The sequence below is a fragment of the Anabas testudineus genome, chromosome 6, assembly GCF_900324465.2.
Source record: "Anabas testudineus chromosome 6, fAnaTes1.2, whole genome shotgun sequence".
NCBI classification, from domain to species: Eukaryota; Metazoa; Chordata; class Actinopteri; order Anabantiformes; family Anabantidae; genus Anabas; species Anabas testudineus.
Genome location: NC_046615.1, coordinates 24,967,738 through 25,039,065, shown reverse-complemented (window position 1 = coordinate 25,039,065; position 71,328 = coordinate 24,967,738). Strand labels below are relative to the sequence as shown.

General features: G+C 41.6%; 3 protein-coding genes across 9 annotated transcripts in view; 1 reads left to right on the top strand and 2 right to left on the bottom strand.

The window, feature by feature from the left end:
- Positions 1–18,761, bottom strand: part of lamb1a (laminin, beta 1a) — a 26,330-nt gene extending 7,569 nt beyond the window's left edge. Inside the window, exons 1-23 of one of the 2 annotated variants that reach the window (XM_026365579.1) lie at positions 18,539–18,761; positions 17,487–17,686; positions 13,670–13,808; positions 13,113–13,186; positions 12,829–13,017; positions 12,528–12,591; positions 12,233–12,435; positions 11,773–11,893; positions 11,337–11,525; positions 10,495–10,671; positions 10,094–10,206; positions 9,026–9,105; positions 7,611–7,746; positions 6,854–7,012; positions 5,784–5,911; positions 5,188–5,308; positions 4,790–4,991; positions 3,231–3,374; positions 2,914–3,145; positions 2,680–2,843; positions 1,613–1,837; positions 1,266–1,483; positions 954–1,050 (exon numbers count right to left, since the gene is read on the bottom strand). In XM_026365579.1, coding sequence (XP_026221364.1) covers positions 954–1,050; positions 1,266–1,483; positions 1,613–1,837; positions 2,680–2,843; positions 2,914–3,145; positions 3,231–3,374; positions 4,790–4,991; positions 5,188–5,308; positions 5,784–5,911; positions 6,854–7,012; positions 7,611–7,746; positions 9,026–9,105; positions 10,094–10,206; positions 10,495–10,671; positions 11,337–11,525; positions 11,773–11,893; positions 12,233–12,435; positions 12,528–12,591; positions 12,829–13,017; positions 13,113–13,186; positions 13,670–13,808; positions 17,487–17,686; positions 18,539–18,563 — 3,400 coding nt within the window. In that variant the 5' untranslated portion in view covers positions 18,564–18,761. Of the gene's footprint in view, positions 1–953; positions 1,051–1,265; positions 1,484–1,612; positions 1,838–2,679; positions 2,844–2,913; positions 3,146–3,230; positions 3,375–4,789; positions 4,992–5,187; positions 5,309–5,783; positions 5,912–6,853; positions 7,013–7,610; positions 7,747–9,025; positions 9,106–10,093; positions 10,207–10,494; positions 10,672–11,336; positions 11,526–11,772; positions 11,894–12,232; positions 12,436–12,527; positions 12,592–12,828; positions 13,018–13,112; positions 13,187–13,287; positions 13,637–13,669; positions 13,809–17,486; positions 17,687–18,538 lie in introns of those variants that run through there. The other variant, XM_026365581.1, reaches the window with a different exon arrangement.
- A 1,506-nt stretch (positions 18,762–20,267) lies between these two features.
- On the bottom strand, positions 20,268–62,004 carry lamb4 (laminin, beta 4). 6 transcript variants are annotated; one of them, XM_026365586.1, is made up of 37 exons: positions 61,941–61,981; positions 61,627–61,657; positions 61,058–61,175; positions 59,387–59,436; positions 57,474–57,676; positions 53,903–54,038; positions 53,659–53,732; positions 53,331–53,519; positions 53,140–53,203; positions 51,411–51,625; positions 49,119–49,239; positions 48,660–48,848; positions 47,597–47,752; positions 47,371–47,474; positions 46,670–46,749; positions 46,009–46,183; positions 45,797–45,928; positions 45,536–45,724; positions 44,093–44,205; positions 43,259–43,370; positions 42,795–42,966; positions 42,553–42,696; positions 42,192–42,423; positions 38,479–38,636; positions 34,650–34,874; positions 31,197–31,414; positions 30,802–30,898; positions 30,350–30,713; positions 30,079–30,236; positions 29,034–29,236; positions 28,645–28,839; positions 28,194–28,338; positions 24,587–24,794; positions 21,719–21,854; positions 21,477–21,647; positions 21,175–21,328; positions 20,268–21,073 (listed from the first exon to the last, which is right to left on the bottom strand). In XM_026365586.1, coding segments are annotated over exons 3-37 (5,424 nt in total). In that variant the 5' UTR covers positions 61,060–61,175; positions 61,627–61,657; positions 61,941–61,981; the 3' UTR covers positions 20,268–20,933. The 6 variants fall into 6 exon arrangements, with proteins under 6 accessions (XP_026221371.1, XP_026221369.1, XP_026221370.1 ...); XM_026365584.1 differs by having other exon boundaries at positions 61,627–61,981; XM_026365585.1 differs by lacking the exon at positions 61,627–61,657.
- A 4,420-nt stretch (positions 62,005–66,424) lies between these two features.
- Positions 66,425–68,159, top strand: LOC113165824 (gamma-crystallin M2-like). Its single transcript, XM_026365588.1, has 3 exons — positions 66,425–66,460; positions 67,062–67,304; positions 67,887–68,159. Exons 1-3 carry the CDS (start codon positions 66,428–66,430, stop codon positions 68,157–68,159), a joined length of 549 nt encoding a protein of 182 aa, XP_026221373.1. The 5' UTR covers positions 66,425–66,427.
- Positions 68,160–71,328: the final 3,169 nt, after the last annotated feature.

Sequence of the window (71,328 nt, the reverse complement as noted above, 5' to 3'; positions counted from 1 at the left end):
GGAGAGAACACAGGCTTCATCACTTTCTGGTCAATATCCAACTTTTTTAAATATGCCAAAGCTTCAAACTCTGCATTTGCTCTGAATAAGAAAATATTGAGTTTTTCAGTCAAAAATTTAATTTCACACCTGTTGGACCTTTACTCATTGACCATCAGCTCTCGATTGTGCAGTACTCAAACACTTTAGGTCTCTAGTCTGGCAATAAGTAACACTAAGTTCTGTATGGCTTAAATAACCTCTCGCATACAGCTGAGCTGTAAAACCCCATCAGACCTCAAACTCTTCTCAGTCTGCCGCACTCAGAAGATCACTTCAGATTCATAACAAAACATGGACCTCTTTAAGTGAACACACACGTAGTTTCAGGCATACACACTAACAGGAAAAACAACAAAGACAAACATTCAGTAAAAATCTGTGGGGGTGGATGTGATTGCGTCTGATGACCCAGATGTTGTGAGCAGCTTAATAATTTCTTTTTCCAGCTTCCTGACTTGTATCAAAGCAGCTTTTTTGGAACATTGTCGGAACATTGTTTGGAACATATCATGTTGGATAACACAGATGTTCAGAAATTAATTTAGACTCATTTACCATGACGCATTTGGGATTACATTTGAACTAATGAGAAAAAGAAGCTTCCTCACTGGTGGTCTCAGACATTTGGACCTTGCTGTGTAAATCCAAACAGAACCTTCAACATGATAAATGCTCACTGTTTGGAGAGTGAAGAGCCTGTGAATAAGATTGAATTGACTGAAATGAATTGATTTCAACAGTTTTTTTTGCACACATCCACAATTTGAAGCACCCCGCTTTGAACACAGTTCTTCCAGTTTTGCTTTGGTCTCCTCTGTCCTTCAGTCAGGCTCGCTCTTTTTTTTCCACCAAGAATCCAGTTTGGAAAAGTGAACATGAAGATGTACAAGAACATGATGACGCACACCTACCGTGGCATTCGACCTCTGGGTCTCCCCAGAACAGCTCTCTACATTCGCTACATGTTCTTCCACCAAAGCCAGGTTGACAGGAGCACTGACCACTGATCTGTGGACAACACAAATTTATATTCAAACGTGCAAAAAAAAATATATATATATTTTTTTTATCATGGCCCTGAAGCTTGATCTTGCGGCTCCAGTTAAAATTCTCAGCAGCATCGGAGAGTTTCTTGAGCAACAAAATATCACTTTAATAGATTTAGTCAAACTTTTCATGATGTTCTTCTGGTTTCAGTACAAAACATTATTTTTCCTCATCACCTCATTGCAGGACGTCCCATAGGAATGCTTGGGGTTGCAGTCACAAGTCTGACAGCCGCCACCACTTGCCATGTTCCATGTGTCGGGTGCGCAACGGTCACAGTGTTGACCAATCACGTTCGGGAGACAGTGACACTGCCCACTGCTGCGGTCACAGTGACAGTCACTGGATGACAAACAGCTGGACGGATCGCTGCCAAGCTGGTTACAAATACACTCTGTGGACAGTCACCAGACCTCATTAGGATTTATCAAGATTTAGATCTTGATAAATCAAGAACCTATTACAGCGAATTGATACTCAGGCTAAATATATATACTAAACCCATTGAACCCAGTGCACTTACTCCTGCAGTCCTGTAGCAGGGCGTTGCCATAGTAACCCAGTTTGCAGTTTTGGCAGGCAGGGCCGTCGCTGTGGTACAGGCAGCGCAGGCACTCGCCGCTTCGGGTGTCACACGACTCTGGGTCCAGCACATCAATGTTGTTGTTGCACTGACAGGGCTGACACTGCCCCCCCACCTCCCCAGGGTTTCCATAGTAACCGGGTGAGCAGTCATCACAGCGAGCACCTGGGCAGGTGAGAACAAGACAGAGTTACAGGTGTTGTATAAATGAGAAATCTGTTTTACTCTCTGCTTTCTTCTGCTAACAAAGTTGTATTACTTTCCTTCCAGCAGCATGTTTACTGAAATGCTTTGTTTCAGTTTTACTCTTAATACAGTGACATACATTGAACAGTGTTTAACTGTTTCGTAGCTTAGCAAACTATTCTTCATCACCCCAAGAACACCTCCATATAGTTTAAACATGTTTCCAGTGTTTACAGCTGCAGCTTGCACACTTAAGTTCTCTTTCTGTTAATGGTGTATAACTGGCGCTTTTTTCAAGGTGTGTCTTTAAATATTTAAAGTAAACAGCCAATCAGTAGTTTTCATGTTAGACTAATTTAGAATAAACTTTGCGTCCACAGGATGTTTACGTCAGACTTATTTAAAGTGGAAAAAGGATGAGAAAGTTGTTGATTGATGTGTCTGTTAACAGCTGGTTTCCTGCTCTAATAACAGGCCTCCAGTCCATCACATTCCTGCTTTGTTTACATCACACTAAATCACAGAGCTGCTCGTCTTTTAATTAAAACCCTTTTTGTCATGGCAGCTGTCTGACTCACAACAGCTGAAAAATACCAGAGATCTGTTCACCAGGCTACACTGCTGACTTTCCTGAATAAATCTTGTTTTAATTCACATTAAACTTTACTCCACTTCACTTTCTACTAACTTCACATCTGCTTAGTTTTAATGTTTCTAGTATTGAAACTAATTCTGAGGGTTTTAATCTTAGTGTGAAAAAGATTTGACTTTGGATTTAAATTAATTTAATTCAATTTACCTCAGTTACATAGAGTTTTTACCTCTGTATCCTGTGTTGCAGACGCATGTGACCTGCTGAGACTCGTCACCACGGTAACAAGTTTCTGCAAACTGGCGGAGACTGCCAGGTCCATCGGGGCACCTGCATGGTCGACAGTGGTCACCTGACCCCAGCACCGGGTTGCCATAGTAACCATCCAGACACCTGAACACAGGTGAGTTAGTGATGAGGACAAAACAATCTGATCAACACCTAAGTCACCTGACTGCTGTACCTATCACAGGTATGGCCGGTGCTGTGATCCCTGCAGTCGATGCAGCGCCCAGTGTCAGGGTCGCACTCGTCGGCGTGTCCGTTGCAAGAGCAGGGGCGGCAGGTGGGGAAGCCCCAGTGACCCGGCAGACACCGCTCACACTGACGACCAAACGCTCCAGGCACACACACACACTGGCCGGTCAGCTGATCACAGAAGGGGTTTTGGGATCCCTGAGGGTCGCACACACACGCTGCAAAAACGCAAACAAAACACACTTTAAAAACCTACTTTGCACAATATACACATTAGACTCATTATGCTGCACAGGTCCTGACCTTTGCAGCCGGTGGGTCCAAAGTGAAATGTAGCTGGAACACATCTGTCACAGTTCCTGCCAACCACGTTGGGGCGACACTGACACTGACCCCCGTTTGGGTCACACACTGTGCTGAGGGAGCCCTGAGGGTCACACTGGCATTCTGGGAAATGAAGTCAGTAAAACACCAGCCTTTAATAAAGACCTGTCCACGGATACTGCCTGAGAGCTCAATAATTGACAAAGTGGGTCTGAAGATGTTTGAACAATGTGAGGAAGAAGAAACCAGTCGAGTCTTGTTGAGGAGGTTGAAGACACATGGAAAGAATGACAAGTGACCTTATTTAGAGATTAACTAAAATAACAGGAAAGAGGAAGTGTAAAAGCAGATGATGTGGATGTTCAACATTGGAATAAAAAGAAGTGTTGAGAGAAGACAGATGTTACTGGGGTGATGATGTATTCTTCTATGTCAATGCTGTTCTCCTGTGAATCAGCTTACCTGTAACCCCTCTTTAAACCATTCACAGTGGAGCTCTGACCTGAACAGTGTTCTTTGATTATCACAGTTGACTAGACAAGGTACAGGACAGAGTCTGGGAACCCGAGTCAGAATCTTCAGGTCAGAAACAGGTTTCCTTTTTTTGTTTTATATAGTAAACACCCTGTTCCATATAATTGATAATTTCGTGAGGTCCACCAAGGCTCAATAGTCTGTCTATGAAAACCAAGACCCAGGTCAAAAATCTTGTAATGCTGGACACAGTTGGACCTACCTATTCTCTGTGTGCAAATCACCACCAGATGTTTTTTAATCCCTGAGAGGGCTCTTACTGTTCTCATTCCAGAGGTCAAAGGTAGAACACAGTTGAGATGCATCAGACATCCCACAGCAACATTTCTTTTTCTTCTAAAACTCAGTTTCATGGTTTGTTGCTAAAAGTGTTCAAAGTGCAGTTTATGAATCTCTCCTGAATAATGACAGAAAACCATTGAATGCGACAAATTCTCTTAAATCACCCGAGAGTCACTAAAAACTAAATCTGAATAATTACAGTGGGTTTTAAATAAAACTAAATTTAATTGACTTTAATAAAACTGTTTATTATTAGTTATGAATTTAAGAGATCAGAGAATGAGATCGGCGGACCTGAAATTGTGGATGTGGCGTTAATGATGCAGTATCTCTCTTTTTGATAGAGAGCAGGGCGTAGCTCCCTTACACAGAGTAGATTGTAGAAGAAAGGCTGCAGAAGGAATGCAAGCCATTGCTCCATTTGTTATCGTCTGCGCTCGTTTCTACATAAGGCTCCATTAGTAAAAGCGGAAGTAAGAGTAATTTATTAAAACCTCTGCCTTATTGTGCACAAGCAAAAAGAAAAGCTCAGGGGCTAATTTCTAATTGCTATGAACATTTTAAACCAAAAGCTGACTTCTGCTACGTGTTAAAATTGAGTAAGTCCTGGTGGACAGGAACCCCGACACTTAAAATAATGCTCTGCTGCTATGAATAAACTTTCTACAGGCAATGTGAGTTTATCTAGATAGAATCATCAGATTTCAGGTGTATTGGACTACCTTTAGCTCCCTGGTGCAACATGGCAGAGATGCTGAAGATAAAGTTTCTGCAGATTTCTGTCATTGGTGTCTTGACAACACTCTGACTGTTCTCCAGACAACGATAACGCTGGAAAGTTTCCCAGCCGCTGTTCCTGCTAGAGTCACCTCCCTCTGAGGCCGTGAAGATCTCGAGGTTCTTACAGTGAGGCATCAACACAATCTGAGAGGAGGAAAATCAAGAAACTAAGAGAAAACAAACAGTCTCAGGTTCAATATATCTACAGGTACTGAGTTCCTGTCATAGAGCTACTTTGTAAAAAAGTATATTGAAATAAATGTCACTTCACAATCTATGCACAGTGCAAAAGTATGTTCCAATTCCAATTGAACACATTTAAAAAATTGAGTTTCCTTACCGAGTCGATAAGCGTGTATGGAGACTGGACGTCACTGACAGCTGAGTACAGAGGCAGACTCAGACGCACAGTATAGTTCAGACCAGATTCAAAACAAACCGGTCTAGGAAGAACCACATACCTGTGGAGACAAAATCCCAGCTGTTGTAAGGTTCAGTTACCTTAAAGATTAAACATTTCAAGATATTTTCCTTTTTTTATGCACACCACCAGCTGCAGGAAGGAGCATAAGGTGCCAGTGCATTGTGGATTGGGTGGCAGTTGTGGGAGGGTGCCTTGTTGACTTAATCCCTTGACAAGGAGTCTGGATATTGGGACATGGAACATCACAATGCTTGGGGGGAAAAGAACCTGAACTTGTGCTTGAGTGGTATCGTCTAAAAATAGTGACAGAATGGTGCTATACTAAAAATTGATACCATAGCAGTAATTGTAACTGCCTTACAGAATGAACTGGTATACTGCTCTGCACTATACAGAATACACAAATGCAGGATATGTTTAATTATTATGTTGAACTAATCTAGGTGATATCACCTTTGAAACATATTTCCTGTTGGTCACACATAAACACATATTTCACAAAATAATGCTACCGAGATCCAGGGTGAAGTGAAACCATCTGGGTGTCATCATCAGGCACGGTGTTAACGCAGCGGCTGTCTGCCCTGATTAGTTCCGGCCTCATCACAGTCATCAGAACCTCCTCCCATTGGTCAGGCAGCTGCAGGGGAAACAAACTTTTACTCTCAGTTTATACTTCTAAAATCATTATTCTTAATGTTTGTTTACAAAATTCTAATTCTAATTTATTAATTCTCTTAATGTATATAAGAGAATTAGTAAATGAAAGAACTGCCACAGAACTGCAGGCATTGATCCTCCAAACTAATGTGAAAGTATATGTAAGACACTCACTTCCCACCAGCTATGTGTAACTTAGCCAAATTAAAACTAAAAGACAATGATTGATGTTGGACATGTGGAATAAAGGTTTTTAATCCACTGTGGCCTAAAGCTTGCTCAAATGGGATTGTTGTTTTTTTTTTATATCATTTTTTATATACTTATACTCTGTAAGGTCTTAAACCTATAGGGGGTGGCTGTGGATCAATAGGTAGCAGTTGACTGCCAATCGCAGGATTGGTGGTTCGATTCCCAGCTGCCACGTCACATGCCAAAGTGTCCTTGGGCAAGATACTGAACCCCTAGTTGCCCCCGGTGAGTCAGGTCAGCTGCATAGCAGCTCTGCCATCGGTGTGTGAATGTGTGTGTGCTTGTGTGTGTGAATGGGTGAATGAGACGCAGTGTAAAGCGCTTTGAGTACCAGTCATATTCTTAATTTAGTGAAGGTTCATTTTCTCTAAAATTAGACAGATGTTGAGAAAATGTCAAAACGAAGATTGTTGATGGGAACTAACCCTTGGATGCCATACCTGATCTATTTGTTAAATCTGGTTATGATCTAATAATAATCTGATTGTTCATCTGTATCTAAGTTAGCTGAGAATCTAACAGGACAGATCTCTTATGTCAGGTGAATAATAACAATGGTTTGTTAACAAAAAAATATCTAGTAATTATATCCCACGTTAAAAGGTCCTGTTTGGTGGGTTTTACTGAATTTGTCTGTATGCAAAACCAGCGTTTGTGGATTCAGGTGTACCTGAGGCTCATAGCGAATGAGAATGTCGTACTCCATGGAGTGAGGGATGTTGTCCAAAGAGAACTCCAGGAAGGCCCCCTCTGGCACGCTAACCAAGCCAATACCAGTCCAGGTGGGAAGGCGGTCCTGAGGGTGGGGGCGTGGGACCATTGTCACTCCCTAAAAAATGAGATGAAGACATGAAACTCGCAACAATAATCTCTGAACTATACACATGCTATACTGAGGCCTTTTGTTTTCCGTATTTTGTTCAACAGAAGAAAACCTTAAAAACCAATAAAACTATTTTATCACAAAAAGAAAAAAAACACAGGAAAATGTTTGTTAAGAAACATTTCCCTAGTAACATACACTTGAGAATTTAGTGGGATTTATTGTATTGTTCCCTTCTCCATGGACCTTGGAAGAAGTGAAGCCAGTAATTGGTGTCTCCAACTATCTGACTATCTTTCATTTAAAAACTTTAATGACAGCCTTGGAAAATAAAGTATAAGTTACTTTAAACATGGTCTGATCTTAGTTAAAATATAAAATATTTAACAGCCTATTTTGATGAAGGATGTTTAAGGGGTCACTTACATTTTCCCACCAGTACTGTGAACATTTAATAGCTATGTCCAGTAAAGACAAAAAAATCTGCATGTGTGATCTTGTATATATTTATTATAAATGTGGACCAAGTGTTTGAAATATCAAATGATAAAATCAACTAAAAGCTTTTGAAAAAAAAAAAAAAAAACTTTAGAAGGTGACTTACAGGTCCAAACTTGGCGTCCTCTGCCTCATAGGTGTAGTGATCCAGAGCAATGAAGTAGAAGCCAGACTCGACCTGATCGCAGCGACGACCGAACATGTGATCTCTGCAGACACACTGTCCACTCACCTGATCACACCTACCGAACCATAGAAGTGAACATTTTAAAAGTAGTGATTAAGAAAAGAAAAAACGGAGCAAAGCAGGAACAAAAATAGAAAAACAAAGTTGAGGAACTGCTTTAACAACACGGTCTGGGACACTCTCTGCAGACCACATGGGGAGGACACTGACAGTCTCACACACTGTACCAAGGACTACATAAAACTCTGTGAAAAAAACACAGTGCCATCCAGGAGTCTGCAGTATTTTCCCCAACAACAAGCCCTGGGTGAGTCCTGAGCTGAAGGCCCTACTGAACGAGAAGAAGAGGGTTTTCTTCTCAGGGTAAATGGGGAGCTGAGTGCTGCGAGAACCGAAGTACAAGATCAGGAGATACAAGGTAAGCTATGGCAAGAAGCTGGAGCAGCGCATGGAGCAGAACATTGTCCAGGAAATTGTTTTGTGTGAGAGATGTGTGAAGAATGGAAACGGTGGGGATGGTCACTAGGTCACTGGGGGCCAGTAGGCCACAGGCCCAGACCACATTAGCTCCAGGCTTCTCTGGGAGTGTGCAGACCTGCTGAGTAAGGTGGTCCTGTACATGTTTAACCTCAGCCTCAGGATAGGGAGAATCCTGGAAATCCCAAAATAACGTATCACAGGGAACTGACAACCAAGACTGTAACAGCCGGGTCGTTTGCTGTGTAAACAGGAATTTTCCCATTGTGGGATTAATAAAAGTCTCTTATCTTATACATGACCATTTGATTACACTTAAGGCTATTTGGCCTATTTCAGGTGCTTGAGGTTGAGTTTCTAGCACAAGGAGACTTCTACATGAACAGCATCAGACAACTGATGCTTTGGTTAGTGGAGACCCCGCGCCATCTCCTGTGTCACAGCAACCTCAGGACAGGATGAGAAAGACGCCGGAGTTGCAGTTTAAAACTATTTAAACATGTTTTTTTGTTGCGAGTTGTACTTTTACATCTGAATTTAATGATGTCATGCTTAATTTCCTTTGGGTTCTCATGCGTGTTGTAACATTAATAATAATAATAATAATAATGATAATAATAACAGCATTACAAAGAGAAGAAGATGATGTAGGTACAATCTATTTGTCACTTTTCATATGATCAACTCTGAATGTTATCAGGTTTTCATTCCTTCGTATTTAAACCTTTACAGCGTGAAGACAAAGACTCAGATGAGAGAGTTGATGCATTAGTTGTTGTCACCTCAGCTGACAGCAGTTAGCTCTTAGCTGCTATCAGCAGCTCCCACAGTTGGCTGCAAACTGGAAGAAAACTTACTGGTTGTTGATGGCTCCTCCAAGATCACAGTCACAGGGTCTGCAGCCATCCATATCATTACTGAGCCCCCAGTGTTCAGGCTGAAAACACAGTACATGTTGTCATGAGGTTATTTTGTCACCTTAGGTTGTTCCTGTAAATATTTGATGTGAAGCTTTCAGAGGAAGTTGTACAATCTTTCATCTCCAGCTTTAATGTGGTATTATAGGTTCCACATTCAGAGAGATTAACTCTGTGAAATCACTGAATATTTTTAAAGTGTTTGTGCAGATGAAATAATATTTGACAGATTTTAGGAAGACAGTATAGGTCGAACAGCAGATTTCAGACTTCACCTGTGTGTGACCATAATAATATTGTATGTGAGTTACAGTTCACAATCAATGGGTTAACTTATCTTTACATTTAAAAATAAAACTCCAAATGCAAATGAAGAGGCATGATGTAGTGTCTGAGAAATGTATTGATATTATTTCGAAATAAAATCTTTTCATTGAAAGATCTCAAAATATGAATTTTTAAACAGCTCTCACTAATTAGCATCAAATGGAGCCACAGGCCTCTTTTGTCTTGACATGACAACATAATATACATGAGATGTAAACTGTAATTATTAGGCATGTAGTGTTTTACTGCACAAAATAACTAATATTCTGAGGTTCATCTTTTCTTTGTCAAGACATTTTTCATCAAAAGGTCAGGAGATTATTCAGCAGCTCCACTGTGAAATAATGGCTCCAAGATGTATTCTCAAAACAAAAAATAGACCAATACCATGACAGCTTCTCAATTTAAGAGTTAGCAAATGTACACAAAAACATAGGCCATAACAATAACACCACCTGGTGGTTTTAATGTTGTAGTAGACAGGGGTCAACGTGTTTTCTCTTCTTCTTCTCTCACGTAAAAATGTTTACCTCTATTAGAGATTTTTTATTAACACACTAGTACACAATGTTTGTCTGGTTCCAGGCAAAAACCATGTTCACAACTGGTAAATCATCTGGTGTCACTTTAAAACACATCTTGGTCTAGAATGTGAAACACGAGGAAAAAGCTTTTTCTCACCACACACTGGTCGCAGTCTCGTCCCATCACCAGACGTTTACAGAAGCAATTTCCTGTTTCACTGTCGCAGGGATTTCCTCCAGGAACAGTCCCCACTGGGCTGCATGTGCATGCTGAAACAATGCACACAACATACGTTGGCATGTTGAATGTAATTCCTGTCCACACACCCTCTTCTGGTGGCTGACTGTTCTTTTGTATTTTATATAATATGTAATATCTTCCCCTGCATTTTATCATCTTCCTCTGTGTATCTAGTTCAAGATTCAAAAAACTTTATTAATTCTAGAGGGAAATTGTTTGTGTTGTATTTTGTCTTTGCAGCTCATTGCTCAGTCTGTAATGTGCCTCTTTTTAATGTATATGTTTGTGCAGGTATTGCATATATTGTGCATTTGTACCCTTGCAGCCCTCTGGCTCATCGCTCAGTCCATAATGTGCTGGCTTGCAGCGCTCACAGCGCTCTCCCTCAACGTTGAGTTTGCAGCGACACTGTCCAGCAATAAGACCAAGTCGAACGTCTGTCATCCCGTCACAGATTCCTCCGTTCAGTGATCCCAGAGGGTCACAGTTACAGGCTACAGACACACAGCACAGATCAGAAGTGGAGTGAATGTTTCAGTTTTTTTGGACAGCTGCACATTGATTACAGCGCTACTACAGGTTTCTGTGTCTTGTCACTTCGACATGTGGTCAGGAGGATCCAGGGAACTGAACCACCAGGTTGCTTTGTTTTGTCTGGCTGGGACAGCTGTGGTTCGGGAGGTAGAGCAGTCATCTACCAATCATAGGATCAGTGGTTCGATTCCCAGCTCCTTCTGTCACATGTCCTTGGGCAAGACACTAAACCCCAAGTTGCCCTGGTGAGTCAGGTCAGTTGAGTATCAGTTTGGTAGAAAAGTACTATTTAGGTGCAGACAATTTACAATTTAAGTCTGTTTTACATTAAACAAAGATTCAGAAAAAAACGGCCAAATCATCAGTCTGTGATTCAAAATGGTCAAATTGTTTTTCACTGAGAAAAAACAAACAAAACTTTTTTTCCTTTAAGTACATTTGACTTATGTACTTTTAATTTTGATTGCAGTACTTACTTTTAATGGAGTATTTTATATTGGCAACTTATACTTTTATTACTTTAAGTAACTAAATAGTTCTTCTGGTGGGGGTGCTGAAAAGTGCAATATTTAAATTATCACGTCAGAATAGAGTGGTTTTGCACAGAGCCTAGATCAGGACTCACATTGGCAGATGGTCGGGTCTCTGATGTCTCTTTCTGGATGTTGATAATAAAACGGTTTGCACTGCTCACAGTTGTTTCCGGCCGTGTTGTGTTGACAGTTGTCACAAACTCCTCCGCTGACATTTCCTGAAGCCACGAACACAGCAGTGTCGAAGTGACATGAGTCTGAGTGTTGGTTGCAGTTACACTCTGCAGACACCACAGAAGAAGAAGAGAGATTTGATCAGGTAAAAAACAAGATGCTGTAATCAGAACACGATTCAGGTAAAACCAGTTCAATGTGCAGCAGCAGCTCCAGATCCAGCTCACAATGACTGATTATTATAACAATATCAATAATCACAAATCAGTCTAGTAACACTATGAATGATATCATAGTTGATAGGGGAGACCAGTATAAAGCAGAAAAGGCCAGTATAGACCAGAATATACTCACTCTTGCAGGCATTGGTGTTGCGTCCTTCTGCAGGTCTCCAGGGAAGATCGTGGTGGAAATCCTGACACTGTTCACAGTTCAGACCTTTAGTGTTGTGGTTACACATGCAGTGACCATGAACCTGCAGACACACAACACAGTCAAATATACACACTGATATACACGTGCATTGACTGCTGACCTGCAGACACACGAATACAGATGATAACTATTTAAAAAGTTACACTGATGATAAAGCAAATGAGTGAAAACTGGTTCTACAGAGTAAAGTCAGAATTTAAATGTCGTTGAAACTGGTGCAGTAAAAACTGTGTCAACTGTTGCTTCAACTAAAAGAAACTAAACTAACAAATAAATAAAACTAAAGACTTAACATCATTCAACATCAACTATTTGCCACCGCTTTAAACCGGGACAGTTTTCTTCAGTTTGTCACCTCCAAAGCCAATACGGGACTCACCATGCCCTCACTGGTCTGGCTGGCTCCCTGGATGGGGGCACACTCGGAGGCGTGTCCATAGCAGAAGCAGTTTCCTCGAACCACCATGTCATAGATGGCATAGTAGTACTTCTCCTTGATCTCCACGCGAGAGTCCAGCAGGTTGTCGCCCAGCGTGTGCAATTTGGTGAACTTGATCCGCAGGTTGGTGATCTTCAAAAGGTCTAACCAAGATTTCAAAAAAATCACTAACTGGTCAGTGACTGGTGACTAACTGGTCAGTAACTGGTGACTAACAACATATTTAGAGACATACTCTGGATCCTGGGGCTGTAGGGGTCATCAATCCTGAACGCCGGGTCTAGAACTCTAAAAATCACCTAATGAAAAATAAGTAAAGAAAACATTTACAGTTATTTATGTTGTAATTCAAATATGACGTCACAGTAACTGTACAATGTCATCATAGTAGGTGAGTTAAGACCATTTCTATCGGTTACTAGATTACAGTAATAAATTGTTAAAGTAATGCTGAGCAGTAGTACTGAGGTAGGCTAATCAGAGTAGTTTAAGAAGTAATGAGATTACTGTAGTGGAGTATCAGATTAGTGCAGTACCTCTCCCTCCGTGGATGGTTCAATGTCAGAGTAACGTGAGTCACAGATGACTTCGTCAACCTTCTGCATCGGACCCTGAGAGACAGAGGGAAATGAAGTTTCGCAGTCGTAGGCAAAGTAACGATAAACCTGCCACGTCTTCCCAAAGTCAGCTGATCTCTCGATCACCATGGCAGCAGGTCGAAATGTCTGAGAACAGAAAAAAAACTTGTGTCAGGGTTTTTTTAATTGCACTGAAAATGATCAAACCCATTTTTATTAACAGGAGTGTGTCATTAACTTGCCTTAAAGGTCATGATAAGGTGGGTGAAGTGGAACTCTGCCTCCAGGTTGAGCTGGATGGTGACGTTCTCCAGACCTACAGACAGCAGACCAGAACGTTTTACCAGTAATCAGTCAGCAATATAAAGATCCAATGATCTGTGTGGATCTGTTCAATATAAATGGCAACGCTCTCACTGGGTAGTGGTTTGGGGTCTGTGCTGCAGAGGAAAGAACAGCCCCTGAAAACAGTAGTCCTCTCAGGAGCTCAGTGACCACAAGCTCCACGACCATACAGCACACGAGCATCGGGCATGCCTCTATATGACCCAGTGACTCAGATTCTCTGGAGCCTGACAGGATCTGGGTTACGAGTTAGGTTGGTCCACAGCAGCTAATGCCATCTCCAGAGTTTCAGGCCGACAACATGATGAATGTCTCACTGCTGCTTTTTAACGGATTCTTTAGACTTGGCAGACTCGAACTGGCAACAACCAACAGAACCTACAGGACTTGCATCAGAGTCTAAAGCCACATTCCTGATCTCTGCCCCCCCCCCCCAGCTCTATCTGATTCCTACCGTTCTCTGACTGCCACCATGTCTTCAGTCTGTTGGGAGCGAACGTGGTGACGACATTCTCGATACGATGACTGCTCGTCTGATTGGTCACTTCATTGTACGGAGTCGCAGAGTCGCATATGAAACACTTTTTCTCCTCCTGGTTCATTGGTTGAGGGAGGAGGGCAAAAAGACAAAGGGAGGACAGAGAGGAGGGTAAAGGGTTAATTGCAGCCAAATTCCTCACATTCCTTTCTGCTGCTGCTCAGTGGAAACGTTCTGACCACAGATTACTGAACCACAACCAATCTGTGATTCACTTCCTGTTTCAATGTTTCCACAGTTTATCAGATTTTCTAAATGTTTGTCCTGACGCTGAAGAGAACATTTTGATACTTCATTCCAGATTATGTAGTTTGTGACAGAGAGGAGTAGGACAGTAGAAGACTAATTTCTATTGTTTTATTTCTAATCCTAACCCAAAATCACACAATAAAATGTATGTGTTTCAGAGTGACACAGTACAAAGTGTGACAGGCTGATAAAGAAAAACCCACAGAGATTCTGTGAAATTCTGGATTCTCCTATCAGGCTAAACCTAACTCACGTGAAGCAACCTCAACGAAACCAGAAATGAAGTGTTCCTCAGAAGATTAGATGAAGAAACCTGGGTGGAAATTTGGTTTTAACACGAGCAAAAACTGATCAACTGCTGTTGCTACTACTACTCTAACTGCTACTACTACTGGTGCTGCTACTGTTACTACTACTACTAGTGCTGCTACTACTATTACTACTACGACTGTTGCTGCTGCTACTGCTACTGTTAATACTACCACTACTGTAACTGCTACTGTTACTACTGCTGCTGCTACTACTGTAACTGCTACTGTTGCTACTACTACTGCTGCTACTACGGCTACTGTTACTACTACTACTACTACTACTACTACTACTACTACTACTACTACTACTACTACTACTACTACTACTACTACTACTGCTGCTGCTGCTGCTGCTGCTGCTGCTACTACTACTACTGCTGCTGCTGCCACTACTACTGTTTCTGCTACTGTTACTGCTAGTACTACTACTACTACTACTGTTGCTGCTGCTACTGCTACTGGTCCTACTACCACTACTGTAACAGCTACTATTACTGCTTCTACTACTGTAACTACTACTACTACTACTACTACTACTACTACTACTACTACTACTATTGCTGCTACTACTACTACTACTACTGTTGCTGCTACTGTTACTACTGCTGCTACTGCAACTGTTAATACTACCACTACTGTAACTGCTACTGTTACTACTGCTGCTGCTACTACTGTAACTGCTACTGTTGCTACTACTACTGCTGCTACTACTATTACTACTACGACTGTTGCTGCTGCTACTGCTACTACGGCTACTGTTACTACTACTACTACTACTACTACTACTACTACTACTACTACTGCTGCTGCTGCTGCTGCTACTACTACTGTTTCTGCTACTGTTACTGCTAGTACTACTACTACTACTACTGTTGCTGCTGCTACTGCTACTGGTCCTACTACCACTACTGTAACAGCTACTATTACTGCTTCTACTACTGTAACTACTACAACTACTACTACTACTACTACTACTACTACTACTACTACTACTACTACTACTACTATTGCTGCTACTACTACTACTACTACTACTGTTGCTGCTACTGTTACTGCTGCTGCTACTATTACCACTACTACTACTACTACTACTACTACTACTACTACTACTACTACTACTACTACTGCTACTACTACTACTACTACTACTACTACTACTACTACTGTTGCTGCTACTGTTACTGCTGCTGCTACTACTGCCAGTACTACTAGTGTTGCTATTACTGCTACTACTGTTGCTGCTGTTACTACTGCTGCTACTATTACTACTACTAATATTACTGTTGCTGCTACTACTATTACTACTTCAGTTACTGTTACTGCTGCTGGCACTACTACTACTACTACTACTACTACAAGTCAATATCTTGAAAAATAAGAGTAAATGCAGCTTAGTGACAGCATTTATTTTTGAGTCCCTTTACATTAGAGAAACTGAAGCAACACGAGTAACGTGTGACAGATCTTTAGAAAGTCGAAAAATTATCTGATCTTTAAAACATATCTTTTGCTCTATTAGTCATCACGTTCATGTAAAACTCTTTTTTCCCCAGTCTGGATCCTGTAGAATGTTCAGTGTTTAATCTGATCGTCCTAACCTCACCTGCTCCAGATCTTACCATATATATTACTGAACCTACTTTGTGGCATCAGAAAACCCAAATTAAGCCCAGAGTTAGCTGGATAGGACACTAATCCCAATTAGGAGTTTATTAACAGTTTCTAATGATATAAAGACTGAAAAGGAACAAATTACACAAAGGTGACCTGGATTTAGAGCAGCAGCACAAAGTATAATAAATGGGTGTTTAGTGTTACAATTTCTTTTCATGCAGGTTCATATCATCACCATCAGATTAATTTTTACTTTCTGGTTATGTTCTGTCAGAGGTTTCACTGTGTAATCTGAGCATGCCCAGTCTGACCAGAACCAGCTTCACATTGAGCATGCTCAGACTGAGCTCTGCAGTGGTCTGTGGAACATCTGTACAAACATGTGTCTACTGCTGTTTCCTTGTAGGGTAAGAGTTGGAGAACACAGGAAACACTGCAGACTGAAATGTTTTCTCTGTTTTTATGTGAATCAGGCAAAAGAAAATTTGTCTCTGAAATGAGCAACATCTTCAACAGGATCTAGAAAAAGAAAAAAACACGTTAAAGTCCACTTAAGCACTCTTTCCTGTAAAGGGTCTCTGGACCCTTGGACCCAATGGTAGTGGTTCACCTAAACAGCTCACCAGAGTCTCACAGGGCTGACGCATGTATGTCTCCAGCCTGGGGGGGAGGAGGCCCCAGAGGGAAGAAGCACAATTCTTTTTTTTTTTTTTTTTTTTTTAATCAATTACAACTGTTCCCATGTAATGGACCGCAGCAACATGGTGGTCAACAGGTGAATTTACCTGGATTCATATCACCACAGAAAGAAAGCTAAGGGCTCCATGTTGAACTGGTATGTTTAGATGCTGTCTTCCCAACTCTCACTGATCACTCGGGTTTGTTGATGGTGAAGTGTTTGGTTGCTCTACATCCCAGTGCGCCCTCATGTCTGTGTTTTCTTCTGAACCCACCCTTTTAGTTAGGCTGTCATAATTAGTCCTGCCGGAGTCCCTGCTGCACTACACTAAATATACATTCACCTCAAACTTTATCTGACTGTGAATACAACTAACTGCAATCTCTCCTCTTCTCTCTCTTTCCCTCTCCCTCTCTCTTTTCCCTCTTCCTGTCTCTCTGTCGAGCTACACGTCATTCCACCCTTTGCCCTCTGGACCTGTCTGACTCGTCCTGATGCCCAACTTCTGGCTGGAGATCTCGTCGCCTGGATCCACCGTTTGCCCTTGGGATGCGTTTGGAGACTGGATTGGTCACAAGCTCCTATGATGTCGGTCCCGGCCTCGGCGGACGTCGGAAGCTGTTTCTTGGAGGTCTCGACTCAACGCTCGATAGTCAAGGAATGGAACAAGTCTGCCTGCAATAACTAACTGGACTCCATATTAACCATATTAACTCGGCTTGCTCATCAGGGACAATCTGATTATTATGATTCTTACACATTCACTGTTCATGTACTGTTCTTTGGTTGTGTAAAGCTGCTTTGTGACAATGTCAATTGTAAAAAGCGCTCTACAAATAAAATTGAATTGAATTGAATTGAATGTTCAGGTGTTATTTACCTGTAGGTGGCTGACAATGCAAAACGGTTCAGGGTGGTTCAGACCACAGGTGGAGGTGGATGAGAGCTGGTGGGCACGACCAATCAGAAGATCTCCTGTTGCAGGGTAGCAGCTGCCCTCAGTGCAGACGTCAGATAGCTCTGGTAGGCTGACGCCATTCGGGGACCCGCCCTCCTGAGAGCAGGCAGCCACCTGTAGAGCTAAAAACAAAGGTGTTCACTATAAGTCTGAGTAGAAGCTCTTATTGTGAAAGCAGCGGTAGTTCAAGTCCCATCCGCTGTTTGATTGACAGCTTCGTGATAATTAAACTTGATACTTTATCGGTTGTAATCAGATAATTAATCAATAATCACTTAATCAAAACTTATCATTTAAACATTTTCACAGACAGACACAGTTCAACAAATCAAATCAAATGTGGCTCATTATCACAGAGAACGTAAAGATGCCTCTACAGGGAGTTTTTCCTCTCCACTGTCTCCTGTGTTGCTCAGTGGGGTTGTTGCTTCTTCTGAATAATTCTATATACAGTTCTATTTGTAAGATCTTAAACCTTTAACACTGTAAAGAGCCTTGAGTTGACTTCTGTTGTAATTTGGAACAATACAAATAAAATTTAATTGAATTGAAATTGGTTACAGTTGACATGTATCAGCTTAAACTTTGAAACCTGATCTCGGATCTCGATTTTTTTCTTAATTTGATTCATCTGCACATTCGTGAATAATTTAGAGAAACCGCTTTAATCCCAATTTTATTTTTTAACTTTTCTCTAAAACACCAAAAGTTTACAGAGAAATTTCAGGTTGTTCAACGGAAACTCGAGCCCATTTATTCCAGATCCGGATTCTGTTGTTTCCGTTTTTGTTCGTTTAGAAATTCTCAAACTCGGACCCGATTTTGTTTTTGTAAAACTATTTGTTTCTGCACAAAGTTTAAAACCTCGTGTTTTAACCTCGCCCAAACCAGACCCAATCAAACCCGATCAGATCCACCTGGTTCACGCTTGATGGAAAACGGTTTAAATTAACTTTGTATTATCTGAAACTCACCGAACAGAACCGCGAGCTGCAACATGCTGCTGATCTCGGTCCTCCAAAACCACAATCCTGCAGAAATCTGTCAATTCAATAAACTAAAACCGGACCTCAATTATCTCTGAAAACCTGAACCCCGCAGACCGCCTGAACCCAACAAGACTCCCAGGACCCTCTGAAACCCTGAGACCCCCACAATCCTCTTCAGACCTCCTCGGACTCACCGGCAACCTCACCTCAGCATGAAACATCCGGTCTTACTTTCAAAATTAAACGAGATGTTTCCATGGAAAAACGTCCTGAATACAATTATATATATACATATATGTGAAAAAATTAAAATATTTTTTATAGAAGAATAAAAGTTTGACATTTGATTAAGTGTTTTTCTCACTTTAACATATCTGTGATGTTCATTTATTGGCGCTTTTACAATTATTGTTACGTCACTTTTCTTTGGCAAAAAGACAAACTCATTTTGGTTTGAAGACAATGAATAAAGAAAAACAACAAATATGACGTGTTTCAAACGTGGAAACAACATTTGAACAAATATACATAAAAAGATTGAATCAATGCCTCACCTACCGTCTGCTTCTTTTATTTTGAAACAATGCTGATCCGACTTCCTGTCCGACTCGGACTTTATTCTCTCACTTTTCTTTTTCTCTTTCATCTCCACAGGTTTTAGTTTGTTTCCTGTTCACATCTGGGTTCATGTTACACAGTGATCAGCTCAAACCTAGTTCAGAACTCCTACTGGAAAACAGTCATTTTAGGAAACTTTACATTTTACTGTGTGAATTGAAACTGCGACGTCATGTGACACGTTTCAGTCAAATCAGCAAAATCCAAACTTCTCAATTTCATGATCGATTCAATTATTAAGTATCAGTTTTGGTTTAATAGTTTTCCAATTCAGTTAGTGAATATTAAAGACAGCTACTCCCCCCACCCCCACCTGAGGGACCACAGACAAAAGACATTCCTGGCTGTGCGCCCCCCCCCCCACCACCACACACACACACACACACAAAGTTAAACCTCACCTGCAACAACAAAGGAGATGTGTGTGTGTGTGTGTGTGTGTCGGTGTTGATGGGGGTGTTTGAGAATTCGACCCCCCACCTGAACATCTGAGGACTCTGTGAGTGTGTGTGGGCCCTGGTGCATTGTGGGTTGTGGGGGCCTGTGGAGGCAAGATCTCGGCCAATCCAAACGCAGCTCCTCAGAGCCAGGACAAACATTAACAAGTGAATGGAAACAGTTTAAACATACACTGGTGTTTGTATCTCTGCGAGGACAACCGCAAAGAAAAGTTCCCGCAGTGCTGCTGGGTGTTGGAAAACTGATTTCTATTTGTACATGTATATTATTTACATGAAAAAAAAAAACACAGGTCAAGCAGTCAGAACATTCATATCTATAAAAAAAGATTCTGCATATTAAACAGTGTGGATTATGCTGCAAGAGAAGCTTCTGCTTCTAAAGGAGAAGCTTCCTCATCTCACGTAGATTATTTTGCCTCCACAAGAAGGGACACAGCAGCTATTTCTCCTCAGGCAGTTTGAATCTTGAATTTTGAATCTAGTCTTTCTGCCCTCTGTCTGACCACATTCTTCACTAATCCTCAGGCTTCTCCAATCTCTGTCGTTCCCTCAGTTACAGACTCTTAGGCTTTGTTTGGGCAGCTCTGCACTAATTATTATAATCATCTGGTCCAATCATTCATTGTCATCCCACATTTATTTTTTCACACCAGTCTACAAACAATATAAAATAACATACTAACAATAATGTGAAAATACATTTTAAACTCAAAGTCAAAACTGAGAAAAAGTCAAATTCACCCAAATACAGACACGTTTTTGACAAGTTGTTCAAGACAACCTGCTCCAGAGTGAATGAGACCTGAGGGACTGGGGGGACGGTTCATCTTTCAGCACAATAACCTGAAGTAAACACACAACAGTGTCTTCAGGACAAGTTAGACTGTGACTGAACCAACTAAAGCCCAGATTGAGACTCCATCTGTGCGCAGACCTGAAGACGACAGTTCACACACAATCTGTGGAGCTTAAGAAGATAAACTGTCCAAATCCAGGTGAGAAGCTTGAACAGACAAAAAATGATCAATACAGAATTAATTATTTTCCATTTTACAACAAAAAGTGAAGGAGTTAGCTTATGTTCAGATAAACGAATCCTGCACTAGACAATGGGAGACCTGAAACTGATGTAGAGCCAAGGCGTCCTCTGCTGGATAGAAACTCAACTATAACTTTTATAAATTAAAAATGTGAATCTTAGTTCCAGAAAGTTTTGAGGAAAATTAAAATTAATGGGTTCACAGGATTTAGTACTCAGAGGTACTAACGAAATGTATTTTGGAAGCCTAATATTGCAGTATTTATGAAGTACATTTAGCAAATACTTCTGCTCTTCTGGATATTTCTTGTTGAAGTGAATCAACTACTTCCAACAAAGAAGAGACTTCAGCTGATTTCTGCTGTTTTCTGTTGATGAGCTGCAGGATCCTCTGCTCCAGATCTGAGAACACAAAACATACAGTTGACTGTGTAACTGTGGCAACAATAATTTTATTGTACAATGAACAGAGTAAATACTTGAAATTAAGGTTACAGTGCTACCTAGTATCTGTCTGAGTTTGTCATCCACCTGTCTCTTCATGTTCTTCACCTCATCCATGATGTTCTTGAGTCGTGCTGCGGCTTCACCCTGAAACGCCTGGTTCCACTTCTTCTGCTTCAGAACATCAAACTGCTTCATCACATCGTCCAGGTCCTATTAGACACACCACCACCACCATCACCATCTTTTTTATTACCATTATATTGATCATCAAAAACAGTGTGCTCTGACTGGCACATGACTCTGACAACTATAGTAACAGTACTGCACTTACTCTATCAGTGGTTTTATTCAAACTTACAGCCTCTGTGTCACTGGTCGTGTTTAAAGCTGACTCCGCAGCCTCTTGTGCGTCTCTTGCCATCTCTTTGTTCTGTTCTGTTTTCTTCGTCAGAGCTTTGATGTTGTTCTGAAGATCTTCAGGTTGACAATTCATCAACTTTGGCTCGATTTTGTTGATTTTCTCTTTAATCTGAAACATCAAAAAACATGTTTCCACAGATTGAGGGCTGAGCTGAAACTATCAGGATTTTCCTTGTTTACCTTCTGGATTTGGTCTCTGGTTTTGTTTGCGTCTCGGCTGGCTGACTCCAGATCAGCGTTGGCTTTGTCTTGAACTTCTTTTTCTTCATCAATGTCTCTGATGATCTCTCTCACATCAGCCTCCTTCGTCTGCTCCCTAAAAACAATGACAACACAACTTAAAGAGAGCAGGACTGTGCACAGATACAGTTAAGATCGTTAAATCATCTATAAACAACTATTATCATGAGCTCTGGGTAGTGAATGCAAGAATGAAAGCAGTGGCCACAGGCCTGTCAAAATTGTTTGTGAATTGCAGGAAAATGTGTTTTTCTTGGGAAAAGAAAGAAATTTGCAAGTGATCCAGTAGTTCCTTTGCTCCAGGGATGACAAATACATTAAATAAATGGAATCAATGACATTTCATCTGCACTGTGAGATGAGCAAATGCCAAAGGTAAAAAAAAGGGTCTAGAAGTATCTGTCTTTTAGGTGTCTGTCGCTCAGACATCCAGAGGGAGTGTATATCTAGGAGAGAGACATCTGGCATAACTCAACCTGCTCCCAACATAACCCAACTTTGGATAAGCAACCGCAGCAGGGCCGTTCCTCTCCTGGCTTAGATCCTATTTGACTGATTGTTATCAGTATGTAGATCTAAGTGGCGATTACTCCACATTCTCTCCAGTGGAGTTTGGTGTTCCACAGGGTTCAGTTTTAGGCCCCCAGCTTTTTTCCCCTCTACATGCTTCCTCTGGGCAACATTATCCGTAAGCATGGTATTAACTTTCATTGTTATGCTGACGACACACAGTTATATGTTTCATCAAAACCAGATGAGATCAAACAGCTTAATAAAGTTGAGCAATGTGTAAAGGATATACGAGACTGGATGCTAATTAACTTCCTTCTGCTAAATCCTGATAAGACAGAAGTACTAGTTATAGGATCATCTGCAGCTAGAAGCAAGATTTTAGATCACGCCGTAACTCTAGATGGCCTTTCTGTTACATCTAGTGCAACAGTAAAAGACCTTGGTGTGATTCTAGATTCCAGTCTTTCATTTGAAGCTCATGTAGATAATATCACCAGGACAGCTTTCTTTCATCTCAGAAATATTGCCAAAATAAGGAATATTTTGTCACTAAATGATGCAGAAAAATTAGTCCATGCTTTCATCACCTCTAGGTTGGACTACTGTAATGCCTTACTGTCTGGCTGTTCAACCAGGTGCATAAACAAGCTTCAGTTAGTTCAGAATGCAGCAGCGAGAGTCCTCACTAGAACCAGAAGATATGAGCACATCACGCCTATCTTATCTACACTTCATTGGCTCCCCGTGAAATTTCGCATTGATTTTAAAATACTACTTTTGACATTTAAATCATTAAATGGTCTTGCGCCACAGTATCTAAGGGAATTGTTAGTGTCTTATGATCCACCACGCCTACTTCTATCAAAGGATGCTGGCTGCCTGTCAGTACCTCGTATCCTAAAAACTACAGCTGGGGGCAGAGCTTTTTCTTACAAAGCCCCAAAGTTATGGAATAGCCTTCCAAATAGCGTTCGGGACTCAGACACAGTCTCAGTGTTTAAGTCTAGGCTGAAAACCTACCTATTTAGTCAAGCATTTGAGTAAATAGATTTGGGAAGGACTCATGGACGTAGAGCATTATGGTGAACTGGTATGTTTAGATGCTGTCTTCCCAACTCTCACTGATCACTCAGGTTTGTTGATGGTGAAGTGATTGGTTGCTCTACATCCCAGTGAGCCCTCATCTCTGTGTTTCCTTCTGAACCCACCCTTTTAGTTAGGCTGTCATAATTAGTCCTGCCGGAGTCCCTGCTGCACTATACTAAATATACATTCACCTCAAACTTTATCTGACTGTGAATACAAATAACTGCAATCTCTCCTCTTCTCTCTCTTTCCCTCTCCCTCTCTCTTTTCCCTCTTCCTGTCTCTCTGTCGAGCTACACGTCATTCCACCCTCTGCCCTCTGGACCTGTCTGACTCGTCCTGACGCCCAACTTCTGGCTGGAGATCTCGTCGCCTGGATCTACCGTTTGCCCTATGGGATGCGTTTGGAGACTGGATTGGTCACTAGCTACTATGATGTCGGTCCTGGCCTCGGCGGACGTCGGAAGCTGTTTCTTGGAGGTCTCGACTCAACGCTCGATAGTCAAGGAATGGAACAAGTCTGCCTGCAATTAACTAACTGGACTCCATATTAACTTAAAAGACATTAACTGTTATACTGGACTGCCTGCTGCCTACACAGCATATAATCACCCATATGAGGATGGGTTCCCTGTTGAGTCTGGTTCCTCTCAAGGTTTCTTCCTGTTGCCTTCTCAGGGAGTTTTTCCTTGCCACTGTCGCCCTCGGCTTGCTCATCAGGGACAATCTGATTATTATGATTCTTACACATTCACTGTTCATGTACTGTTCTTTGGTTGTGTAAAGCTGCTTTGTGACAATGTCAATTGTAAAAAGCGCTCTACAAATAAAATTGAATTGAATTGAATTGAATTGAATTGAATTGAATAAGCGTCGGGAAATGGATGGTTTTAGTTTTGTTTAATTTCTTTAACTTTTTAGTTTATTTTACAGAGTAACAAGATTTTCAACTTGTTCCCTGTGGTTTTAGTTTGAGGAGAACATGCATGGTAATGGTATTAAACCTCCCTCCTCCCTCCCTGTATTAGGATGCCTCTGTGCTTGTACCTGAGTAACTCCTGCAGTAGCAGTCAAACAGATTTTAACATTGTTGAGTCAGGAGATTAAGTTTTATACCATTTCATGTACTGAAGTCACACTTAAAGGTTTTGTATTTTAGTTTAGCATTTTCACAGAGCTAAAGGTTAATTTATGTTTCCAGATGCTAACTTGAGTTCCTGAGCTTTCTGCAGCAGACCCTGGCCAGTCTTGGTGTGTGTATGCAGGTTTTTCAGGCCATCCTGGATGTTTGTAGCATTGGACTGTAGATTATAGATGTCATGGATAACTGATTGGATCTGATCAGGTGGCCATGGCAGCTGGAAGTTCAGAACAGCTTGGGCCACTTTCTTGATATCTTCTGCAGGAACCATCTCATCTGTCAAAGAAGAAACATGATGGTAAGAGCTTGGACCAGACTTGTTGTTAATGTATGACATGAGTTTGAGTTTCTCATTATATAAACTTTGGTCCATTTTATCAGCAGGTGCATTAATCTGTTGCAATGTTGTTCTGGTCTTGTGAGCAGTGTACATGGGACTGGTTGTTTTTAATGACATTTTAATGACATTTATATTATTTTAAATGTGAAAAAAACTGAAGAAACAGTGTTTGACCTAAGAGATGTACTATAGGTAGGTGAGTCAGTTTCAAAATGAAATCAGGTTTCTACAAAGTAATGTTTATTAAATAAAAATATAAGGTGAAATCAGTGTTTGCATTAATATTCACCCCCTTCAGTTCAGTATTTAGTAGATGCACCTTCGGCTGCAATCACAGCACGGAGTCTGTGTGGATAGGTCTCAATTAGGCTTGTACATCTGGACACTGGAATTTTTGCCATTCTTCTTCACAAAACTGCTCAAACTCTGTCAGCTTGGGTGGGAATCAGGTGTGAACAGCCCTGTTCAAGTCCATCTACAAATTCTCTATTGGATTGAGGACTGGGCTTTGACTCCAGAACATTCACCTTGTTGTCGGTAAACCATTTCTGTGTAGCTTTCGCTGTATGTTTCGGGTCATTGCCTTGCTGGAAAACAAATCTTAAAGCCGCAGTTGCCACGACCTAGAGACTGTGGCAATGTGTTCCGTGAAGGTCAGCTGATCATCAATGATGACCCCCAGGTTTCTGGCTGACTTAGAAGGGACAATCACAGCAGATCTAATGTTAATGCTGATGTTGTGTTGAGTTGAAGGTCTGGCAGGGAAGACTAGAACTTCAGTTTTGGGAATGTTAGGTTGAAGGTGTCTTTTACTCATCCAGGCAGAGATGCGAAACGAGACAGTTGAGTCATCCGGCAGAAAGGACAGGAAGAGCTGTGTGTCATCCGCATAGCAGTGATAAGAAAGGCCATGAGAATGGATTCCCGTAGGGATTCCACAACAGTCAGAAGTGCTGTTTCTGTGGAGTGACCTTTCTTGAAGCCAGACTGATTGACATCGAGGAGATTGTTCCGGGAGAGAAAATCAGAGAGTTGGTTGAAGGCTGCAAGTTCCAGAGTCTTGGCCAGGAATGAAAGAAGAGAGACCGGTCTGTCGTTCTCCACATGGGAGGGATCCAGAGAAGGCTTTTTTAACAGTGGAGTAATCTGGGCCTGTTTGAACAAGGTGGGCAGAGACTATCCAGGCAGGCTGAAAGAGTATTGCAGAGCCTGTCCGTGGCTGCGTCTGTGTCATAGGTGGATAGAACCTGCGATCAGGGCAGCTTTGCAGAAACCAGGGAAGAAAACAGCTCTGGGTTGAGAGATCTGAGGTTGTGGTGGAATGTTTCCAGTGCAGTGGAAGAATGTGACGGTCTAGAGATGAAGACTGTGAGCTGAATGGAGAAGTGATCCGACAAGTGCAGAGGAGTGACAGAGATGTCGTCCACAGTGCAGTTCTGGATCAGAACAAGGTCCAGATTGTTGCCAGCTTTGTGGGAGACTAGTCTCAGGTCAAACGTGTTCAGAAGAGCGAGCACATCAGTTGCCTGTGGTTTGTCCAGGTGGATGTTGAGATCTCCTAAGATGATGAGAGGAGAGCCATCTTTAGGGAATTGAGACAACAGCATATCGTCACAAAAGTCCCCCAGCTGGCCCGGCGGTCGGTAGATCACAATGATGTGGGCTGTGATTGGTGCTGTAATCCTAACGGCATGATATTCTAATGAAGTCAGATTACTAAAGGGTGCCATGGTGAAAAACTTCCAGGCAAAGCCGGTGGAGAGCGCGGCAGGGGTGGCCGTATTTTGCAGTGTAATCTACGTCTCCGTAAGTGCAAGCAGCTGAACAGCTGAGTGTGTAGAAAATGCTGGAATGATGTCAGCCTTGTTCATCGCCTGGCAGTTCCACAGGGCAAGAGAAAAAGAGGCTAGTGGCAAGGTGTTCTGGGTGAGGGGCCGCAGGTGGGAAATACCAACTATTCTCAGCCTAAAGAAGCTACTTAGATGAGTAGTGAAATGTTTCCACCTAGAAAGCAGGAAATCCAGAGCCAAATAATCTATCTTCATTTTAGGAGATCTCAATGTACACCTTGACAAAATTCAGCCTGTTGAATTGCATTTCTCAACCACTTTGACCTGAGACTGGTCCTGTCACACAGAGCTGGCAACCACCTGGACCTATTTCTCACCAGAACTGCACCACATAACACCTCAATCACTCCTCTACATATATCACTCCACTTCTTCACCTCAGGATTCTCAATCCTGAGCAGTTTTATTTCCTTGTTCTCTGCTACCCTACGCCCACCAAAGGTTCTCTCTACCCTTGACACAGACACATCGACTGACAAATTATGCACCAAACTTTTAACCGGAGGGGCTCTGCCCTCTGTTGTCTTGTTGTTCGTCTAACAACACATTACTGGCCTCGTTTGCCATTCTGAATGAGAATGATGCATCCATCCTCCTCTCAAATAATCCTACCACCTGTTCTTTTGATCCTATTCCTTCCACCCTCTTTCAAACAACTGCATCCACTCTAATCCATGTGTCCAAACAAGTTTGGTCTCATCAGACCAAAGGACAGACTTCAAAATCTCATGCCCATGTTTTAAAGGTTAATAGGTCTGTTACTGGAGCTTCTTAAGTAAATTTTAGTACTTACAGATTTGGCCAGGTGTGGTTATAAAGTGGGGGCTAATAATCTTGACCACTCAATTTTGAGCCTGTTTGCTATTAAGCAAACCAATTTCACCAACACAGGTGCCTCAACAGTTTATGGATGACAATGCATAGTAGCAGCTCTATCCTAATAAACTCCCCATAGGGGCAATAAAGTATATCATATAAAAAAAAATCTAACTGACTGTATAGTGAACTCTTTGACACTAACTAAACATGAACCAATCTAACATGTAAAAGATCTCAGCAGAAGCAGATGAGGACACATTTTGTTTCCCGATGGCTTATCAAAAGATGAAATTAACACATAACTGGCATTTGAAAAGTTGAGCAGAGTGTCCACGTTATCGTGTATATATTTATGTATATTTATTTTTTAAACAACCATATCTGTGGGTCTATAATAAAAAAGATCATCCAACATTTTTGACCAAGCCCTTATATTGAAGCAGACTGTGATGAAACACATCCATGGTGCTGGTGTACTGGGAGAAAATTATGAAGATGATGTCACTGCTCAAATACCATATTGCTTATATAGAAAACATATTCTGTCTCTCAAAAAAGGAAAAAGGAGAAGTTGTCACACTGCTCACAAGTGCCTAGATAACTTGGAGGGGTGGGGGAGTCCTGCAGATGAGGACCAGCTTCCTACAGCATCACCTGAACACTGACCCATCAGGTAGGCTTTGGCCCGCTGGGTAAGCTCCCAAGTTTGGTTTTTCCCTTTCATGAAGGAATTCATGTTGATGTTGGTCCGGTCCTGCAGGTCTTTAGCCTGGCCTTTTGTATGCTGAACAACCTGTCTGGCATCATTAATCTGATGAACAAGAAAGAGTTAAAACAACATTTATATTCAGTTAAGCGGTAAAGTGTCTCTCAGCTGCTGATGTGAAGAACTTTAGGTAAAAGTTTAATTTCAGCACTCACATACATCAACCTGCAGATAATCCTCCTCTTAAATAATCATCTGGGAATAAGGATTTATCATAGGACTGTTAGATTCATTCCAATTGTAACAGTTACTGGTGTTATGGCAGGGGCAGATCCTTAACCCTCTGTTCATACCATTAGTGTGGAACTAATCCAGTCTGGTATCAACATTTTAAAATGTGGGTAAACGCACCTTGTTCTTGGACTCCTCCAGTCTGAATGGGAGTGTGTTTAGTTGGTCCTTTGCTCTTTTTACTGTTTCTGAGGTTTTCTGGCTAATGGAGAAGATTCCCTCACAGTTCAGACCACCACATTTTCTTTGTCCCAATTCTGCACACAGAGCTCCACCACATCCTGAACAGCCCTTCAGACCTGTTCCTCCACAGATCTGCATAAAACCAAAACATGCTGCTTCAAGACCATGAAGACTTTTACTTAACTGCTATTATTAATTCCTTTATAGACCATTAATGACCCAGACTTTAGAATTGGTCTTCTTGTTTATTGATGCTTCATAGTGCTCTGATTGGCTTATGGGTTAGTCATATGTGCCAGCACTCGTCTGTGCAGGTGTAAACTCACCTGTGTGTTGAGGTCAGCTACACTGAGCTCTTTGATTTTCTTCTCCAGTGATCCCAGATCACCTCTGCTGCTGCACATGCTCAGTTTATGCTTGATGTCCTGTCTGGTGTCCATGGAGTCCTCCAGAGCAGTGTTGGCATTTCTCAGCTTTCTTTCATCCAACAGGAAGTCATCATGAAAATTCTGGATCTGATACAGTAGCTCTAAAAGAGATCAGAAACAAACTGGAGTGGATCTCAGTCTTGGAGCCCAAACTTTTCTGTCTGTATGTGTTACGATGTGATGCTTGTTCCCTCTGCTATAAGATTTTGCCTGTGAAGGAATCCACCAAAAGAGAGAGAATCTTTTCTCAAATCTCTGCACACCTCTGACATGAACATCTTGAAGAGACCACAAATGTATCCTCCAGATTGGGCTTTACTCCACCCCTGGCCCGAATAGGCTCGTTAGGTGGGGAGTATACGAAAAATATGTAATAGTCACCTCTGCCAACCAGGGGATGGACGAAAGAGCAGCATGATAAATAAAAGACAGGTTGTGTCTAAAGCCCCACCTCTGTATAGTGAAACGTTTCAACCTAATGAGAAGAAAGTTCAGTTGTCATGACTCAACTTTCAGATAACTTCACCAGAGTGTTACAAACAGGGGTTTTTGGAGGACCAGACACAAAGAGCTTTGAACAAAAAAAGATTTTAATAAAATGATAAAACAGAGTAGCAAAGCAAATGTGGCAAAGACAAAATCACAAACAAAACCCGAGATGCAAAACCAGAACAAGGGACAACCTAAAATACAGTGAAAACCAGGACAAAGTAGTAACTTCAAAGTAGTAAGTGCTGGCACAGAACTCACTAGGTAAACAAACACCAATCCATAGTATAGTAACAGAAAACAACCGGGAAATATGGCGAGGAACAGAGAAACAACCACAAATCACTGGAAAAACGGGAAGGCAAAACTAGTGAAAATAAACTAATAATAATAATAAATTAGGTGTAACATTTTATCTATTGCCTGTCATAATAGGCTGTACACATCATTGTACCTTCCAGGTCTTCTTCTTGATCCAGGTCCTCTGTGGGTTTCTCCTTCAGATTGTTCAGCAGCTTCTTACAATCCAGATGAATGTTGTCCATTTCAGTATTGAGGAGAGGAGACAGGTCAATCAGGATTATCTTTAGGTCAATGGTGTCTTTCAACTTCCTGTGAGTCAGAAAATATTTCAAAATCAGAGCAATAACCTAAAGCAGCCTTGAAAAAAAGTAGGATGATGAGGAGTACACATTAGGTTTTAGGTTAATAACTGCAGAACTTACCAGATCTTCATATATAATTTCTCCAGCTTCTCCACCTTTGGCGGGGAGAGTTCTATCAGGTTTACAAAGTTGTCTAGATTAGAGTACATGCGATGAATTTGTTGTCTGTAGTCTCCAGACAGCAGGCTGTTGCTTTGGTGAGGAATGAAGGTTTTCATCCTCTTCGCAGCTCGCTGGACATCAATTACGTGTTTGGCCCAAAGTGCAGTGCAGGGATGGCACTCCTCGCAGGCAGGAAACACTGAGTTGTACCCAGCAGCACACTTGTCACACAAGATACCAGTGACACCAACCCGGCAGAGACACTCACCTGTTTCTGCATCACATGATGGATCCTCAGTACCCTCTGGTTTACAGTCACAAGCTGAAAATGATTCATGATAAATCTGACTCAACATGCAGCTCTGTCATAGAAAGGGTAAAATAAAAAGTGTATTTGTGCGTTCACTCACAAATACACTGTAGGGCTGGATTCCCAAAATGATTCTCTCCACATTCATCACACTGTCTCCCTCCAAACTCAGAATGGCATGGACACTGTCCCGTCACCTGAACAGGTCAAAGCTTCATTCATACCCGTTTTATTATCAGTTGTTCATGTGCTGTAAATAATTACTTATCCTTTTACGATTTTCTATTCAGTGTCCTCTATTGTGAAAAACTCTGGAAAAAGTGCTGTAAACTAAACTTTAATAATGTACAGACTGTCTTGGATTAAACTTTAAAACACATTACTCTTTAATTGCTGCTGTTGAACTGTTGTTCTGTTGTGTATGCTAAATACAATGGTGTGTAAAATGTGAAAACACTGAATGAAAACGGGAACCAGTATTGGAAAAGAGCTTGCCTTGTTACAGATGTTGGACAATGAGTTGACAGGATCACAGTTGCAGGACTGACATCCTGACACTCCATCCAGGTTCCAGTATCCGTCCTCACATTGGTTACAGAGGACCCCCACCACACCCCTTCTGCAGGGACACTGTCCTGTGCTCTGATCACAGAAACAGGGACTCCCCAGTGGACACTGAGTCACCTCTGTCCCCCGCCGGTCACAGGAGCATTCTGGGAATTACACAATGAATACATTACATAACACACAGAAAATGGATGTGGTGGTGATGTATTTTCCTCTACACAGTCGGTGTCATCTGACACTAGTAAATTATAGTCCCCTTTAAAAAGTCAGGAAATTCTCAGACAGGGTGATGAGCATAAAGCTAGAAATTGAAGGGGTGATGATGAATGTAGTCAGTGGGTATGCTCCACAGATTGGCTGTGAGTTAGAAGAGAAGGAGAGATTCTGGAGTAAGTTTGATGAGGTCATAGAGAGTATCCCGAGAGGAGAGAGAGTTGTTGTTGGAGCAGACTTCAATGGGCATGTTGGTGAGGGCAACAGAGGTGATGAGGAGGTGATGGGCAGGTTTGGTGTGAAGGAAAGGAATCTGGAAGGACAGATGGTGGTGGACTTTGCTAAGAGGATGGAAATGGCTGTAGTCAACACCTACTTCCAGAAGCGAGAGGAACATAGAGTGACATACAGAAGTGGAGGTAGGAGTACGCAGGTGGACTACATCCTATGTAGACGAGGTCATTTGAGAGAGGTTAGTGACTGCAAAGTGGTGGTAGGAGAGAGTGTAGCCAGACAGCACCGTATGGTGGTGTGTAAGATGACTCTGGAGGTCAGGAAGAAGAAGAGAGGGAAGACAGAAAAGAAGACCAAGTGGTGGAAGTTAAAGAATGAAGAAACTTGTGAGGAATTCAGACAGAAGTTGAGACAGGTTCTGGGTGGTCAGGATGAGCTTCCAGATGACTGGGAAACTACAGCAGAGGTTATCAGGGAAACAGGTAGGAAGGTGCTAGGTGTGTCATCTGGAAAGAGGAAAGAAGGTAAAGACACTTGGTGGTGGAATGAGGAAGTACAGGAATGTGTCCAGAGGAAGAGGTTGGCTAGGTTGCTTAGGAGAGACAGCAGTGGAGTTTCTAACCAGTTTGTTCAATAGGATTCTAGAGAGTGAGAAGATGCCTGAGGAATGGAGGAGAAGTGTTCTGGTTCCGATCTTTAAGAACAAGGGTGACACGCAGAACTGCAGCAACTATAGAGGAATAAAGTTGATGAGCCACACAATGAAGCTGTGGGAAAGAGTAGTGAAAGCCAGGCTTAGGAAGAAGGTGGAGATTTGTGAGCAGCAGTATGGTTTCATGCCCTGTAAGAGCACCACTGATGCCATTTTTGCTTTGAGAATGTTGATGGAAAAGTACAGAGATGGTCAGAAGGAGCTGCATTGTGTCTTTGTAGATTTAGAGAAGGCATATGACAGGGTGCCGAGGGAGGAGCTGTGGTACTGTATGAGGTCATCGGGAGTGGCAGAGAAGTACATCAGAGTAGTTCAGGACATGTATGAGAGAAGTATGACGGTGGTGAGATGTGCTGTAGGTCAGACAGAGGAGTTCAAGGTGGAGGTGGGACTACACCAAGGATCAGCTTTGAGTCCCTTCTTGTTTGCTATGTTGATGGACAGGCTGACAGATGAGGTCAGACAGGAATCTCCCTGGACAATGATGTTTGCAGATGACATTGTGATTTGCAGTGAGAGTAGAGAGCAGGTAGAGGAACAGCTAGAGAGGTGGAGGTTTGCTCTGGAAAGAAGAGGCATGAAGGTCAGTTGTAGTAAGACAGAATACATGTGTCTGAATGAGAGGGATCAAGGTAGAAGCGTTAGGTTAAAGGGGGCTGAGGTGAAGAAGGTGCAGGAGTTTGGGGTACTTGGGTTCAACAGTTCAGTGTGATGGGGAGTGTGGAAAAGAGGTGAAGAGGCGAGTGCAGGCAGGTTGGAGCGGGTGGAGGAAAGTGTCAGGAGTGTTGTGTGACAGAAGAGTGTCAGCAAGACTCAAAGTAAAGGTGTACAAGACAGTGGTGAGACCAGCTCTGCTCTATGGGTTAGAGACGGTAGCAGTGAGAAAGAGACAAGAGGCTGAGATGGAGGTAGCAGAGATGAAGATGTTGAGGTTCTCCTTAGGAGTGACCAGGTTAGACAGAATAAGGAACGAGTACATCAGAGGGACGGCTCACGTTGCATGTGTTAGCAACAAAGTCAGAGAGGCCAGACTGAGGTGGTTTGGGCATGTTCAGAGGAGGGATAGTGAGTATATTGGTAGAAGGATGTTGGAGATGGAGCTGCCAGGCAGGAGGACAAGAGGACGGCCAAAGAGGAGATATATGGATGTTATAACAGAGGACATGAGGTTGGCTAGTGTTAGGGTAGAAGATGTTCATGACAGAGTGAGGTGGAAAAGGATGATTCGCTGTGGCGACCCCTGATGGGAAAAGCCGAAAGAGAAGAAGAAGTTTAAAAAGTCAGGAAATTGAGGTGAGACTTAGCCCTGACTGTTTTCAGCAGGAGAGAGAATGGCACACCTGTGCTCACACAATAGAACAGAGAAAATATAAAGTGTGAATGAACCATTCTATGAAATATATATATCCCTTCTCAAGTCCAGTGCCATATATTGGAATGGGGGTTGTAAACAGAATCAGGTTATGAAGGTGCAGTCCACATGGGAGGCAGTTGGTGTAGCAACTTCAGGATTGTACCTCTGTTGTTTGGACACAATATTGTTTGATATATATTAGGAAAATTTGTTTTTCTTTTAAAAATAAAAAATCTGCCAGTGACCCCAAACTTTTGAGCAGTATTACATATGATCAATTTATGATCAATATGGTCAATTTAATTCAATTCAATTCAATTCAATTCAATTTTATTTGTATTGCTCTTGTCACAAAGCAGCTTTACACTACAAAAGAAACTATGGAAGTTTATTATATGAACAGTGAATGTGTATGAATCAGATTGTGCCTGATGAGCAAGCCGAGGGTAATGTAGACGCATACCAATTATGTTCAGGTACAGGAGGTCCACGTCCAAACTGGTTGTTTTTGAGCAGGTTTGTCAATTTCCAAAGCGACTTACAAAGTACAAGGACAAGTCAGCGTAAGGAGGTCTTGCCAAAGGACCCCAACTAGAAGTAGTGGGTCGACCGCATGGAGGGCAGTGATCCAACCACCACATTAACTAGCCACTAGTTATCATCACTACCTAATGATATCTTCACATCTCACCTCATATTAATATAGTGAAAAGGATCCTTTAAGCTTGACAGAAATAGCGGTTTGATTTATATCTGTATCGACTTATTTATAAAAATATAATTATAAATTTTTTCCATATTTTTAAATAGTAATTATTATTAATATGCTTTTTTGTTTTACTTTTTCTTTAATACCCTTTATCCTTACCTTTGCAGTTTTGGCTCACGGCATTGCCGCAGTAACCAGGTTTGCAGTTTTGGCAGTGTGGTCCTGTTGTGTTGTGAAGACACTGTAGACATTCGCCTGTCAGGCTGTCACAGGCATCAGGGTCATCAGGGTCGATGTTGCTATTGCAGGGACACTGCTTGCAGTGGGAACCAGGTATCATCAGGTTTCCATAGAAGCCAGGGCTGCACCTGTCACAGTGTGGACCTGAGGGATTTTAAATTATTGCTGGGACTTTATCTTTATGCACTTAAACAAAATTCTCTTTCTCAGTCAGCTGCTACTGTCAAATGTGACACATTACCTTTGAAAGGTCAGAATGGTGCTCTAATTCAGTTAATAAAGCCTTTCGGTTGAGTTGAAACACATGTACCTCCTTCACCCTTCCCAATCCCAAGAAATGTCAATGTCTTTGGCAGCAAGTAAGAAACAACAGCTTTCCCAAACTCACATTTAGTCATGTCAAGCTTGAGAGAAGCAGTGTGCAAACACAAATCTCAGACAGGATATCTGAATGCTCAGAACATCATGTGGAATAGGCAACTACTATGTCATCCAAATAAACTTCTTTAGTTTGAGGCCTCAGAATGAAGAGGCTACTTTGATGAGCAGTGAAACATTTCAACCTACAAGAAGGAAGTCCAGTTGCTATGCCTCAACTTGCAAGACAAGATGCTGCAATGAAGACGGACAGCTTCTAACTTTTCTAGCAGCGTCAAGCTGCTGTTTGTACTGCAAGTAACACTACATCCTCAGGTCACAATACAGAATAAATAAAATTCTATTTTGTACTCAGTTTCCAGTAACTATTGTTTGTTGTTTAAAAGCTTCACAGGAAATGGTGAGTTTATGGTTTAACTCTCATATGACTCAAATATTTCACATGAAATGTGTTAGAATTATAATAAAACATAGTTGTCATATCAGTTTGCTGATTAAACTTTACATTTACATTTAGTCATTTAGCAGACGCTTTTATCCAAAGCGACTTACAAGTGAGGGACAAGGCAAGAAAAACAACATCAAAGCAAAGAGCTATCAAAAAAGTGTTTCTGTTTCATGAGATGTGAGAAGGAAAAGCAAAACATTTTTTGTTTTGTTTTGTTTTTTTAAGTGCAAAGGAAGATGCGGAAGAGTTCTGTTTTCAGCAGTTTTTTAAATATTAAAGTGAGGTGGCTGAGCATGCAGAGATAGGCAGCTCATTCCACCATCGTGGGATCACTGAGCTGAACAGTTTTCCTTGGTGTCGACTGTGTGGTGCTGGTACCACCAGACGACGTTCACCGGTTGAGAACAGTGGAAGGGAGAGGATGTAGACCTGAATGATTGAACTGAGATAAGATGGAGTTGTGGAGTTGACCACTCCGTAGGCAACAGACAGAGCTTTGAACTTGATCCTTGCAGCCACAGGAAGCCAATGCAAAGATCTAAAGAGCGGTGTGACATGAGACCTTTTTGATTGATTGAAAATAAGACGTGCTGCTGCACTGTGGATCATCTGTAGGGGTTTGGTCGTGGATGCCGGTAACCCTATCAGCAGTGCACTGTAGTAGTCGAGACGAAATAAGATCAACGCCTGTACAATGATCAGGTAGGGTCTGATCTTTCTGATGTTGTGGAGGGCATATCTACACGACCTAGAGACTGTGGCGATGTGTTCCGTGAAGGTTAGCTGATCATCAATGATGACCCCCAGGTTTCTGGCCGTCTTAGCGGGGACAATCACAGCAGATCCAATGTTAATGCTGATGTTGTGTTGAGTTGAAGGTCTGGCAGGGAAGACTAGAACTTCAGTTTTGGGAATGTTAAGTTAAAGGTGTCTTTTTCTCATCCAGGCAGAAATGTCAGAGAGACAGGCAGAGATGCGAGACGAGACAGTAGAGTCATCCGGCAGAAAGGACAGGAGAGCTGTGTGTCATCCGCATATCAGTGATAAGAAAAGCCATGAGAATGAACGATAGAGCCTTGAGAAGAAGTATAGATAGAAAAAAGAAGAGGACCGAGGATTGAGCCCTGCGGTACACCGGTTATGAGAGTCGGCCTGCCCCTGCCAGGAAACCTTTAAGGTTTGTTTGGACAAGTATGACCGAAGCCAGGCTAGAGCTGATCGAGAGATGCCCAAGTCTGAGAGTGCAGTCATAAGAATCTGATGGTTCACAGTGTTAAAGGCTGCAGATAGGTCTAATAGAATAAGGACACAAAAGTTACCTGCAGCTTTTGCCACCCGTAGGGATTCCACAACAGTCAAAAGTGCTGTTTTTGTGGAGTGACCACTCTTGAAGCCAGACTGATTGACATCAAGGAGGTAAAGAAAGTCAGAGAGTTGATTGCAGGCTGCACGTTCCAGGGTCTTGGCCAGGAATAGAAGAAGAGAGACCGGTCTGTAGTTCTCCACAAGGGAGGGATCCAGAGAAGGCTTCTTCAACAGTGGAGTAATCTGGGCCTGCTTAAACGAGGTGGGAAAGGTGCCTGTTATGAAAGAGGTGTTGAGGATCTGTGTAATGGCTCCAACGGATCCAGAGAGCAGGTGGTCGGACGATACGAGAGGAGGAGGGTAGATACATCTTCCTCAGACAGTGTTGAAAACGTGAAGTGAGATGCATCGTCGGGTTTAGTAAGCAGAATGTCATTGTCAGGAGGAGAGACTCTAGGCTAAAAAGATCTATGCAGATGTGATTTTAATAATCTGAAAGAAATCTGTCACTTAATCTAGTTCGAGACTAAATCAGCTTCTCTGATAAATCACATTTATTCTAAACGAATCAATCTTCACAGTGAAAACTCTGACTAATGAACTCAAAATTAACAAGTAAATCAAAGAGGACCGGTTTCTGTAAAACTTCCTGTTATTGATCCAACTCATCAGATATTATTATATCATTGCCTATCAACCCCAAGTTGGAGTGGATGACGCCATCATACATCTGCTCCATCGCACCTACACCCACAAGTTCAATACCATCTGGCTCGCACTGCTGGGAGAGAAATTAAAAAACATGCATGTTAACATGGTCAGGTCACTCCCGATTTCCTGGATCACTGACTACCTCACCAACCGTCTTATAGCAACACTGTGGTCTATAGCAAAGGTGCTCCACAGGGGACAGTGCTGTCTCCTGTGCACCTCAGACTTCAGGTACAGCTCAGAGTCCTGTGTGTGTGGTGTGGATCTTTGCTGGTTGAGGTTTCCTTTCTTTCTGTCTGTGCTGAGAACAACTGTAATGAGGCAAAACAATTTCCCTCTGGGATTAATAAAGTTTTTTGAATCTTGAATCTTGCTTGCGTATACAAAACATCAGAGCAAGCTGGGATGGACAGAAAACTAACTGGCATGCACTGCACACTGATAGCTGGTGATCAAAAATGCACAGAACTTGCTCATCTTGAACGAGCCTGAAGAATGCTCCAAGTATACAACCCCCTTCCACTGCTTTGGACCAAAAGCAATAAGGTGTGAAAACACAAATCCAGTCTTAACCCCCAAAATGCTCTTTGAGAACCTGCTTAAATGTCCTCACAAGACCACACAAGAATAGATATTGAACAAAATATGTCTAAAAAGGGAGGAGAAAGGAATCTGTAAAATACATTCACAATAACACTAATCATAAACATCTAGTGTATCAAGTTGCCAAAGAGTAGCACCTCTGGAACAGCCATGAGCTAGATGACAATCTTCAGAGATGTTAACTGTTCAGACATACAGACAAATTTTTTTACAGTCCAACATCCACATTTGATGAGCAGAATCCTGGGCCTGCACTAACCTGAACATGTTTAGTGAACATGAGAAACAGAGGTCATTGCCTACCTGTGTGCCCCTCCCTGCAGTTACAGGTCGGACTGAAGGACTGTGGGTCATGTTGGCAGGAAGTGGCAAAGAATCGTCCACTGTTCTTAACTTCAGGACACAGGCAGGGCTGGCAGGATAGTCCAGATATAGGTTTACTATAGTAACCTTCCACACACCTGTATCAACAATACAGATGTATCATGAAATCATTTATACCTAGATGATACCCAGCTATACTTAATATATAAGTATATATAATAAGTATATATAATAATAAATTAGTCAAACTTCAAGCATGCTTAAAAGACATAAAGGCCTGGATGTCACTAAATGATGCAGAAAAATTAGTTCATGCTTTCATCACTCTAGGTTGGACTACTGTAATGCCTTACTGTCTGGCTGTTCAACCAGGTGCATAAACAAGCTTCAGTTAGTTCAGAATGCAGCAGCGAGAGTCCTCACTAGAACCAGAAGATACGATCACATCACGCCTATCTTATCTACACTTCATTGGCTCCCTGTGAAATTTCGCATTGATTTTAAAATACTACTTTTGACATTTAAAGCATTAAATGGTCTTGCGCCGCAGTATCTAAGTGAACTGCTAGTGTCTTATGATCCACCATACCTACTTCGATCAAAGGATGCTGGCTGCCTGTCAGTACCTCGTATCATGAAAACTACAGCTGGGGGCAGAGCCTTTTCTTACAAAGCCCCAAAGTTATGGAATAGCCTTCCAAATAGCGTTCAGGACTCAGACACAGTCTCAGTATTTAAGTCTAGGCTTAAAACCTATTTATTTAGTCAAGCATTTTTGTAAATAGATTTGGGAAGGACTCATGGACGTAGAGCATTATTGTGAACTGGTATGTTTAGATGCTGTCTTCCCCACTCTCACTGATCACTCAGGTTTGTTAGGGTGAAGTGATCGGTTGCTCTACATCCCAGGGAACCCTCATGTCTGTGTTTCCTTCTGGCCCACCCTTTTAGTTAGGCTGTCATAGTTAGTCCTGCCGGAGTCCCTGCTGCACTACACTAAATATACATTCACCTCAAACTTTATCTGACTGTGAATACAACTAACTGCCATCTCTCCTCTTCTCTTCTCTCTCTCTTTTCCCTCTTCCTGTCTCTCTGTCGAGCTACACGTTGTTCCACCCTTTGACCTCTGGACCTGTCTGACTCGTCCTGATGCCCAACTTCTGGCTGGAGATCTCATCGCCTGGATCCACCGTTTGCCCAATGGGATGCGTGTGGAAACTGGAGTTGGTCACACGCTACTATGAAGTCGGTCCTGGCCTCAGCGGATGTTGGAAGCTGTTTCTAGGAGGTCTTGACTCAATACTTGATAGTCCAGGAATGGAACAAGTCTGCCTGCAATTAACTAACAGGTCTCCACATTAACCTAAAGACATTAACTGTTATACTGGACTGCCTGCTGCCTACACAGCATGTAATCACCCATATGAGGATGGGTTCCCTGTTGAGTCTGGTTCCTCTCAAGGTTTCTTCCTGTAGCCTTCTCAGGGAGTTTTTCCTTGCCACTGTCGCCCTCGGCTTGCTCATCAGGGACAATCTGATTATTATGATTCTTACTCATTCACTGTTCATGTACTGTTCTTTGGTTGTGTAAAGCTGCTTTGTGACAATGTCATTTGTAAAAAGCGCTCTACAAATAAAACTGAATTGAATTGAATTGGATGTCCTCCAATTTCCTTCTCCTAAATCCAGTCAAGACAGAGGTTATTTTGTTTGGGCCTAAAAATCTCAGAGACACTATGTCTAATCATTCTCACCCTTGATGACTTAGTATTGGCCTCAAGTAATACTGTAAGAAATCTCGGAGTTATCTTTGATCAGGATATCTCCTTCACTTCATACATCAAGGAAATCTCTAGAACTGCCTTTTTTCACCTGAGAAACATTGCTAAAATTAGGAGCATCCTGTTCCAAAGTGATGCTGAAAAACTAGTCCATGCATTTGTTACTTCCAGACTGGACTATTGTAATTCATTATTAATAGGATGTCCCAATAACTCATTAAAGAGCCTCCAGTTAATCCAAAATGCTGCAGCCAGAGTTCTGACTGGAATTAGCAAGAGAGATCATATTTCTCCAACGTTAGCTTCTCTCCATTGGCTCCCTGTTAAATCCAGAATTGAATTTAAAATTCTTCTCCTAACTTATAAATCCCTTAATAATCAGGCTCCATCTTATCTTAAAGACCTCATAGTTCCTTATCTTCCAAGCAGAACTCTCCGTTCTCAGACTGCAGGTTTACTTGTGGTTCCTAGAGTTTCCAAATGTAGAATGGGAGGCAGAGCCTTTAGCTACCAAGCCCCTCTCCTGTGGAACCAGCTCCCACTTCAGGTTCGGGAGGCAGACACCGTCTCTACATTTAAGACTAGACTTAAAACTTTCCTTTTTTATAAAGCTTATAGTTAGAGATGGATCAGGTGACTCTGAACCATCTCTTAGTTATGCTGATATAGGTTATTCTGCTGGGGGACCTCTACTGATAAACTGAGCTCCTCTCCTCTCTCCTTTCTCCTGTATCCATTCAAATGCCACCATTGCATGTCATTAACTTGTGTCTTCTCTCTCCTGTAGTTGTGTTTCCTCCTCTCTGTCTCCCTCTCTCTGTACTTTTCTGCAGGTATCCTCGGCCTGGAGCTGTACATCTCCAGAATCCAGTTCATCTGCCCAATGTTCTTGATGCTTGTTGTTGTCTTTATTGCCTGCTGTTCTTTTCTCTCTTCTCTTTCCACTCACCCCAACCGGTCAAGGCAGATGGCCGCCCACTATGAGCCTGGTTCTGCTGGAGGTTTCTTCCTCTAAAGGTAGGTCCTCTCCACTGTTGCCTAAAGCTTGCTCAAATGGGATTGTTGGGTTTTCTCTATAATTTTTTGTATAAATATTTTCTGTAAGGTCTTAAACCTTACACTGTAAAGTGCCTTGAGATAACTTCTGTTGTAAATTGGCGCTATACAAATAAAATTGAATTGAATTGAATTGAATTAATAATCAGCCTCCATCTTATCTCAAAGAACTCATAGTTCCATATTTTCCAAGCAGAAGTCTCAGTTCTCAGGCTGCAGGTTTACTTGTGGCTCCTAGAGTTTCCAAATGTAGAATGGGAGGCAGAGCCTTTAGCTATCAGCTTTAGCTCCTGTGGAACCAGCTCCCAGTTCAGGTTCTGGAGGCAGACACCCTCTCCATATTTAATATTAGGCTTAAAACGTTCCTTTTTTTATAAAGCTTATTGTTAGAGTTGGATCAGGTGACCATGAACCATCTCTTAGTTCTGCTGCTATAGGTTAGTCTGCTGGGGGAACTCTGCTGATACACTGAGCTCCTCTCTCCTATATCAATGCAAACGCCACCATTTCATGTCATTAACTTTCTCTCCTGTAGTCTCCTCCTCTCTGTCTCCCTCTCTCTGTACTTTTCTGCAGGTATCCTCAGCCTGGAGTTTTTATCTCCAGAATCCAGTTGACCTGCCCAATGTTCTTGCTGCTTGTTGTTGTTTTTGGTGCCTGCTGTTATTTTCTCTCTCCTCTTTCCACTCACCCCAACCGGTCAAGGCAGATTTACAGAAGTATACAGTTACATTATGTAAACTCTTAAACCATAAACATTTGAAAGTGCCTTGAGTTGACATCTGTTGTGATTTGGCGCTATACAAAGAAAGTTTAATTGAATTGAATTATTTATATCTAAATATATATAACCTGTCACAGTGTGGTCCAGTGGTGTGCTCCCTGCAATTTAAACACTCTCCGGTCTCTTCGTCACAAACGTCCGACAATCCATTACACTCACAGGGTCGACAGAAGGGGAAATCCCAGAATCCGTTCTGACAGTGATTGCATTGTCGACCGGTCACCCTCAAACGACATGCACACTGACCTCTGACCTGATCACACAGTTCCGACATTGAACCTTGGGGGTCACACTCACATGCTGCAAATAAGATGAAAATGTCGTCACGGACTGATTTTCATTAATCTGCCTTAAGACCTATAGATGCTTCAGAAGGATTTACTCTTGAATATTTATGAGAAGTGTTTTTGGACTTTAGATGTGAGTTACGTTTGCAGCCGTCAGGTCCAAAGTCAAAAGTCAGGGGCGCACAAGTATCACAGCAATGGCCAATTACATTGAGTTTACATTCACAGAATCCTCCCAGTTTAGTGCAGGACTGACTGAGAGAGCCGATGGGATTACACCTGCAACCTGACAACAAGGGTAAAATATAAGAATAAATATTAGAGAATAAAAAACACAAAAGTCACAATGCTCACAAAAAATAAAAGCAAACAAAAGCTACTCACGAACGGCTCCATTGTGTATTCTTGCCGACATGCTTTTGGTGAGTCCTTCACATATTCTCGGTAGTGACTCCTGTTCTGCAGCTAATCCAGTGCAGCGAAAATGGTGGAAAGAATCAAGGTCACTCTGGGAGCAGAAATTGTGGACTGACTCGATTCTGGAAATCAGGCCCATCTAAACACGTAAATATAATTTAATGAACCATATAAAAAAAATTTTTAGATACCATTTTTAATTAAAACTGTCTAAAATGAGTGTTGTTTTTATAAAGCTGGTAAATTGAGTCAACCTTCCAAATTCTCAGTATACACAGTTTCTCTCCAGTCCATGTAAACTCATCCCAGTTTCCTCTGCCCTCACTAAACACCTGCTGTATTGTAGCTACACTACAGGTTATTGCTGCTGAGCTATTATTGGACAGTTAGTGTTCAGCAAAGGACTTTAGAGAACACCAGGACTTTCTTACCGAATCGATCAGAATGTGTGATCCATCAGATCCAGACTGTTTGTTTAACATGATGTCGACAAAGTACCTGCCTCCAGCATTAAGACACACAGTAGATTCCAGAATAGCTGCTCTAGAGACAAACAACAGTCAGGGTGCAGATTAACTTTGTGACAGTTTGATACCGACATAATCAACTGTAGTCAGAGATAAACTGGGAGATATGTCTTTAACAGGCTGTGCGTGGTTCCGCACACAACACTCAATTTTTCTTACTTTTTGGCACAACATGTCACTAATTCCCAGTGGAAAAATAAAAAAAGGAATAAGTGCATTTTATCAATTTTTTTAAATTTGGTTTTTGAAACAACAATTTTAAAAACAAGTGGTATTTCAATTTTTGGATTTTTAAATTGAAAAAGCAACGAACGAATGATTGCAGGGGATCTGTACTCTCTGATAAGTAAAACCTAATCAGTAAAAGAATCTTCAAAGTGAAAAATGAAATGAAATCTAAACATTTCTAAGGTAATAAAACAGGAAACATTTATATAAAATGTCACGCTGTTGATCCAACACCTAAATCAATCAGATCTTAGATCAGGTGAAAGCCAGATGTTTGCCATCATGCCCTGCTTTTTAGCTGTCCGTTGAGTGCAACTGAAGCACATGGCTCCAAAATATGTAGCTGCATTGAAGTTACAAGGTGCAGGTTGCTTAAGCATGTATACTGCTGGAACAAGTTGGGGCCCACTCAGATATAAACAAGAAAAAAAAAAAGTGTAATGCTCCCTGATCACCGGATCAAATCTGCATAGAACTGGCTTTCCTGCAGGTAAACACATGTCATCTCACCTGGAGTTTGCAGGAAGATTCAGAGTCTTACTTCCTATTGAATCAATGCTGCAGCTGCCATCACCAGACAACAGTGTAATGATGCTGACTGAAGCCAGCCAATCAGATGGAGACTGCAGAGGAAGATCAGGTGATGTTACAATACAGGAACAGGAATTTCACAAAAAAGCAAAAGACAATAACATTTGTCATTCAAGGCCTCTGTAGGTCAGGACTGCTGAGGTCATGTAGGACATCATGTGTGTAGTAACTACTAAAAGCTCATAGACTGCAGAAGTCAAAGGAAGACTGGAGTAATACTGTCTGAATCTTGGAGAAGTCCTCCGTGTATTTATAGATGCAGAAGGTACACATAGAAGGAACCTCACACCCTTCACCAGTAGCTTCAACCTTGTAATGTCCAACACTGTGAAACATCTAGCCAGAGATTAGAGGATTAGGCTGCCCACTTTGACCTCTGCAAAACTGTCATCTTTTTACTTTCTTTACTTTACTCTTTTAAGTATAATAAAGGGTTCTATGGACTGAAACATGGCTGTGCCATCCGTTTTTTCTGTGCCCCCTCCCCGACTGTGGGGAGGTGAGAGGCTCAGGAAATACACGTACATGCTAGTTCATGTATTTGTATGCCAGCTGGGTCAAAATTAAAATACAGAACACATTAGTGCTTTGGACAGTCACATTAAATGAATAGTAGAGGATGTTCGATGAAGTTGTCTGGCCTTCTCACATTGTACAGTACATAATGGAGAAGAAGCCTCAACACTAAAGGACACAGGAAACTAACACACAAATCAGCATTTACTCTTTGACTCTCACCCTCTGGAACACAAACTGGGACTGATCAGAACCCTACGCCACCAGGTCCACAAGGACAGAGGAAAAGGAAAAGGAACGCAACTTCAAAAAAACAGACAATACCAGGAGTCCTACTGGAAATATGGATTTATTGCGACAGGTTGTTCTCACACACCAAGCCCACTGCGGCAAGTGGTCTCTAATGAGGCAATGAAGTCATTCATTTTGATCAAAACCCCCTATAAATTTAGAAAATACCAGTTCTTATGCTGGTCGTATCATTTTATTGTTGTATTTATCCGCCGCGCCTTAAAGGCTGGTCCGTAAAAAACTTTTCTGACATTAAACACATCCATAGAGCAAAAAAAAGGCTGGGGAAGACTGTGGATGTGGGATGACAGTGAGATGAGTCCCATCTTCCCTCACACAGCAGTTTGTTATTTAAGGACATCCATCTATCATATGAATTCTGGTACTCTGTGTAAATTATTTCTACCTGATATGTCAAAATGTAATTTTTTCATGTTATCTTATTTATAACAGTGTTTATGGTTTAAATAGAAAAAAAATTACATTTAAGCCCCTCTAGTCTCATCAGTAGCAACAAAACTGCTGTAGCAGCAGGACCTTGATGGTTCTTCTTACCTCAGTCTCATAACGAATCACCAGCTGAAACTCCATTGATGACGTCAGGTTGTCCACAGTGAAGCGAAGCCCAGCCCCCTCTGAAACTTTGACCCATCCTAGGCCGGTCCACGTAATTCGCTGACCATTGGTCCCTTGAAGAGGAATGATTGGCAGGGCATGACCGGGATTCAGGGGGATATTGGTCTGCTGTAGCCCATAAAAATGTCAGTGGAAGAATAGGATGAAGTCAGACTGAAGCACCCCCCACCGCTCGCTCACCTGTCCCAGTCTAATCCGGCGGGTAAGTTGTTGAGTCCTCCGAACCAGAACAACTCCTCTGTTATTGAACTTAAAGTCAAAACCCTGATCCTTGAAGTACTGCTTACACTGTGGTAAAAATGCTGTGTTCACCTGAAAATACCACAAAATAAAACAAACACTAATACTGTACACACTATCTGACTGTCCAATGCACTTTTTGTGTTACACACCAGAGAAGACGTAGTAGTAGAAGAAGTAGAGCTTCCTTGGTTCAGCAACGCTGCAAGCTCCGCCTCATACAGGAAGTAGTCCAGTGAAGGCAAAAAGTAACCAGGGGCAGGATCAGAGCAGTGCCGACCAATCATGTTTGGTAAGCACTCACACTGTCCGTCTTCCTGAGAACACCTGAGGAGACATGAAGATGTGTCTGCAGAGGCGTGGTTAAGTATATTTTTAGGGCATTTTATTCCATTCCTATTGCCTTGCCTTGTACCTAGTATTTCACTTGTCCGATAAACTACTAAATGTGAAACAGTTTCCGGGTCATGCCAGGCAACAGCTGATCAGTCAGGCCTCAGTCTCAGTGAGTGATGAAGCTTCATGAAATTATTTGGAGCACCAAGAAGCTTCTCTCGGTCCCTCAATTTCTGGGTGGGGGAGCCAGTAGCTCATCTATGACCATCATCCTGCTACACTACAAATCATCAAGCTACATGGATTAAGGTGGTACCACAAGACAGCTTTACCTCGTCTTTAGGTACTACAACCGGATGAATGTTTAGCTTCAAACATTCTGATTCACATTAAGGGACATAATTCCACACATAAACTGTGAAGACAGGTTCACCTAGTAAATATTGTAAAAGCAGAATAAAATAAGAGGAAACATACATGTTGCTGTGCGCTCCTCCGATATCGCAGTCGCAGGGTGAACATTTGTACACGGAGTTCCCCAATCCCCAGAATCCTTCCTGAACACAGAAACATGGTAAATGACTCAAATTGTATGAGAACTGAGATCCTGACTCCACATTACAGCACGCTAGACCTCATATCAGATGAAGACTTAAAACTTTGACTGTCCACAGATCAGACCCTGTTTGATATTTGTCCCACTGAAGTGTTCCAGAGTTCACTTTTTCGGTAATTACCTGTGTCTAAGCCACCCATGTAGATGGTTGTTGTCTCTGTGTGATTTTTCCTTATGTTTACGTATGCTTTCCTCTGTTTTTGTCCCTCTCTGTTGTCAAACTGAGTTCTTGAGTGTTGTAATTTTCTGCTGAAGCCACTAGAGGTTAGTATCAACTGTTATGAACTGCCTAACATATAGTATGTAATCACCCATATGAGGATGGGTTCGCTGTTGAGACTGGTTCCTCTCAAGGTTTCTTCCTGTTGCCTTCTCAGGGACAATCTGATTATTATGATTCATACACATTCACTCTTCATATAAACGTCCATAGTTTCTTTGGTTGTGTAAAGCTGCTTTGCAACAATGACAATTGTTACAAGAGCTATACAAATTAAATTGTGTACTCAATTCAATTCAACTCAATGTATTTTACAGACTGCTTTTTTAAAATGATACCTACCAGACACTGGTCACACAACAGTCCAATTGTAAAATGGTCACATTCACAACTTCCTGTCAGCTGATCACATGATCCGATGCTTCCCAGAACATGACACCTACACACTGAAACACAAAATCCATCAATCCAAGTGTTTCTGTAGCTGCATTTTATACAAACTATCATGTGAACATGAAGTGTTCCTGCTGTTTTTCTTATTATAAGTAAAATAAAGTTGATGTGTTACCCTGACAACCGTCCGCGTTGTCCTGTCTCAGACCGAAAAAGCCATGTTTGCAGCGATTGCAGCGTTGGCCCTCCACATTTTCTTTACAGACACATTGACCGGTCAGAGCATCACAAAGACCCCCTCCCTGAGAACCAGCTGGGTCACAGTCACAGGCTGAAACACAGGACACAGCTGGTCTGAAGCCTGCACATGGTTTAGATCAGGCATGGGCAAACTAAGGCCCACGGGGCGACATGCGGCCCGTTAAACTTTTTTTATCTGGCCCGCCGTACTTAAAAAATAAATAAGTAAATAAACTGTGATTCTAATGTGCTCCCACTAGATGGCGCACTCTAGATAAATTGTCTTTATTGAGGTTCCGGGTTCTCGACATTTGATTTTTGCTCCCTCAGCCCTTCTGTAAATATGAGCGGACCTAAGAAAAGGAAAGTAGACAGGGAATGTCGAGTGTTCAATAAGGAGTCGGCAACTAACAATTTTTTCAGTGAACACCGATTGAAATTAAAGCACGTTTTCACATGATATATATACTTATTTCCTTATGAGGTGGGGTTGCCAAAACATCCATCTGCTCCTGGTCCGGCCCCTCTGGCAAAATTTAGAACCCATTGTGGCCCACGAATCAAAAGGTTTGCCCACCCCTGGTTTAGACAGTGATGCTGTGTGTTTCTAGTTAGAGCAGCTCCCTCTGAACTAACAGCTTTCCAAATTATTCTGCACAGAACCAGGAGAAAAACTGTTTTGTGGCTGTCTAAGCTTAATTTATAAGCTAAGTTCATCTGACATCTTGTTAAGATACAAGAACACAAGAGAAGGGAGGGGAGAAGGTCTAATGAATCCTGATTCAGTATAATTACATCGAGCTTCCATGACATGAAGTTTTGGCGTGAGTTACTGATCACTGGGTTCTCACATACAAAGTAAAAAAAACCAACATTAAAACCTTAATAAAACAGTAACGGAACAGAATTATCTACAGGTGCAGCATAGATCTTATTTTAGATTTGTAACAAACAGAATCTGTCTAAGCAGTGAATAACTGAAAGCAGTTGAAGCATACATATGCAGGCATGTGGGTCATCTCTTGTTCTTCGTGGATCCTGATACAGAAATGGTCTGCACCGTTCACAATGAGGCCCCGTCCGATTGTGGCCACAGTTATCACATATGCCACCGCTCACACCACCTGATGCCTCAAATCTAGCAGCATCAAAGTGACACGAGTCCGAATGACCGTGACAGTTACACCCTGGGAAAAAAAATAAAAACTGGAGAAGTGCTTTATATTATTACTGCAGTACAATGTTACCAATCGGTCTGAACGAAGTATAAAAACAAGAACTATAAATGCAAAATCCAAAGTGAAAAATATTTTTTTCTTTTTGTTTGAGTGGTGATTTGAGATTATTTTGAAAAATAAAAAAGTTGTTTTATATAAAATAAATGTGCACATTATGTTTGACTAATTCACCACAGAGAGAAATGGGATGCTGCCAAGGGTAACAAAGAGGAAACTAACGCCTGCAGATATCAGCTGTGTTTCCTCCTCCAGGCCTCCAGGGAGAGTCATGATGAAAGTCCTGACATCGCTCACAGTTTTCTCCGGCTGTGTTATGCCGACAAACACAACGACCGTGAACCTGCAAAAAGAACAGCTTTACATGCACAAATGTGGATTGTATTGGGTTTAAATAATAAAACCGCAGAAATTATTAAAAAAGGAAACATCTCTGAGATCTATTCTTTTTTATCTTTTGTTGATGTAGGAGCAGGTAACAGCTCATTTAAGTTAGTTTAAGTAACTTAATGTGGTTAAAGCATGAACACCATTAAGTCTTTATTTCTATTTAAGTTTAAATTTACAATTTTATATATATAATTTTATAATTATACAATTTTATCTTATACCCATGCTGCTGTACTGTCTCTGGTCCCTTACTGTGATGTAAGGGACCAAATGTAAATGTAAAAATAAACCCACTCACTGTTTTAATCACACCCTTGATCTTATTCTGACATACGGTGTTGAAATTGATCATTTAATAGTTTTTCCCCAAAACCCTCTTTTATCTGACCATTTTTAATAACATTTTAATTTACTGTACTAAACTTTACTTCACCTTTCACTACAGTAGAAGTTTTTCTGAACACTGTCGACAAATTTAAGGAACTGATTCCATCTTTTATTCCAATGCCATGTACCAAAACAGAGGATGGCAGTCCTCCTAACGTTACTCCAGCACAAGTGGACTATCTTGTTGATAATACTGCTGCTTCACTCTGACCAAATCTCAATACTGTTGGCCCTCTGACAAAGAAGCTAATGAATCAGAAGAAGTTAGCTCCTTGGTTCAATTCACAGACCCGTAGTTTAAAGCAGAGACCATCTATGCCGTCTCATATGTACACCAGCTCTAGATTCTTCTGTCAGACCTGACTTAGAATGCTTCTTCCCCATAGATCAGTCTGAATTAATTTCAGTAATTAATACCTCTAAACCATCAACATGTCTCTTAGATCCCATCCCGACTAGACTGCTCAAAGATTCCTTACCTTTGATCAGCACGTCCATATTAGATCAGATCAATCTATCTTTACAGACAGGCTACACACCACAGGCTTTTAAGGTTGCTGTAGTCAAACCTCGACTGAAAAAGCTACTCTGGACTCAGGGGTTTTATTAAATTATAGACCCAATATCCAACCAGCCATTTATCTCTAAAATCCTCACAAAGTAGTTTCAAAACAATTATGTAACCACCTGCACTGGAATAACCTGTATAAAGATTTCCAGTCAGTATTTACAGTACATCATAGCAACTACCACTAATGATCTTCTATTAGTATCAGACAATGGACTACTCTCTATACTCGTCCTGTCCAGGAGTGGAACAAATCTGCCTGCAATTAACTAACTGGACTCCACATTAACTTAAAGACATTAACTGTTATACTGGACTGCCTGCTGCCTACATAGCATGTAATCACCCATATGAGGATGGGTTCCCTGTTGAGTCTGGTTCCTCTCAAGGTTTCTTCCTGTAGCCTTCTCAGGGAGTTTTTCCTTGCCACCGTCGCCCTCGGCTTGCTCATCAGGGACAATCTCATTTCATGATTCATACACATTCACTGTTCATTTACTGTTCTTTGGTTGTGTAAAGCTGCTTTGTGACAATGTCAATTGTAAAAAGCGCTCTACAAATAAAATTGAATTGAATTGAATTGTTAGATCTTAGTGCTGCATTCGACACTATAGATCGCAACATGTTATTACACAGACTAGAATATGTCATTGGGGTTAAAGGAACAGCACTAGGCTGGTTTGAATCATATCCATCAGATAGATTCCAACCACTCAAGGCAGATTCCTTCCTCTCTGTCTCCCTCTCTCTGTTTTCCTCTGCAGGTATCCTCAATCTGCTCAGTGTTATGGCTGCTTGTTGTTTTTTGTTGCCTGCTGTTCTTTTCTCTCTCCTCTTTCCACTCACTCCAAGCAGTCGAGGCAGATGGCTGGGGTTGTTGGGTTTTCTATATCATTCTGTACACAGTTATATTTTACAAGGTCTTAACCCTTATACACTATTAAGTGCCTTGAGATGACTTCTGCTGTGATTTGGCACTTTATGAATAAACTGCATTAAAAAAACCCTCCTTAGTCTAGACATGGCCTGTCTGGTGTTAGTGTCTAACTGCAGGTCTGCATCTCATGGTTTATAATGTAAAATGACCAAAGCATATATATCTCAGGGGACGGCAATATCTGCAGCACTGATCAGAACCAGCTGAGATCAGAACCAGTGCTGATGCATACCACGCCAGCCTGGATGAGGACACCCCCCGGCCCTCCATCTACAGGTGTACAACGCTTAGAGTGTCCATTACAGAAGCAGCTTCCTCGGACCACCATGTTATAGAGAGCGTAGTAATAATTGTCCTGAGGGTCTCTGCGTCGTCGACTCAGCAAAGTGTCTCCGAGGGTGAAGAGACGAGTGAAGTTTACACGGAGATTAGTCAATCTGATCAGATCTGAAAACAATTACAAGACATGAAGGAATGTTTCAAATGTTTTCTTTAATTAAATTTCAGTTCAGGATAAAACAGTAAAAACTGATTCAGCAACACAAACATTTCAACGTAAAACCTTTAAATCTACACTTTACTGAGACTTTGGCTTGGGGCAGTGGTGGCCTAATGCTCAGAGAACATGGGAAAATTGAAAAAGCTGCTGCTGCACTGGCCCCTGTCTCATCAACCTCATCAACCATTAAACCCAAACTCTCAGGAGCTGCGCGGTGGCTACAGTGTGGTTATATTAAGCAGTTTTCATATTATTGTGATCTAGAGACTGTGAGCTGTCGTAGTAAGACAGAATACGTGTCTAAACGAGACGGATCAAGGTAGAAGAGTTAGGTTAAAGGGGGCTGAGGTGAAGAAGGTGCAGGAGTTTAAGTACTTAGGGTCAACAGTTCAGTGTGATGGGGAGTGTGGAAAAGAGGTGAAGAGGCGAGTGCAGGCAGGTCGGAGCGGGTGGAGGAAAGTGTCAGGAGTATTGTGTGACAGAAGAGTGTCAGCAAGACTCAAAGGAAAGGTGTATAAGACAGTGGTGAGACCAGCTCTGCTCTATGGGTTAGAGACGGTAGGAGTGAGAAAGAGACAAGAGGCTAAGATGGAGGTAGCAGAGATGAAGATGTTGAGGTTCTCCTTAGGAGTGACCAGGTTAGACAGAATAAGGAACAAGCACATCAGAGGGACGGCTCACGTTGCCTGCGTTAGCAACAAAGTCAGAGTTAGGTGGAAAAGGATGATTTGCTGTGGCGACCCCTGATTGGAAAAGCCGAAAGAGAAGAAGATTTAAAATTGTTGATGCGTTCACGTTCATGTTTTTGTCCTGAACTTTAGAACAATAGGTAGAGCTGTGGGAGAGGATCTGAGAGACCATACTGGTTAATGTAATGAGATCCTGCTAGAGAGAGGCAGGTGCCAGGTCGTGAAGTGTTTGTATGACTTTACTGGAGTGATGTGTTCTTTCATTCTGGTCCTGGTTAGTACTCTAACAGCAGAGTTACGGATCAGCTGTAACTGATGTATAATGTTTTAGGCAAACCAGATAGAACGGCATTACAGTAGTCCAGTCTGCAGGATAAAAAAGTCTACATAAGTCTCTCTTTGTCAGTCATTGTGAGAGAAGAATATTTTTAATGATAAAAAGCAGATTTGGTGACTTACCACACATGAGCCTTAAAGTTCAATTCTGTGTCAACAATGACACTGAGGTTTCACAATCCTAGAGATTTCAAGATTTGTGCTCAGTTTTTCTCTCTCTGAGCCTTTGCTCCAATGACCTCTCAGTGTCTTCATCTCAGAGGACAAAACAGTTAGAAAACTTTAACTCAGGCTTGAATTTGGGTAGTTTAAGAATTAAGTCGCTGAGATATTGGGGAGGGATGATTAAGGATTCCTTTCAGGCAGACACCTCCTGTGCACATCAAACTGAGGATCCTTAAATGAAAATACTTTATTTTAGCAGACAGAATATTCACCTTGAATATTTTGAGTGTACGGGTTTCGTATTTCAAAGACGGGATCCAGTGATTTCAGCACCACCTGGTGGATAAACGGAGTAAAACAAGTTATGTATTAACAGAAACAGAAAAACAGCTTGTATTTTAATAGACTCTATATGAGTGTATTGTGTTGTCTTGTATAAATAAAGTTGACTTGAGTGTGTGACCTCTCCATCAGTGGATGGTTCTGATCCGGAGTACTTGCTGTCACAGACAATGTCATCGACATTGTTGGCCGGTTTATTGGACACAGACGGGAAATGATGCAAACAGTCATCTGCAAAATAACGAAAAACTTTCCAAGTTTGTCCAAAATCTTTCGATCGCTCCACCAACATGGCCGCTGGACGGAAGCTCTGCAGAAAAACAGTAAGTGATATCACACATTAAGCAACATGTGATCTCGAATTTTTAATGAACTCCTTGTTCTTTTGTCTCATGTATCGTAGTTCGTGTAGTAATCAGTAATAATTCACCGGAACAGTTGTGTTTTACCTTGAAGGTGAGCACCAGGTGACTGAACTGAAACACAGTCTCAAGATCTAACTGGACGCTGACCTGATGAACACCTGCAGACGACAAAAAGGGCCAGAGTTTCACCAGTACCAGAGACAATACAAACGTTAATTACATTCATTAATTATTATAGAGTAATTTACATGTTCATTTCAAAATCAGATTGGACCGCTTTTACTGCCATGGTCACATGTTGCTTTATGCCCTCTCTGACTGGACTGACCATTCTCAGACTGCCACCACTTCAGTTTACTTTTGGGGTCGAAGGTCATGATGACGTTCTCAATGCGGTGGCTGTTTGGGTTCCTGGTGCTATTGTATGCCAGCTGAGAGTCGCATGTGAAACATTTCTGCTCCTCCTGATGAAAGAAGACACAAACTGGTCAACCGTCATCATTATCTTTGTCCATCCATCCTCTAGTTGGTGAGAGGTTCAGAGGCCAAACTGAAACTTATCCTTAGAACCAGTTACAGGCTGCTTCATTTCTAAAGCTATGACCTTTCTTAATAATTTGTTGACCTATGATGATTAATTTATATAGTTTAAAGACAGAGCTGATCAGATCTTTAAGTCAGCAATGTGATCTTTAAATCAAATCTTTATGATACGTTTTTTTTTTTTTTTTAAGTTTACCTAATGACTAAATTGTAATAACCATCATAATTAAAAAAATATAGTATATAACTAAAATGATGCCAAGATCTCTGTTCAGCATAGCATGATGAAGAGAGAAAGAGAGAGAGAGACAAAAATAGTTTCTGTTCTTTGTTGGACAATCCCAATCACAGTCTCAATCTAAAAGGACTGATCCTTTTTAACAAGCATTTGCATGCATCCATTTGAACGTTTAATCTCCTCTGTGTCTTTTGCTCAGTTTCAGTTTTGTAGACTGAGAGAGTCTGATCCCTACCATAAAAAAGTTCAACAAAGCTGGAGTCACAAAACCAAAAGATCACATATTACTTGCACAGTCAGCTCCAGTTAGATTTTTGCTAAGTGACCCAAAGAACCATTTTTAAGCTGATCATCTGTCAACATATCCAGATTCTGTCAGGCAGTGCATTCTCAGGAACAGTTAGTTAGTTAGACGGTATAAAATTGCGCAAGTGAAGATTTTTTCATTTTGTTTTCATTCTCGTCTCATTATTTCTACCTACCATTTAGTCTTTTTTTACCCAGTGCCTGTACCTGTATACCGTATTTTCCGCACTATAAGGCGCACCTAAAAGTCTTAAATTTTCTCAAAAGCTGACAGTGCGCCTTATAATCCGGTGCGCCTTATATACGGATCAATATCGAGTCAGTCACGCAGTAGAACACAGGAATAGACGTTTAACATTAACGAATCAATGGTGCGGAAGTGGAGGCAGCAACAAGATAGCCAAGTAAAGAAGACTAAACAGAGTTTCCGAGGGAACAAAGCGAGATGGTTACAGTTGGAGGACAAACTCCTATCTTTTTTTTATGTAACTGAAAGAAACTAAATTAACAAATAATACACATCGTTACACATTGGGTATGTTACACTCGCACACGCTAGCTTGACTTAAATGAAGCCAATTACAATAACACGCACACGTAATTTATCACATGTAACAGGTAACAACTAACATACTTCTAATGACAATAAACATGTTAATACTTACAAAGACAAATGCTTTCCAAGGCACAAACGTATAAAGCACACTCAGCATAGACATGAACCAGTTGGTTTTACTGTGGAAACTAAACTAGCTTAATTTACCGACGGAGAAAATACGTCAAAGCTGTACTATTGAACAGAGAGTGGAAAGAGCGCTCACTCTGCAACTAATTATCTTAACAAAGATCAACTAAAATACACAACTCTTGTTCTGATAAATTTTTAAGAACAATACTATAATACTTTATAGCTGCCTTTGTCACAACTTATTGTTATTCATTTATCACTTGAACTGAAAGGCATGATGGCAATCTATTAATAAAGTTTGACCGACCTCTCTGTGTGAGGATCCGCCGACTACCTTTCAGGCTGACCTCTTATTTTGAAGGTCCCGTTTCCGGGCGGAATGGTGTTCATGCAGCAGCTTGACATTCGTTAAGCCGATTGATTGCACCCGACAAACTCATGACAAACTAGTGTGGAGGACTTAAAGTACTCGATGGCTGAGGATTCTGCTACATGGATTATTGCTTTGGAGTATGGACTGTGATACTTTTTCCCAGTTTGTGTTTTGTTGAATGCCGGTGTTTTGCGCCTTATAATGCGGTGCGCCTTATATATGAAAAAAGTTTTAAAGTAGGCCATTCATTGAAGGTGCGCCTAATAATGTGGTGCACCTTATAGTGCGGAAAATACGGTACTCAATAGGAAGAATTTCTTTACCTGCTGTAAATTATTAAAGCCTCACAAAGTTCGCAACAGACTGACTCGCTGACTTAAACATGACTTAAATAAAAACTGAGTTTCACTAAGTAAATATTGTCTAAAACTAAGAGTAAATAAATGAAATTAATGACTAAAACAAAATTGTAAATTCCAGGCAAAGTTAACACTAGTCCTTTGTTGGAGGTAAGGTAACATATGATGTAACACAAACTCTTGAAACACAACATATTTACTGTGTTCTTAATAATTTTAGGGTGCTTTTCACACCTACAGGCCTTAGTTTAATTAAATCAAACTCAAGTTAATTTTTCCTCTTAGTGTGGTTCGTTTTGTCTGGTGTGAACCAAAACAACCGCACAGAGATACCCAAAATTAGGGGGTCTCGATCCAAATCACTTAGCGAACTCTGGTGCGGCCCTCCTGGTGAGAAAGCACACCAAAACGGGACCAAACGCTATGAATCACATAATCTGAGGGCTTTGGGTAGTGTGTAGGTTTCCATTTCTATTGTGTGTGTGTGCACCAAAAACATGCTGTCTGATTAATTGAGGACAAACAGGGAGATGTGAGGAGGTGAAGTGTCTCCATCTCACGTCTCACTAATGGCGGCTGGTTAGTGTATGTCGGGTCCTTAGGCAAGACCTCCTTACGCTTACCCTACCTACCCTTATAAGTCGCTTTGAATAAAAGCGTCTGATAAATGACTAAATATAGATTCAATAATGTCTCACAGACACTGGGTCTGATGACTCAGCAGGTGATGTAACGCAATAAACAATAATCTGTGGGATGACCAATACGCGTTAACATTCATAGTGAAATCATCTCTCACAACTGTCACACAAACGTACAGTAGTCCAGAACACTTTACTTTCCTCCTGTATTTACTTTTTCTGGTTCCATAGCAGACACATCTGAACAATAAGCGGAGAGAACGTTCTAGCCTGGTTTGAAGTGATGTGATTTGTTTCGCTTGGATTTTTCTGTGAGTGAATCAAGACTGAACCAAGGAGAAACTGCTCCAAATTTACAAATTCATTAATTGATTCGGACCAAAACAAACTAATTAGGGTGTGAAAGCACCCTTAAAGTACCATTAGACTGGAATTTGCTGCATCAAAAACATTTTCCCTCTTTTATAAAGGGCAACATTTCTGAGAGTTAACCGTAAAGAGAAACATTTGAAGGAGGTGGGATGGTGATGTTCCTAAAGCTGGAGGGGACAGAAAGAAGAGAGTGAGATAATAAAGAAACAGATCAGAACTTGTTACAGTATGAAAGTCAGAACATGAGCCAGAAACATGTCAGTATGGCAGAAAATAAATCTCAGTTGAGCTGCAGCTTTTCCACACACAGACTCACTCTGTGGTGTTGTTTTACTACTAATACTACACATACTGCTAATAGTGTAACGTGACCTCTGACCTCCAGGTATCCGATGATGCAGTAGTTCTGAGGCCCATGCAGGCCACATGTGGATGAGGCTGAGAGCTGAGCAGCTCTGCCCAACATCAGGTCACCCAGCTGAGGGCTACAGAAGCCTCCGGGACAGTCGTCTTTAAGATCTTGGAATTCCTGGAGGTCCTGGAAGTCCTGGGGTAGCTGGAGCTGAGCTGCTGGTAGCAGACCTGCAGAGACGTGAATGTTTTTATTTGACAGCTTAAATGTCTGTGGTTTGAATTTCTGAGTCAATGGAAAGAACACTGTGGACACAGTATATATTATTATATATGATTGAGATGTATATGTTATTAAAACCGTACATGTATAAACGTCTTCACATTGTTAGACACATTCATCGTTATAAAACCAGTTCAGGTTGTCAGTCTGAGGAAACACATGATAACTATTAGATTGCTTTGGAAACAACAATACTCAGAAATATCCAACAAAGAATCAAATATTTTATCAGAAGGTTTTTAACCCAACCATCATCATTAAATATAAAAATCTCAACACGTGAAAAAATCTGAAACTAAACAGGACTAACAGCAGAACGTCCACAGTCAGATTTAACTGGACTCCTCTGGATCAACAGGAGCTCTCCTGCTTCACCTCCTCCTTATCTCCTCTTCCACTTTCTGCTCTCGTTCTCTACACCTGTTTCATTTGTTAGCTATGAATCATGAGTAATCGGATCTAATCAGATCTCTCTTCTCTGTTTCTTTATCAAACAGTGCATCACTCTCCTCATTCTCCACTCTGACTAAAAACAACATATCCACGTTTCTTCTCTTGCCATCCTACCTATGTGTCTTCTGGACCCTAGCTTTCTCCACATCTCAACCACATTTAAACAGGACCAGGTTACACCACTGCTAAAAAATATTACCCATAGCTAGTTCTTGACGGAGGATTACAGACCTATCTCTTTTCTTCAATTTCTGGTTAAAACCCTTGAACAAGCAGTCTTTAACCAAATCTCAGCAGTTCTATCTCTAAATAACTTCCTTCAACCAGTTTGGCTTCAAGCATAGTCACTCTACAGAATACTGCTGCTTCAGAATTAGGGTGTCTATGACAGGGGGCCAGGAGGAAGCAGAAGTCAAACCACTGACCCTACAGTGCATCAGTGCTCTACCTAATGAATCACACCTACCTCCCCATGGAGTCAGAGTGCAGAAACTGTGTCCCAGTCTTCTGTCCTAATCCCATGTAAAACATAATTTATATTGTTATATTCTGTAATGTCTCAAAAGTTACACTGTAAATTGTCTTGACTTTTCTTGTGATTTGGTAAACTAAATTGGGCGGAATCCTACTGGATCTGTCTGCAGCCTATGATCCTGTAGATCCTCCTGTCTGCATTCTCTGAAATAGCCATGACAGGTACATTTCATTTCTCAGGGGCAGGTAGCCAACTCTCACTTTTCTCCACAGGTGTGCAGGATGGCTCTGTCTTCTGTCTTCTTCTCTTTTCCATTTATACCACATCCTGATGTTCCATCATCCACTCACACAGCTTTTCTTATCATTGCTAAACCAATGACAAACAGTGCTTCTCATCTTTTCCACCAGATTACTCCATCACACGTTCCTGAGAGAAAGACTTTAGCTCAATCTGTCCAAGAGCACAGCATCAGCATAAACTTGGGATCTTCAGCGACTGTCCCCACAAGGTCTGCGAGGAAACTGGGGTCATCATTAATAAACAACAAAGCTTTGCTGACCACATTTCCTCTATGTCTTCAGCAATACATTTACCCTCTACAATGTCAGAACAATCTAACCTTCTACTTCTGTCATCATCATCTACTACCCAGCTGGTTGTGCAGGCACTTGTCCCCTACAGAAAACAGGTGTGATGATAACTGAGAAAAATGTGATTATGAACTCACAGATGAAGAAGATGAAGATCATGTCGGAAATCTTCAGGTCTCCGATGGACCTTTGAACAAAAAAAATATATAAATGTCACAACGTGATAATGAATATCGATTTTATATATTAAATAGAAAATTGAAAATCCAACAATCCCCCTTGAGCAGCACTTAGACACAGTGTAAAGGAAAAACTACCTTTAACGGAAAAAACTCCATCTGAACCAGGCTCAGATTGGATGGTCATTTGCCTTGACCAGCTGGTGTAAGTGGACAGAGCATGATTTGGGAGAATGCAAAGCAGCTTCCTGGTGCAAACAGCCAGTATATGCAGTAGCAGATGGCCAAAGGGTGCTTAGGCGCCATCCCTCCACACCACCCCACGGGAAAAAATTAATTTTTCTCTTCAAATAAAAATTATTTTAAATAATAATTATTAAACATTTTTGTATTCATAAATCAGCATCTGTGGTGGAAAATCCTGCAGGACCTTGCAAAGTCAGTGACACAGTTCAGCTTATAGTTTATCTAAGATCTACACATATATTCAACATAAATTGCAACATAAATCAAGTCAATGAGTGTCGGCAAATTTTACACTTAAAGGGCAAAACAGTGCCCAGAGGAGAAGTGACAGCTAATGCTTTTGACCATGATGGACAGTGATACACGAGAGTCAGAACTCCGAAAAATTGAATCTTATATTAGAGGTTTCTGTCAGAAATGGTGTAGCTAAAAGGCTCAGCTTGCTGGATGCAGCCATCTAAATTTCTTGTTTTGCTTCCCTTGCTTACTTTTTAAAACAGCAGGGACAGATACAACATGGACTGTGACAGAAATTAGGAAACATCTATCTGAAAAAATGTGTAAAAAATTAGTGTACAAGAGCACACAAGGAGAATTCAGTCAAGCTAGCCGTGCTAGGCAGCGCTAGCATTACCATCCAACTGGACGAGGGCCACTGAATTGTGGAGAGGGAACACAACGACCAGGTGGACAAGAATTGACACGTTTTATCAAAAATAATTGACTGTGTGAAATTCTACAGAGCTTTTGAGCTAGCTTTGCGCAGCCATGACATGACTGAAAACTTCACTGGCATTTTCAGGGGGTTAGTAGATCTGGTCAGCTCTTTAGACAACATGCTGGAGGAGCACCTTAAGACAACCACTGTTTTCCATTAGCTGAACATCATCTTGCAGCAGGCAACATCCCTAGGATTGGCTTTCTCTTCCAGACCTGGGGGGATTTTCTGCATTTTTTCCAGGTCATTCAAACGAAACACCCTGCTTGCTCAAGTGGTGGCACACAGACTCCCAGGGACTTCAGAGATGAACAAGATGGAATTTCTACAGATGTATGGTTGATCCTGTATATGAGCACATGCACCTCCATCACTGTTTCCGGACCATCACAGACTCTTGTAACTTCAACTATGTCCCTGTGAGAGAGGCTGGGGTCTTTGTGAGGATGCTTGTAGATCAGGACTTGTTTTTTCCTAGCATTGTTTCACAAGATCATGCCACATGTGAATGGTAAATGGTAAATGGTCTGCACTTATATAGCGCTTTTCTACCTAACTGGTACTCAAAGCGCTTTACACTGCGTCTCATTCACCCATTCACACACACAAGCACACACACATTCACACACCGATGGCAGAGCTGCTATGCAGCTGACCTGACTCACATGTGGACATGCTGTCTTCATCAGAGGAATTGTCCGGAGGTCCACAGACAGCAAAACTTATATTTTGTCAGGGACTCCATTCCTTCTCTACATGGAGATGACAGTGGATCTATGCAGCCTGCACAAAGAAACAACGGACACCGGGAGAGGGAAACAGCAGCAGCTGGCTACAGCGCTAAGCTGTGATACAATTATTTTTACAAGCTATCCTCAGTTGTTTTCATTTTTTATATATCTTTTCATAAGTGTGTGATACTATTTTGAGTCAAGGAGCGATTCTCTTAAAACATAGGTTAATAATCAATGCACAATTCTGGTGCAGTATTATAACAGAAGTTTGACTTTAGACACATTTTAACATATATTGTAAATGTATATTTTGCGTTTTTATTAATGAAATAACAGCTGAATATATCACAACATACCCTGAAATTATTGTAAAATTGGGATTGTTGCTGAACTAAGAATTGTAGGACCTCAGTATTAGTCAAGTAAAAGCACATATAACAAAATGCAAAACAAATATTAAAATGATCAGGCACTAAAATTATTTATATATTATTATTTACCTTCACCGAACTGCAGCAGTCTCTCTAAAGTCTACAGGTAAGAATGATACATCTGAACAAGCTAACATCTTAACATTAACGTGGTTAATGTTAAGATGTTAAAATGTTGGGATAACATGCCAACAGGCTAACAGGCTAACCTTAGCGCGTTAACGAGCTAACAGTATAAAAGCTTAGTTATCTATCAAGCTAACGGGTTAACAGAATAAAAGCTTAGTTATCTATCAAGCTAACGGGCTAACAGAATAAAAGCTTAGTTATCTATCAAGCTAACGGGCTAACAGAATAAAAGGCTATCGTGTCTGTTTTATTACCGTGACACCTGTAACCGTTTCAGTTAAACCTCACCTGGGCATTGTTCGGCCCGCGCGCCGCAAACGGCCCATTGCTTGACTGCCCGCGTGAGGTTCATTGTAAATTTCAAAATAAACCCATTTTAAAATTTGACCTAAAGTATGGACAAACGCTGCGCTGCTTTTATTTTGAAGTTGTTGTTTTTTTTCGACATTACGAGAAGACGCACGCTCAGAAATACAGAATGGTAAAAATGTTCACGTGTTGTAATCATAACATATACTTTTAACAAACTTACCAGTTTGTTAAAACAATGCTATGTGCTAAAAAAATAAATAAATTATAAATAAATATAATTAATATTATGCAGAATTGAGTTCAGCCTTTTGGTCTGAGAAGATTCTCTGAATTATGCCTTATATAAGAATTTCCCCTTAAAGTGGAGACTAAATCCAAGTGAAGATAAGAATGATTCAGAAAAGAACTCATAAGTTGAAAGACAGATCAGAGTAGCGCGTAGAACTTCTTAGAGGCTTCAGAGTTTCTTAATCAGAGAAATATTGTCCACACAACACAGTGTGTTAATTTTTGTCGACCTCATTGAAGATGTGCTCACATCAGCCAACACTGTGTTACTAGTTCTCTCAAAAATTGTTGTCTGTACTTTCATTTTATTTGCTAAATGCATTTCTCACTGAAACAGCAACAATGAGACTTTTGGTGTCACAAAAACTGTATATTATTTAGCTTTTGTCTCTTTAACGTTGTTCCTGTGTCAAAATCTAGTTGGACTGATTTTATTTTCTGAACCTGCTCATATTAGAAATTAAATCGGCTCTGCCTAAATCTAAATCTGGATTGTGTAGTAGTTGCCTGAATCTGCTGCTGCTGAATTCGTTCTTCCTAAAGAAACTATGAACCCTGAAGGGACAGGTGAACTTATCCAGGAATGTTTGGCCTCCACAGCAAATGTAGAGGTTCCCAACTTTAAGTCAATCCACATAGGCAACAATAGCTGTATCAACAGTATGAATGCAGGTCTGGGTGAGAAGCAGCAGTGATGCTGTTTTACTGCTGTAATGGGGGAAAAAACTCTTGTTTAACGTGTTGTTAAGACAAATGTACTGATCCCCAAGAGAGAAAAGGTTGAAGTTAGGTTGGAACAAACACAGGAAAAAAAAATCTGCTCTCTTTAACAGTTGCTGTGTATTCTCACCTAGGAAATAGCAGGGGATCATCAGCATACCAAACAGAAAATTAATACAGTGATCGACTGTATCAAAAACACAGCTAAAGGAACATCTGCACAGTCCAAACACAGCAAGAGCAAACAGTGAGGTTCTTCGTCAGTGCAGATAAACCCAGGTCTCTGCAACAGAACATGGCCAATGCATCACTTCACTAGTTCATAAGTATTAATTTCATTATATCACAATTTCTTCACTGTTCAGTGTGAGTCTCTAGACCCACAGCTTCACACTGTCCCGTTTCCACACATTCCTCCAGCTATTGTACAGACAGTGTGAAGACCCCACCTGCTCACGGACTGACACAGATACTCTGAGATTGTGTTACTAACACACAGGATTCACTCAACCGATGATGCAGGACTTGTTTTAAAGAAGAGCAGTCAAAGCTCATGTCCTCTCAAACCAAACCTGGTGAAAATGATCAGAGATATAACACTGAGTGGTGATAAGGGTGGTACCTGATCAAGCACAGACTCTCAGGACCTCCAGCATCAGATGGAGAACTGAGTAGAACAGGTTTGAACTAGGTCAGCTCATCTCCTGGATTAAGCTGTGTGGGGAACATGAAGAAACACATTTTTATATATGCCTTATATATGTCAGTTTGATAAATATCCTAATGTGACTGATCACACATTCACAAAACTAATCAGCTTTTTAATGATGGACTGGCTATTTCCCAGCTTGTTGTGTTGCTGATGCAGATTTATACAAGCACTGGACTAAATATAAAATAGACTTTATGAGTAACATGTTCACCTGTAGAACAACTCCAAACACAACTTATTCATTTACACAGTAAACTCCAGCTGACTGAGATGTTAAATACATGTCCAGCTGAAACTTCTAAAAACAAGAGTAAATGGGAACTTACCTACTTCTGCTGGCACCCTGGAAGAATGTGGAACATATGTGGGCAGGTAACAGCACACCTGAGACCAAGGTACCCCGAGGCCACACCTGTCAGAAAGAGAGAGAGAAAGACAACAGTAACACACAAGAGTTTTTTCCATAAGAAGAAGGTTGAAGAAGATAGCATGCACAGAAACAAAGGTTTTTTAGCTTTGCTATGAATGACCAGAAAAACACCGACACATGTTACCTGAATACCAGAATAGAATGCGATGCTGGAGTTGGATTCACGAGGACTTTAGGTCTAAAAAAGAAAACCCAACCTGAATCACAGCAGAACCAGTCTAGAGCCCACCGTGTCTTAACTGTTCTTAGAGTTCTCGCAGAAGCAAGAGGCCTCCCAGAGACATTAATAAACTGTGAACATGCAGTGGTTATTTTATTATTCGGTAGCAGTGGTAAATATCACTGAGGACTCATTTGTGACTGGGATTCACCTCAGTATTGTCAACACGGCGCCAGCTGCTGGTCAACTCCTGCTGTTACACTCTGTGTGTCTTGGTGGATCAAACTGAACCAGGTGAGTTTTCATCACACTCAGGTTCTTCAGGTTCTTCACACCTGGAGCCATATTCACAAACCTTCTGAGAAAAGTCTCAGAGCTCCTAATTTAGCTAAGAGTCCTGGTCTAAGAGGGATCAGGGAAACTTCTCAGAGCGACTCTGAGCTGGGGCAGAACAAAATCTTTTATCTCAGTGAGGACATGTGTGTGACCCTGTTGTTAGGGACAACACATTGTTTTAGAAACTGTGATTGGTTAAAAACAGGTTGTGATGAGCTGAGAGAAGCAGCTGCTCTGCCTTTATGATTTGTGCTGTGAGTGTGAGAACTGATGGTTCTGTTAGTTTGGACTGGTTGGTGTCGACTGTGGTGTCAGTAGGTTTGAGTTTAGTCACCATAATGGAGGCTCCTGTAGCAGCTAGTGGCCCCCAGTCAGTGTTTATGTTAACAGAATTTAATATTAATAGGAGAGATGTGGGTCTTACCATAAAACTGAGCTCTTTGTTTCCTGACTCTTCTTTGTTCACTTGTCACAGTAGATATAGAAAAAAGATAAAGATGAGTCTCAGTGACAAAGATCCTACTGATGGTTTAAGTATTAAAGGAGCTGGACAGACAGAATACTGATCACTGACCATTCTGTTTTAGTAGCAGACTCTGATGTTCTGTTACTAGAAACTATCTTCATCTTCTGATGATGTGATGCTGCAGTTTGTGTCCCATCAGTTCTCTCAGTACCGTTGGTGAAGTCTGTTCTGTGTGGTCTGAACGTCCAGAGAAATACACAAGGAACATATTGGTCTCAGTATGAAGCTGTGGAAGTTCTGCAGTAGTTTGTGTGACCACTGCTGATCTACCAGAGATGGGTCAGCACTGCTGCTCTGGTTCATGTTGTTCTCATATTATACTGTGTCAGCTGATGTGAACACATTTCTAATGAGATCGACCACAAACATGATCCCTATATGATCCACACTGTGTGTTCTCACTGTCATTTAGTGTTAGACAATATTTCTCTGTCCTTTCACCATTTTGTCGTGTGATTAAGAAACTCTTTTATTCCTCCTCTCTACTACAAACATTTTCTTTTTCACTTTTTCAAAGGAGCTCTGTTTAGGTCTAAGATGATTAATGAATAATTTTTATCTTTACTAGGATTATCGACTCGATGAGCAGATGTCAACCTTGTATTTTCTGAGCTTAGTAGAATCATTTTTTCCAGTTTTCAAGTGCTAACTGCCTGCTACATTCTCAGCTGCACTCACTGACCCCAGCCCAGTTTCTCTCCAACTGTAAATATTCAGTGTCATATTTGAATTTTAATCATGTAGGTGTGCAAATGTTTCCCCTATGAAGAAACTCAGCTCATCTGTCCAGGTCTCTGTCCCACAGAAGAACTGCTTGTTCAATGTAGTAACCTGATACCCTGATCCATAACTCATTACACTTCTGATCACTGTTGTTAATGAAAATCTGGGTTTATGTGAGCGATGGAAACACAACCCACCAAATGCAGTTTATGGTAAGTTTCCTCAGCTGCTGTGAAAAGTGTGAGCAGTAACGTGATGGTCCAGCGTCAGATGGATTAAAGGTTCATGTCAGTGTAATAATGTGTGTAACGGTGCAGACAGGTGTGTTTTTCTGGTCAGTTAAGTGGATGAAAAGGCTTCACACACTCATTGTTAACCCTTTCACAAAGAGGCTTTGTGTGTGTGCTGACTCAGCGGTACGACACACAAAGCAGCGGCCGATATTCAGGTGTATAAAAGCTGTGAGGTCACACAGGTGTGAAGGCAGGCCTTCTCCGTCAGCACAGAGCAATACGCCAGCAACACGCTACAAACATGTCCACCACTGACATGAACATGAGGAGTAGGGTAAGTCCCAGCACGCATCAATGCGCTTTCCTGTTACATACTACACAGCAGGAAAACAGAGTTAGACGGGGACCAGCTGGGAAACAGACAGTCACAGTTAGACCGGGACCAGCTGGGAATCAGACGGTCAGAGTTAGACTGGGACCAGCTGGGAAACAGACAGAGTTAGACCGGGACCAGATGGGAATCAGACGGTCAGAGTTAGACTGGGACCAGCTGGGAATCAGACGGTCAGAGTTAGACCGGGACCAGATGGGAATCAGATGGTCAGAGTTAGACCGGGACCAGCTGGGAATAAGACTGAGTTAGACCGGGACCAGATAAGAATCAGACAGTCAGAGTTAGACCGGGACCAGCTGGGAATCAGACAGTCAGAGTTAGACCGTGACCAGCTGGGAATCAGACAGTCAGACTTAGACCGGGACCAGCTGGGAATCCAACGGTCAGAGTTAGACCGGGACCAGCTGGGAATCAGACAGAGTTAGACCGGGACCAGCTGGGACAGAGATCTAATGATCACCACTGGTTCATCTCCAGCAAGCTGTCAACCGCTGAATACTATGTAAGTGTCAAATATACATTTTAACCCGTCTCCTATCAGGTCATCTTCTATGAGGACAGGAACTTCCAGGGTCGTTCCTACGAGTGTAGCAGTGACTGCGCTGACATGTCATCTTACCTGAGCAGGTGTCACTCCTGCAGGGTGGAGAGAGGCTGCTTTGTGGTCTATGACCGCACCAACTTCATGGGTAACCAGTACTTCCTGAGGAGGGGCGAGTACGCCGACTACATGAGCATGATGGGAATGAATGACTGCATCCGGTCTTGCCGCATGGTCCCCATGGTAACCATACAGCTACAGTAGTCTCAGTAACCACAGTAACCATGCCATCAAATCGCAGGGGTTTTAAAGGGGGTTTCTTTGTGGGTTAGAATGTTTTGAGGTACAAAACCGCGAACAACCCAAGAGGAGCCTCACAACTAATCACCAAGAAGGCACAAGTGTGACCGTGGATATTTCATATCCAATTGAAACAGTTATAAAAAAAAAAAGCTGCTTTTAAGATATGGATGTTTACAGGTTGTTAGAATAAAAACAAATACCCATGAATGCCTTCAGTTGTTGAGCGACTCCAGACAAAATCAAATGTCATCACAAACACATAGTTTCATTGAGAGGAATGTGAAAATGTTGTGGTTGATGTTCTTGGTGCTCATTAAGTCTTCTTATATAATTTGCTGCTAGATTTTCCCTGAGAGCACATTAAAGCTTGAAGCACAAGTTCATCCATGACTGACCTAATGTTTGATCACATATTTTTGGCCATACAGCTTGTTTCAATATAAAGGAGCATCGATTCCCTGTGAAATCATTAGTTCTCATTTGAACCCATTACAGCAAACAGTGTTTGTTATTGTGTTACAGTACCGCGGCTCCTACAGGATGAGGATCTATGAGAGGGAGAACTTTGGAGGCCAGATGTATGAGCTGATGGATGACTGCGACAGTATCATGGAGCGTTTCCACATGTCCAGCTGCATGTCATGTCATGTGATGGATGGACACTGGCTGATGTATGAGCAGCCCCACTTCAGAGGAAGGATGATGTACATGAGGCCGGGAGAGTACAGGAGCTTCATGAACATAGGTAACATGAGGTTCCTGAGCATGAGACGCATCATGGAGTCATACTATTAGAGTCACCACAAATTATTCAATAAAGATGTGTCTGAGTTAATAAAAGTTTCCTGTCTGTTCCTCTTTGACAAGAGACTGAGCTGTGTCATTGCTGATTTTACTGTCTTTTTAGATCATAGCCAGTCAGTAAAAACTGCAGCGGGTAAAGAAACTGTCACGAGCCTGAGGAAGGACTCCATGGCCAGAGATAACACAGGACAGAACTGAGTAGTCAATCCTTATTTAAAATGACACAACAACAGTAAATCAATGAATGCAACAGTCACTAGATGGGAGAAGATGAGGTAGAGTGAGTATGGTGATCTGGTTGGGGGGGTGGCTGTGGCTCAATAGGTAGATAGAAGATACTGAACCCCTAGTTGCCCCCGGTGAGTCTGCCAACGGTGTGTGTGTACTTGTGCATGTGAATGGGTGAATGAGACGCAGTGTAAAGCGCTTTGAGTACCAGCTAGGTAGAAAAGCGCTATATAAGTGCAGACCATTCAGCGGCTGGTTGGTGTAGTGGTAACAACCAGCTGTGGCCTACCTCCAGTAGAGGTCCTTAGGCAAGACCTCCTCACGCTGCCCTGCTTACCCTTGAACCTTGTAATGTAAGTCGCTTTGGATAAAAGTGTCTGCTAAATGACTAAATGTAAAGGTAAATGGTTGGAACCGGAAGTGACATCACAACCAATCCACGAGTCAAAACTCATACACGGTTAGGCAGTCCGGAGATAAGCAAAATCCACAACAGAAAGATGATCCGGGTCCAAACAGTCAGAGTAGGGAAGGGAACAACGAACAGAGGGAAAACTCACAGAACCAGAGGGGAAGCAGGGTCAGGTGAGGCTGGTCCAATGAGGGGGAATCCAAATAAAACAGGGTAGAAGGGGTACAGGTCCGAGAAGGGGAATCAGGCAGATACCGGTACAGGTCTGGTACTGTGAGCGGGGGAATGACGGGGAATAAACAGAACTCACAGCACCAGGGGGTCAGGGAAGAGATGGGGTCCAGGGCAGGCAGAGTCCAAAAAATCCAAGACAAGTCAGTCAAAAAGAAACGCTGGATAGTGTCCAGGGGTTGAGAACAGACTATCCTGCAGGGGAGAAAGGTAAGCAGACCGGTATTTATAGTGTGGGGGAGACCAGGTGTAGTCAATTAGGTGAGTGTAGGCAATCAGACTGGTAAGAGGAAACAGGAAGTTGTCAAAATAAGAGCATGGGGGAAATACAGGCAGCAACGAGGCTAGAACCATGACAGAAACACATGCAGTATGTGGAGAGGAGGAAGACACAGATGAAGAAGTAACAGGTTTCTACCTGCAAACTTCAGTGAATTTTTATCATACAATGACATGGTCAGACTGGTTGTTCGCTTTCTCAGGTTAGCAGCTTGCATCTGATCTCCCTTTTGAGAGGCTGATCCTGGAGTCCCTCCAACCTTTGGTCAAACCCTCACTTGACCCACTCCAGATTGCTTATTAAACCCAAATTGGAGTGGATGACTCCATTATAAATCTGCTCCATCACACCTACACCCACCTGGATAAACCTGCGCCTGCACAGCTCGGAGAGAAATTAAAAAACATGTAGGTAAACACTCCCCTGATTTACTGGATCATGGACTCATCAACCATCCACAGCATGTCCGCCGGCAGAACTGTGTGTCTGACACTGTGGTCTGTAGCACAGGTGCTCCACATGGGACAGTACTGTCCCCGTTTCTCTTCACCCAGTACAAATACCTGGGAGTGTACTTGGACGGCAAACTAGACTGAACTAAGAACTCAGCAGCACTGTACAAAAAGGCTCAGAGCCAAATGTACTTTCTGAGGAGACTCAGGTTCTTCAACGTCTGCAGCACCATGCTGATGATGTTTTATGATTGACACCATCAATCTTTATAATTCTTCCACCCTCTGTAAGGGCAGGGGAACTGACAATTTCTTGTCAAATCTGTTGTCATTCCACAATGGACTATAATTATTTACCTGTTTTGATTCATCTATTTATATCCATCTTACATTCTGTATATACACTGAGTTTTCTATATTGATGTTATTCTGTATTTGTGTTGATGTGATTCCTTTTCTTTTTGTCACAGAAGCTGAGAGCAACTGTAACAAGATAAAACAATTTCCCTCTTTGATTAATTAAGTTTTTGAATGTTGAATCTTGAAATATGCATAAAAGCAGCAGCAGTTGTTGCCTCAGTGTTTAACACTATGTTCACCTTTATCAGATTCTACTATGAATTACTATCTGAGACTTTGACCAACACAAACCAGGGGGCTAAAGCTGTTTCTGAGAACGCCCAACTTGGAAACCCTTAATGAATGTGTCACCACAGAGCCAAGTCATTATGACACTAGACCAGGGGTGGGCAAACTTTTTGATTCGTGGGCCACAATGGGTTCTAAATTTTGCCAGAGGGGCCGGACCAGGAGCAGATGAATGGAGTGTTTTGGCAACCCCACCTCATAGGGGAATAAGTATACATATCATGTGATATAGAGAAAAGATGTGCTTTAATTTCAAATGAAAATGAACAAAAGCATTACAACACAAGATGTGTCTTTGAAGTCCCACAGTATTTAGCTATTTATTGAAATTAGTCTTAAAACACTGAAAATTTAATGAATAAAAAAATAACTTTTAGGTTACTGACATTTGCTGTTTTAAAGCCCTGCAAGTTCTGTTATCTCCAAGATATCATCATCACTCTCCTCCTGACTGGTTTTACTTCAAAAACAGTCAGAGATGCGGATGTACTTATTCTCCTCTTTCTATTTGTGTCTCCAGGTCCAAAAGTGAACAACGATGAGCGTGAAGACGGAACATAGTTTATTTAGAGAACATTTGTGCACTACGTATGACAGAAGAAGACATGTAACACATGATGCTCGTTGGACTAATAATTATATAATGCATTTTTTACATACAGAGAAACTTTAGCTTGCTAGCATAATTAGCGTGCTTTGTGGTGAAGTGATGGCTAATATTATATTCTTTAAAAACCACCACAGTTTCCTGACATATCAGGCATACAGCAATCAATCGATGTTCACTGAAAAAATAGTTAGTAGCCCACTCCTTATTGAACACTCGACATTCCCTGTCTACTTTCCTTTTCTTAGTGCAAAGGAAGATGATGAAGAGTTCTGTTTTCACCAGTTTTCACACACGTCGTT

Excerpts from the sequence above, each read along its gene's own strand:
- LOC113165824 (XM_026365588.1), top strand. The coding sequence starts at position 66,428 with ATGTCCACCACTGACATGAACATGAGGAGTAGG. Across the intron at positions 66,461-67,061 it reads ACATGAACATGAGGAGTAGG|GTCATCTTCTATGAGGACAG; the intron begins GTAAGTCCCAGC and ends GTCTCCTATCAG. Across the intron at positions 67,305-67,886 it reads CTTGCCGCATGGTCCCCATG|TACCGCGGCTCCTACAGGAT; the intron begins GTAACCATACAG and ends ATTGTGTTACAG.
- lamb4 (XM_026365582.1), bottom strand. Across the intron at positions 53,204-53,330 it reads AACCATCCACTGATGGAGAG|GTGGTGCTGAAATCACTGGA; the intron begins GTCACACACTCA and ends TTTATCCACCAG. Across the intron at positions 47,475-47,596 it reads CAACGCGGACGGTTGTCAGG|TGTGTAGGTGTCATGTTCTG; the intron begins GTAACACATCAA and ends TTTGTGTTTCAG.